Source organism: Poromitra crassiceps (assembly GCF_964638095.1).
Source record: "Poromitra crassiceps genome assembly, chromosome: 2".
NCBI lineage: Eukaryota > Metazoa > Chordata > Actinopteri > Beryciformes > Melamphaidae > Poromitra > Poromitra crassiceps.
In genome coordinates this window covers 31,941,783-32,013,871 of record NC_139624.1, presented here as the reverse complement: position 1 = coordinate 32,013,871, position 72,089 = coordinate 31,941,783, and the positions used below count along the sequence as shown (strand labels likewise).

General features: G+C 44.6%; 3 protein-coding genes across 4 annotated transcripts; all 3 read right to left on the bottom strand.

Annotated features, from left to right (window-relative positions):
- Nucleotides 1-26,022: 26,022 nt before the first annotated feature.
- On the bottom strand, nucleotides 26,023-29,116 carry cdkn1ba (cyclin dependent kinase inhibitor 1Ba). Of its 2 annotated transcripts, none has more exons than XM_083651153.1 (3): nucleotides 28,418-29,116; nucleotides 27,724-27,885; nucleotides 26,023-27,221 (listed from the first exon to the last, which is right to left on the bottom strand). In XM_083651153.1, the coding sequence occupies exons 1-2, from the start codon at nucleotides 28,842-28,844 to the stop codon at nucleotides 27,725-27,727; spliced, it is 588 nt and encodes a 195-aa protein (XP_083507279.1). In that variant the 5' UTR covers nucleotides 28,845-29,116; the 3' UTR covers nucleotides 26,023-27,221; nucleotide 27,724. The 2 variants fall into 2 exon arrangements, with proteins under 2 accessions (XP_083507279.1, XP_083507278.1); XM_083651152.1 differs by having other exon boundaries at nucleotides 27,731-27,885.
- Nucleotides 29,117-35,166: 6,050 nt separating this feature from the next.
- cdpf1 (cysteine rich DPF motif domain containing 1) lies at nucleotides 35,167-36,419 on the bottom strand (the record flags this gene model as incomplete). Its single annotated transcript, XM_083659292.1, has 3 exons — nucleotides 35,167-35,364; nucleotides 35,852-35,963; nucleotides 36,310-36,419. 3 exons carry the CDS (start codon nucleotides 36,417-36,419, stop codon nucleotides 35,236-35,238), a joined length of 351 nt encoding a protein of 116 aa, XP_083515418.1. The 3' UTR covers nucleotides 35,167-35,235.
- Nucleotides 36,420-41,125: 4,706 nt separating this feature from the next.
- LOC310789912 (peroxisome proliferator-activated receptor alpha-like) lies at nucleotides 41,126-63,251 on the bottom strand (the record flags this gene model as incomplete). Its single annotated transcript, XM_083651627.1, has 7 exons — nucleotides 41,126-41,468; nucleotides 42,100-42,343; nucleotides 47,416-47,682; nucleotides 48,246-48,445; nucleotides 50,634-50,772; nucleotides 55,787-55,941; nucleotides 63,056-63,251. The coding sequence occupies 7 exons, from the start codon at nucleotides 63,249-63,251 to the stop codon at nucleotides 41,224-41,226; spliced, it is 1,446 nt and encodes a 481-aa protein (XP_083507753.1). The 3' UTR covers nucleotides 41,126-41,223.
- Between the last annotated feature and the right edge of the window lie 8,838 nt (nucleotides 63,252-72,089).

Sequence of the window (72,089 nt, the reverse complement as noted above, 5' to 3'; positions counted from 1 at the left end):
TCACTCCCAACATGCACATGCACAAACACACCACTGCAAATGCCTCTCTGTCTCCCTCTCTATCTGGCCATCTCTCACTATGCAGCTATGCACACCCACCCATGGTATACCCAGAAGAGCGGCAATAATCAAATAATCCGCAAAGCCCGCAACTGGTGCCAAGGCTGTTCCGCAGCTGAAAGGTCACAAGTGCAGTGCCTGCCGCAGCCAAAGTGTCTTTAAACCCCACAGTGAACCCTTAAGCATCATATGTTGTTCAGATAAAAGCATCAGATAAAGGCATCAGATAAAAGCATCAGATAAAGGTCTGGGGGGAAAATGCAGGTCTGACTCACTGACTGGCTGCCATAGCTCATATTCTGCCATGGCTAACTATCAGAGAGTAGTCTAGCTTTCAGCTGGGCCTTCGCAGGGTGTGGGCCTGCTGTGTATTATCAGATGACTATGGATATTATAATAGACTAGAGGTAGTGAACCGGACCTGCCATCCGGACTCCATTTTGTGTGTTCTTTTATTGGCTAATGACACGTCATCTGTTTTCAACTGGGCAATAGCAGCCATTTTGTGTCTCAAAGCAGGGTAAACACAGGTGTTATCAATAACATTAATGAGGGCCTAAATGGAATGGAAATTGGAAACCATCATTAATGTTATTGGTAACACCTGTGTTACCAACTGCCTTGAGACACAAAATGGCTGCTGTGAAAATGGCCTATCCCATCATAATCTCTAGTCTAGCCTTATCTCCTGTCGCAGCAGAAGCCTGGTGCTCCTGAGCAACATGCTGATGCTGCGCTGGTCGGGGGAATGGAGACAGCCAGGCTGAATGTGGGCAGGGGACGTTCTCCTCTCACTGACCAGGGCTCCGCAATGTTCCACTCCAGGCTGAGCTGCAAGAATGTGGCTGCGCTGGGCAGCTCCCAGGCCTGAATGTGGGTTGTGTGTGTGTGTGTGTGTGTGTGTGTGTGTGTGTCTGTGTCTGTGTCTGTGTCTGTGTCTGTCTGTCTGTCTGTCTGTCTGTCTGTCTGTCTGTGTGTTACCCTCCATAACCCTGCAACATACTTCTCCAGGCTGTTGTTGTAGTCAGCTTAAGAAAACCTCAAAAGTAAAAAAAAAAAAAAAAAAAAAAAAAAAAAAAAAAGAAAGAGAAAGATGTAAAACATCAACAAAACGTAAAAACTGTGAGAAGTAAATTATTATCACATGGCTTATAATTGGATCCTAAAATAACACACACACACACACGCACGCATGTCGCATGCGCACACTCACTCACACACACACACACACACACACACACACACACACACACACACACACACACACACACACACACACACACACACACACACACACACACACAGCTATTATAGTGATGTCCTTTTATCTTTTGATGTAACCATGTTGTTGTTTGGTTGTTTTGTATCTTTTCTTATTCTCACTGATAACTGAGTCATGGTGAGATATTTCCAGTGCAGCTACAATGGAGTTTTAACAGCATTCAACTACGTAAAACATCAATGTCAATATACCAGCATGCGATGCGTTTTGTGTGTAAAGGGGTGTGACTTTCGCTTCTTCTTGATTGGAGAATCACACTGTCATGCCTCTTACTATCTGTATCGCTATTGCACTCTAGTCTCTACCCATAAAACAAAACAAGTAAATTCCCACATTTCATCACAAAATAACAGATTCAACATCACAGGGTGATGATATATAATTTTCCTTTGATTGATCCTCGCAGGGAAATTCTGCTTTGTAATTATGTGAGGAGGTCAAAGATCAGCGTCAAGCTACAAAGGACTCTGTGTCTTGCTCAAGGACACTTCAGCAGCGTGGATGCCTGCCTGCCCATACAGGGGCCTTGAACCGAGGTCATCTGGTTGAAAGGAGGCCTCTGACCACTCGCCCCCCGCCGCCCATTTGATGGATCTCAAAACTCCTCTGCCCTCCGTCACCTTCTGAGTGGCCGTATACGCAGAGAAGAAGAGGAGCAGAGCAGAACGTTTCTTGAAAAATGGAACTCATCCCAAGTCTGCATATCGTTCCTCGCAAAAGAAAACACTGCTTTGCCAAGATTTTTTTTCTTTCACAAAAATCAAGGAAAAACATTCTTACTTTTGGTTCAGAAACCATGTATATTTTTGAATAACAGAAAGACTTTCCAGTGGCTTTCATGGGTCTTGAAATTCACCAAGCATATAAATAAGGATGTAAATGTTCAATTGAATTAAGAAAAAAGTTATGAAGTTCGTGAGACTTTTCTGAGAACCAGTTATGGTACTTAGAAACAGATAGCATTACCATCCAGCTGCACTGTGAGATGGAGGAAGAAAGAGGGCTGGCTGGCTGATGGATGGACGGATGGACGGACAGGCATACATGAGGAGAGACAGAATGACAGAGAAACAAGAAACCTAACACTTTCCATCTCCAGCTGTTGGTAACAGAGTTCATGGCCTTTTCCCCACCAGGGCTTCACTGGATCTGTCTCTCACTTAGGGTTATGCATTATTATCCACAGTCAAAACATACACACACACATGCGCGTGCAGCCGTGCACACACGCACGCACACGCACACACACACACACACACACACACACACACACACACACACACAAACACACAAACTCGGGTCATCCACAGGGCAAGGTGGCCTCCCCTGGAAGAGGTCAATTCCCTGGTGTCACCTATGAGCCACAGGAATGAGTCAGGAAGTATACTTCCGGGTTCTTCACTGGAAAAGTCTATGGGATTTAACATGGGGGTTTCGCTTAATGCATAAAATGTCTGTGGTTATGTTTATGGGAACGCAAGTCTGGGTTCTGCATGGGTTCACAAACGTGCATAACTTTTATGACTTTTGGAACGTAAATGCGTTTTTTAAAATGCGATTTATATAAAAATCTAAAAAAGGCATCAAAGTTATTCACGTTTGTGAAGAGTATCATGCTGAACCCAAATTTGCGTTCCCATAAACTTTTGTTAACCACAGACCTTATTTAATAATGTCTTGGACTATTTTCAATAATGAAGAGGACTACTTAACAGCTAACGCCCAGTTCACGTCATATCACAGTGCACGCCCCCTTTCTTTGAGGTTGTATAACCCATTCATTGATGGGCTCGCCCCCTTTCTCTAATGCGGTCTCCTCACCCATTCACAGTTTGCCACACATGTGGCAATAACCAATCAGCCCAAACCATTCCTCTCCAGCTGATCCTAATCAGCGTAGTATATCAGGGTCCATGTTTTGTACTCTGTTTGCTATGTGCTGTGTATGTGCCATATGTCATTCTCAGTTGCTGATCATCATCCTGAAGCAGTTTTTGCCCCACCTCCTCCCCTGACCACCACCATCGTCATGACTCCTGATTGAAGAATTCCCTATGGGGGATTTCCTATCCTATTCTTCACTGACGAAGCCCTCATCATCTCAGGAGAGCGTCATCATATCATGGAGTCATACGCCAAAATTAATTTGTTGTATCATTAAAGACTTGTTAAACTTTCTACTAGTCTCTCATGATTGAAATGCATTTAAGTGAAATTCCAATTCTACAACCCCATAGACTTTTCCACTGAAGAACCAAATGGCGCCGATTTCTGGATAAAGCCTACAGAAATCTGTCATCCCTGTGGTACTCTATGGCCTTGCTAGTAGTTCAGAACATCCCCCTCCCCCAAAATCATAGCCATAGCTTTCACCTATCCTGCCCTAAATGTGTGCCCTGTATGTGAAAATTCAGGTGTGTGTCTGCACGCGTGTGTGTGTGTGTGTGTGTGTGTGTGTGAGAGACAGAGAGAAAGGAAGAAAGAGAGGGGGAAGGAGAAAGAAAGGAAACAAACAAGGTGGTTTTGTTTGCTTGATCAGGCCTGAGCATCTCTTCCTCTCTCACCCTTTCTCAGTCATATGAGATCCCATCCTGTGCCTTCAGGAAGACACTGCTCACTGCGTCATCTAAATGCCTACCCTGCAAAAGCTTTTGGTGAAAACATGTGATGCTCCCCATCCCAAATATCACTATTAAACTCTTGCCAGAATTGACTGCTAATGTGTTCAAGATATAGTATGATATTCTCAGCTTGGGAACGAGAGAAAATGCAGGATACTGTATATACAGCTATTGAGATGAACTGGGGAAACTATGAGCAAAAATTTGGATCGCAGAAGAAGAAAAAAGTCCCAACCTCCCTCGTCGCCCGATCCTTGACCCGCCCTCGACCGCTTCTCTCGACCACAGCATAAGAAAACATTCTCCCCGCCGCCACCCCTTGTAGGGATCAGACAAATGTCACCCAATCACAAGACCAATCACACACATTAGAGGGGTTCGTTTTGACCTCGCCATGGCCCTACGAACACTGATACTTCCTGTAGCCACACATCCGCCCCCCAGGTCAAGCATTACTCATCGCAAAGGGGGAGGGGGGGGGGAGAGAAAGCAATGGGGGGGGGGGGGGGTGTTTTTGCAATTGGCAAACACTGTTGTTAATGTTTGATGCAGGTGATATGCAGACAGATCAAACATTGTTGTTAATGTTTGATGCAGGTGAGATGCAGACAGATCACTACCCACCCCCCGGGGGGGTTTCTTGGCAGCATCCAAAAGCCTTTCAAATAGATCATTTATACTAGATAAATGATACTTTGATTCTTTTAGATCTCTTCTGTTTCAAGGATCAAACATTACTTATATAAGAGCATCTTTGTCAATGTAAGTTTACCTTTTGTCTATGTGACTGAAAGAATCAAAGAAAAATATGGTAGCTAGAATGACATGACCTGGATGCTTGCATGGACACAGACATCTAGGCTACACATGGGCAAAAACATACAAAACACACAGGGTTATTAATATTCCATTTCAATAAGATACATTTGCAATGCAATTAAAATTCCACATCAATTTGTGATATTCCGCTCATTCCAGTCATTTTGTGATGAAGTGCTGTAATTCACTTTTTTGTTGCACCCACTTTCTCTAAAGTGATTTCCTACATTTCCCAGAACGCCTTTCAGCAATACCCAGAGAACAGGTGTGAATATTCAACTGCAGGTTTTAAGAGCAACATAAGATATAAAAATATAAAGAGCAGTATCTAATCTTTTTTTTCCACTACGGTTGGTGTGAAGCACTTTGTGATCAAATTGTCATTTGTCATAACTGTTGTATTGTATATTGTATTGTATTGTATTATTGCATTGTATTGTATTGTATCGATTCCTAGGCTTCTGCAGCTCGCATATGCAGCTCGACCGCTGTACGGCCTCACCCGCAGCTCGGCTGCTGCATGGCCTCGCCTGCCATATTGGCCTGCACCCAATGTCTCCCTCTCTCTCTCCCTCAGTCTCTCTCTGTCTCTCTCACTCCCTCTCTTCTCTCTCCCTCTACCTCAGTCTCTCCCTCTCCTCTCTCCCTCAGTCTCTTCCTCTCCTCTCTCTCCCTCAGTCTCTCTCGTGTGTGTGTGTGTGTGTGTGTGTGTGTGTCACACTGATGACATCATCAGTAATGTCACAATGCCTATGTATGATGTCATCAGTGACATCACTGAACTATAGCCTCAGCCTTAGGGCAGTCAGCCTTAGGGCAATTATGGCAATTCATCTGCCTAATTGTAAAAAATCCGGCTCGGTCAGGTCACGTGCTCTTTACACCCCCTGAAAGTTTCAGCCCGATTGCACGTAAAACGGCATAGCTGTGGCCGGACAAAATTCTTGGAAAAAACAGACACAGAGTCCACATTGCCAAATTTATATATGCGCGGGTATGTGTGTGTGTGTGTGTGTGTGTGTGTGTGCGCCCTTATGACAACACTAATGACATCAGGCTTATGTCACAATGCCTCCTTGTGTGTGTGTGCCCCTTATGACATCACTGATGACATCATCAGTGATGTCACAATGCCTCCATGTGTGTGTGTGTGTGTCAGTGGGACAAAAATTGAAACAGAGAACAGAACCCAAATTGCCAAATTTATGTAGATAGTTAGATAGATAGATAGATTGTATTGTATTGTATCTTGTCTGACTGTCACAGATGCAAAATGAATTTCAAAGGACAAATAAATGAAACTGAACTGAATAGTGAAAACATTGTAAGAGCAAGAGAGTTTTTCCTGTGAAGAAGAAAAAGCGAGAGTCACGCCTCTTACTCACTACGATAGGTCAATACGAATAAGTTTTGAGCAGCACAGTCCACACTTGCTGTGTGCTGTGGTTTGGTGAAGTTTGGACAAAATTAGAAGGCGAAATAGCGATTTCTGTGAAATAGGCCCCACCCACAACACTTTGCAAGTCGATTATATCGCAACGGTGAGGTCTTTCAAAAAACGGCAAAACTGGTTTTGTGCAGGACAGATGTGGTTTGGTGAAGATTTGACAAAATTTGAAGGAGAAATAGCAAAAAAATCCTTTTGGACAAAATTGTCAGGAAATCTAGTTAGACAGAAATGGGCGTGGTCTATTCACCTTATTCACCACGCCCACCTTTTCTCTCTTCCGCGTTCAACGCAAACGTATTTGTTCTTCCGGTTCAGCGCTAGTTGCCTACTGTGGCTAATATTAGCCGCTAGTTAGTTATGTTATATGGCAGTAAAATGCCACTGAATGACCAAATTGATATAACTTTTAACCATTTCGAGTAACACTGTTTCTATACAGATCACCAGCATTAGTTTGTTGTTTATAACGTGGCTATATTCATAACATTTTCTATCTCGGATGCGGTATTTCGAATCCCACATAGGTTACCCTGGTGCAAAACGTGTGGGTTTCAGGACGAAACAGTCTCGAGCCACTAACGTCATCTTTAGAGCACAATATTCCTGGAATGCAAGTTTAACTAAACAGTTACATGTCCTCTGCATTCTACATCAAATTAAGATATTACGGGTTGTTTTATTTTGTATGTTACATACTTATTGGCCAAGATATGTTAGTTTATGGGGGAGTAATTCTGTGGCTCACGTACCATCTTGCCTGCGGGGTTTTTGGCAAGTCTAAAACGGAAATACTATATAATACTAAATGACGTAATGCGGAAGCGTCCATGTGTGGGCAAAGAATAAGGTGAATATAGAAAGAATGTTGATCGTAGAAGCTATGGTTCAAAAGTTATGGACCAAAGCGTAAAGAGGGCTGTTATACTGTAGCGCCACCTAGTGGTCAACAAGTGTAATTCTTCCAGCCACAGTAAAAGGTGACTCTGTGAACCTACCTACCAAGTTCGGTAGCAGCAGGTCTTAGGCTATGGTTTCTGAGTGGGACCAAATTGGCTTCCAAATTGGCTTGCAAATCGGCTTGCAAATTGGGTGGACAAACCCTGTTATAGGGCCTGCGCCACTGTGTGCGGCACTGGCCAAAAACATGATTGGATGTCATCTATGTGGCCAGTTATCTGGTGGAATAACAAAAATACACCACCAAACAGTGAAATGGACTCAGAAATTCAAGGTACTTCGCCAATTGTCATCTTAAACTGTGTTAATAGTGTATTTTTAGGGTTTTAGGGTGGAATTTCCCTTTGAACTCTGATGCTTCTCCCAGTGCACACTCGCACATTCAAACACACACATACCCAGGGGTAACTGGCTGGCTGGGTCTCGCGTGCCATCTCCCAGCTGCCTGAAGCGTGATGTGTGTAGGGGAACAGACATGGCCTCAGGTTATTAGCTGGAGCACGGGTCACCTCAGCCTCATTCCAGGCCTGTTGTTTTTCCCTCTCCCCCAACACACGCACGTCATCAAGCCCTCAGGGCCAGATGAGACAAATCAAAGACATGTGACCCGCAAAGGGATGGAAGAGGGGCAGAGGTGGTGTGTGTGTGTGTGTGCACACGTATGTGTGTGCCATTCTACCAGTATTCAGCTGATTTAAAAAAAGTTTGTTTTCATAAAACTATTCATCACTCATCATCAATTCTGGAAAAATCCTCATTACCTGACATTCATTATTCAATATCTCTCAAATAAAGCTTGAATTACCTACTCTCCTTCAACAACTAGCATAATTTGTGTTATTTTTATGCTAGGACACATTTTGTAAGCTTGGGTTTTTTTTTTTTTTTACACGTACCTAACTAGGTGGGCGGACAGGCGGTGTCTGTCAGGAGCAGTGTCTGTCAGTCATGATTCGTCACGAATGTAACACCGGCCCGGGCCAGACAATACCGACCGATACGGTATCAGTCATCATCCGATACCGATAACCAACCGATACGATACTGATACTGATACCAGGCCCAAACTAGATTTGAAGGCAGTGTAGTGCCCTGATAATCTAGTCATAAAGTTTTTGACACTTAGTATTTTTTTCAATTATACCTGAGGCAGATGGGTTTTTTCTTCAATATAATGTAATGTAGCGGTGTCCGGATAGTACAGCGGTACTAGATTCTCTGCCTACCAACACGGGGGTCGCAGGTTCGAGCCTCCGTGTTACCTCCGGCTTGGTCAGATGTCCATAGAGGCACAAATTGGCGCTGTCTGCGGGTGGTAAGCCGGGTGCCTGTTCGGGGTGGAGGAGTACTGGGGAAATGGCATGATCTTCCCATGCGCTACGTCCTGCCTGTGAAACACCTTGCTGTCACGTGAAAAGACGCTGCTGGTGACTACACATGTATCGGAGGAAGCATGCGCTAGTCTACAGCTTTCCCCAGATCGGCAGAGGGGATAGAGCAGTGTATGCGATGCGCAGTGGGCTTTTTTTTATTTGGTGATTGCCCTAATTACCTAATGATGTGATGTCATCAGTGATTATGTCATCAGTTATGTATATACTTCTGGGTTCGTCAGGCAAAAAGTGAATGGGGTTTAGAATGGGGATTTCACATAAAATAAATGCATAAAATAAGGTCTGTGGTTTATGGGAATGCAAATTTGGGTTCAGCATGATAATCTTCACAAACGTGAATAACTTTTATGACTTTTGGAACGTAAATGCGTTTTTTTTTTTTTTACGTGATTTTTAGAAGACGCTTCAAAAGGCATAAAAGTGATTCATGTTTGTGAAGATGATCATGCTGAAGCGAAATTCACATTCCCATAAACTTTTGTTAACCACAGACCTTATTTTATGCATTTAAGTGAAATTCCCATTCTAAAACCCCATAGACTTTTCCACTGACCAACCAAAATCGTGGCGATTTCTGGAGGGCGAGGCTGCGAGACTGGTACACACATATATATATACAGTATATATACACACACACATACAGTATATATTATATAGAATGTGTGCGTGCGTGTGTGCGTGCTGTGGCTACAGAATGAAGCGAAAACACGGAGCGGCCTGGGCCAGCTAGCCTCGGAGGTCACACAGCCAGGCTGCATGAGTCACAAGGCCCAACGGCTAGCCAACATCAGTCACAAGGCCCACAGGCTAGCCAACATGAGTCACAAAGCCCACAGGCTAGCCAACATGAGTCACAAAGCCCACAGGCTAGCCAACATGAGTCACAAGGCCCACAGGCTAGCCAACATGAGTCACAAGACCCACAGGCTAGCCAACATGAGTCACAAGGCCCACAGGCTAGCCAACATGAGTCACAAAGCCCACAGGCTAGCCAACATCAGTGACAAAGCCCACAGGCTAGCCAACATGAGTCACAAAGCCCACAGGCTAGCCAACATGAGTCACAAAGCCCACAGGCTAGCCAACATGAGTCACAAAGCCCACAGGCTAGCCAACATGAGTCACAAGGCCCACAGGCTAGCCAACATGAGTCACAAGGCCCACAGGCTAGCCAACATGAGTCACAAGGCCCACAGGCTAGCCAACATGAGTCACAAGGCCCACAGGCTAGCCAACATGAGTCACAAAGCCCACAGGCTAGCCAACATGAGTCACAAGGCCCACAGGCTAGCCAACATGAGTCACAAGGCCCACAGGCTAGCCAACATGAGTCACAAGGCCCACAGGCTAGCCAACATGAGTCACAAAGCCCACAGGCTAGCCAACATGAGTCACAAGGCCCACAGGCTAGCCAGTCACAAGGCCCACAGGCTAGCCAACGTGTGTAAAACTGCACATTGGCAGATTAGTTTGTTTACATCGTGAACGGGACATGCTTTGGTCGGCCAGGGGCAAGACGCAGACAGTTCCTCTCTTTTTTTTCTTTTTTTTTCTTTCTTTCTTTCTTTCTTTCTTTCTTTCTTTCTTTCTTTCTTTCTTTCTTTCTTTCTTTCTTTGTCTCTCCAACTCTCTCTGCTTCCTCTCTCTCTCCCACTCTCTCTCTCTGATACGATTTGATAAAAAAAGGAGAGAAACCAACCTTTGCCAAGAACACATGTCCGTCAGGCAGAGAGGTGGAAAAATAAAAAAGTAACCATCCCTTGTAAAAATAAATAAAATAAAGGATTTAAAATTGGATGAATTAATAACACGAAACAGATGGGGAAGTTGCATTTGCAAAATTAAATAAGACATTCGTAACCCCCCACCCCCCACCAAGGCCCACAGGCTAGCCAACATGAGTCACAAAGCCCACAGGCTAGCCAACATCAGTCACAAAGCCCACAGGCTAGCCAACATCAGTCACAAAGCCCACAGGCTAGCCAACATCAGTCACAAAGCCCACAGGCTAGCCAACATCAGTCACAAAGCCCACAGGCTAGCCAACATCAGTCACAAAGCCCACAGGCTAGCCAACATCAGTCACAAAGCCCACAGGCTAGCCAACATCAGTCACAAAGCCCACAGGCTAGCCAACATCAGTCACAAGGCCCGCAGGCTAGCCAACATGAGTCACAAGGCCCGCAGGCTAGCCAACATGAGTCACAAGGCCCGCATTCTAGCCAACATCAGTCACAAAGCCCACAGGCTAGCCAACATGAGTCACAAAGCCCACAGGCTAGCCAACATGAGTCACAAGGCCCGCAGGCTAGCCAACATGAGTCACAAGGCCCGCATTCTAGCCAACATCAGTCACAAAGCCCACAGGCTAGCCAACATGAGTCACAAAGCCCACAGGCTAGCCAACATCAGTCACAAAGCCCACAGGCTAGCCAACATGAGTCACAAGGCCCAACAGCTAGCCAACATCAGTCCCAAGGCCCACAGGCTAGCCAACATCAGTCCCAAGGCCCACAGGCTAGCCAACATGAGTCTCAAGGCCCACAGGCTAGCCAACATGAGTCACAAAGCCCACAGGCTAGCCAACATGAGTCACAAGGCCAACATGAGTCACAAGGCCCAACGGCTAGCCAACATCAGTCACAAAGCCCACAGGCTAGCCAACATCAGTCACAAAGCCCACAGGCTAGCCAACATCAGTCACAAAGCCCACAGGCTAGCCAACATCAGTCACAAAGCCCACAGGCTAGCCAACATCAGTCACAAAGCCCACAGGCTAGCCAACATCAGTCACAAAGCCCACAGGCTAGCCAACATCAGTCACAAAGCCCACAGGCTAGCCAACATCAGTCACAAGGCCCGCAGGCTAGCCAACATGAGTCACAAGGCCCGCATTCTAGCCAACATCAGTCACAAAGCCCACAGGCTAGCCAACATGAGTCACAAAGCCCACAGGCTAGCCAACATGAGTCACAAGGCCCGCAGGCTAGCCAACATGAGTCACAAGGCCCGCATTCTAGCCAACATCAGTCACAAAGCCCACAGGCTAGCCAACATGAGTCACAAGGCCCAACAGCTAGCCAACATCAGTCCCAAGGCCCACAGGCTAGCCAACATCAGTCCCAAGGCCCACAGGCTAGCCAACATGAGTCTCAAGGCCCACAGGCTAGCCAACATGAGTCACAAAGCCCACAGGCTAGCCAACATGAGTCACAAGGCCCACAGGCTAGCCAGTCACAAAGCCCACAGGCTAGCCAACATCAGTCACAAAGCCCACAGGCTAGCCAACATGAGTCACAAGGCCCAACGGCTAGCCAGTCACAAAGCCCACAGGCTAGCCAACATGAGTCACAAAGCCCACAGGCTAGCCAACATCAGTCACAAAGCCCACAGGCTAGCCAACATCAGTCACAAGGCCCACAGGCTAGCCAACATGAGTCACAAGGCCCAGAGGCTAGCCAACATGAGTCACAAGGCCCACAGGCTAGCCAACATCAGTCACAAGGCCCACAGGCTAGCCAACATCAGTCACAAGGCCCACAGGCTAGCCAACATCAGTCACAAGGCCCACAGGCTAGCCAACATGAGTCACAAAGCCCACAGGCTAGCCAACATCAGTCACAAGGCCCACAGGCTAGCCAACATGAGTCACACGGCCCACAGGCTAGCCAACATGAGTCACAAAGCCCAGAGGCTAGCCAACATGAGTCACAAAGCCCAAAGGCTAGCCAACATGAGTCACAAAGCCCAAAGGCTAGCCAACATGAGTCACAAAGCCCAGAGGCTAGCCAACATGAGTCACAAAGCCCACACGCTAGCCAACATGAGTCACAAGGCCCACAGGCTAGCCAACATCAGTCACAAAGCCCACAGGCTAGCCAACATCAGTCACAAGGCCCACAGGCTAGCCAACATGAGTCACAAGGCCCACAGGCTAGCCAACATGAGTCACAAAGCCCAAAGGCTAGCCAACATGAGTCACAAAGCCCACAGGCTAGCCAACATCAGTCACAAGGCCCACAGGCTAGCCAACATCAGTCACAAGGCCCACAGGCTAGCCAACATGAGTCACAAGGCCCACAGGCTAGCCAACATGAGTCACAAAGCCCAAAGGCTAGCCAACATGAGTCACAAAGCCCAAAGGCTAGCCAACATGAGTCACAAAGCCCAGAGGCTAGCCAACATGAGTCACAAAGCCCACAGGCTAGCCAACATGAGTCACAAGGCCCACAGGCTAGCCAACATCAGTCACAAAGCCCACAGGCTAGCCAACATCAGTCACAAGGCCCACAGGCTAGCCAACATGAGTCACAAGGCCCACAGGCTAGCCAACATGAGTCACAAAGCCCACAGGCTAGCCAACATGAGTCACAAGGCCCACAGGCTAGCCAACATGAGTCACAAGGCCCACAGGCTAGCCAACATCAGTCACAAGGCCCACAGGCTAGCCAACATGAGTCACAAAGCCCACAGGCTAGCCAACATCAGTCACAAGGCCCACAGGCTAGCCAACATGAGTCACAAAGCCCACAGGCTAGCCAACATCAGTCACAAGGCCCACAGGCTAGCCAACATGAGTCACAAAGCCCACAGGCTAGCCAACATCAGTCACAAGGCCCACAGGCTAGCCAACATGAGTCACAAGGCCCACAGGCTAGCCAACATCAGTCACAAGGCCCACAGGCTAGCCAACATCAGTCACAAAGCCCACAGGCTAGCCAACATCAGTCACAAGGCCCACAGGCTAGCCAACATGAGTCACAAAGCCCACAGGCTAGCCAACATGAGTCACAAAGCCCACAGGCTAGCCAACATCAGTCACAAAGCCCACAGGCTAGCCAACATCAGTCACAAGGCCCACAGGCTAGCCAACATCAGTCACAAGGCCCACAGGCTAGCCAACATCAGTCACAAGGCCCACAGGCTAGCCAACATGAGTCACAAAGCCCACAGGCTAGCCAACATCAGTCACAAGGCCCACAGGCTAGCCAACATGAGTCACAAGGCCCACAGGCTAGCCAACATGAGTCACAAGGCCCACAGGCTAGCCAACACCAGTCACAAGGCCCACAGGCTAGCCAACATGAGTCACAAAGCCCACAGGCTAGCCAACATGAGTCACAAGGCCCACAGGCTAGCCAACATCAGTCACAAGGCCCACAGGCTAGCCAACATCAGTCACAAACCCCACAGGCTAGCCAACATCAGTCACAAGGCCCACAGGCTAGCCAACATGAGTCACAAAGCCCACAGGCTAGCCAACATCAGTCAAAAAGCCCACAGGCTAGCCAACATCAGTCACAAGGCCCACAGGCTAGCCAGTCACAAGGCCCACAGGCTAGCCAACATCAGTCACAAGGCCCACAGGCTAGCCAACATCAGTCACAAGGCCCACAGGCTAGCCAACATGAGTCACAAAGCCCACAGGCTAGCCAACATCAGTCAAAAAGCCCACAGGCTAGCCAACATCAGTCACAAGGCCCACAGGCTAGCCAGTCACAAGGCCCACAGGCTAGCCAACATCAGTCACAAGGCCCACAGGCTAGCCAACATCAGTCACAAAGCCCACAGGCTAGCCAACATCAGTCACAAGGCCCACAGGCTAGCCAACATCAGTCACAAAGCCCACAGGCTAGCCAACATGAGTCACAAAGCCCACAGGCTAGCCAACATCAGTCACAAGGCCCACAGGCTAGCCAACATGAGTCACAAAGCCCACAGGCTAGCCAACATCAGTCACAAGGCCCACAGGCTAGCCAACATGAGTCACAAGGCCCACAGGCTAGCCAACATGAGTCACAAGGCCCACAGGCTAGCCAACATCAGTCACAAGGCCCACAGGCTAGCCAACATCAGTCACAAGGCCCACAGGCTAGCCAACATCAGTCACAAAGCCCACAGGCTAGCCAACATCAGTCACAAGGCCCACAGGCTAGCCAACATCAGTCACAAGGCCCACAGGCTAGCCAACATCAGTCACAAAGCCCACAGGCTAGCCAACATCAGTCACAAGGCCCACAGGCTAGCCAGTCACAAGGCCCACAGGCTAGCCAACGTGTGTAAAACTGCACATTGGCAGATTAGTTTGTTTACATCGTGAACGGGACATGCTTTGGTCGGCCAGGGGCAAGACGCAGACAGCTCCTCTCTTTTTTTTTTCTTTCTTTCTTTCTTTCTTTCTTTCTTTCTTTCTTTCTTTCTTTCTTTCTTTCTTTCTTTGTCTCTCCAACTCTCTCTGCTTCCTCTCTCTCTCCCTCTCTCTCTCTCTGATACGATTTGATAAAAAAAAGGAGAGAAACCAACCTTTGCCAAGAACACATGTCCGTCAGGCAGAGAGGTGGAAAAATAAAAAAGTAACCATCCCTTGTAAAAAATAAATAAATAAAATAAAGGATTTAAAATTGGATGAATTAATAACACGAAACAGATGGGGAAGTTGCATTTGCAAAATTAAATAAGACATTCGTATAAAGCTCCCCCCCCCCCACCAGAGTGATTGCCAAATAGTGAGCTAATGCTTTGTAGGCCCTCTGATGAATGTCTATTCATAGTGCCAGCTCCAAGATGTCAGACTTTTATGACCCATTTCTCCTCTCGTTATCTGCTGCAACAGTTAGGGACCTGCTAATTTAGCTCTGGGAATATGGAAGTGTTTTCCTGACTTGGAAGCAAACTCAGGACGACTGATGACTAAACGCTCCAGACTTCACATTAGGAGGTAATGTGGGAGAAGTCGGTAAGAGACAACTCAGGGTCAAAGCTTGTGTGTGTGTGCGTGTGTGTGTGCGTGTCTGTGTGTGCGTGCGTGTGTGTGTCTGTGTGTGTGTGTCTATTTCTCACCAAGCTATAACAATGAACGGGGTCAGTCTGGGGTAACACACACGCGCTACCCTCCATCCGCCGTGGTTTTTGAGGTCATGCCTGGCAGAGTGCTCTGAAATCCTTTAAAGTGGTGATGTCATCTGTGAGCGCCGCTGCCGCTCTTCCTGCACCACCTTGAGGTCGAAGGTTTACCTCTTTCCCTTCTGGTGAATTTGAAGAACACTTTTGGCTGGCGTTTCATTGCCATGTTTACTCACCTCTCTTCCTCTCTCCCTCTCTCACTACTCCATCTAAAGATGTGCGTTCCAATATGAGATGGTAAGCGTTTGAAAAAGTGATTCATACCGCGGCTGTTGTTTATCCAATAATATGTCAAGTTTTCCGGAACTGAGAACAACCTTGTTTTTACCTTGATCCCCGTCCATTTTTGAGTCTTTTCGGGTTTGTGAAGTGTTTCATCTTCCCAACGGGTGTAACATTTTCTCACTTCTGTCATCCTATAGTGACCCAAATCAATCAGATGTAGTTAAGATTTACACTAAATTGTGGTGTAAATATAGGTCTTTTTGGAAATCTGAAGAACTGGTCCCCACTGGAGAAGGCTGCTATGCAGTTGTGTTGACAACCTCCCTGTGTGTTATATGGCCAAACTTCACCTGTGTTTCAACTGGCATGAGGGGGAGTAGATGACTAGATGTCGTAGATGATGACAGAATTTTAATTTTTGGGTGAACATTTGAAGTGAAAACATGAAGATTTTCACCCAACAGCGGCAATATGCTGACAAAAGTATTACTGTGATGTCACAAGAAGAACAATCATGCTACTTTTTAAATATACTATAGTACAGTGGTTGTCAAAGTTTTTCATGACCCCTAAACTGACACAAATTAGACCACGGACCCCCATTTGACCAGATTTGGACACCAGATGCCCCATCTGATAAGATGTTTGTTTTTACATGTTTTATTACAGATTATAGTCATATGAAACCCATGACCAAAATATCCATACATTCTGTCATTGTGTTACTTATGGATGGAATTATAGTGAAAATAAGGACCCCTGGGGCTCCCCAGTCCCCACTTTAAGAACCACTGCTATAGTAGAAAACTTAGACCCTTGGTCTTGCGGCCAGACTTTCAAAGAAAAAGTTTGTTAAAAAAGTTTTTCTGCCTCCAAAATGGCTCCATTGCATTTTGGAATGCAGCGCTTCATCTTGTCTTCCGCGTTCCCTGCAGCCCGTTGGCGTCTCCTGAGCTCAGATATTGTTCACTGCCATTCAGCTCCACATCTGCTGGGACTGCTGGCCAGGTCGTTTGTCTTACGTGGACACAGAGCAAAAGAATGTAATTGCAACCACCTGAAGGCTCTGGGCCCAGATCCTAATCGTAGGCGCTGGATCTCAAGGTCACAGCATGATCCACTAGTAGTCCGGCTTAGGGAAGACTGCAAACTGTGAAGGAGGAGGCAGTAAAGTGGAAGTGTGCAAGTACACATCCGTGAATGCACACACACACACACACACACACACACACACACACACACACACATACATTACCATTGTGTAATGTTTCTTTATTAGGTAGCTTAGTTGCATTTATTTGATTAATATTTTCATATTGTGGATAAATATATAACTTCAGACCTCTCACTTTTGTTTTTGCCCTTTCGACCTTACTGTGTAGCTTCATACGAATTTCACTGGAGACTAGTTTCTTGACACTGGAGGTGGGAACCTGAGGAAATGAGAAGGAAATGGGAGTTTCAAAGACTTGGACTCAATCATAAGAAACATTGGCCAACTTCCATTGTTTTATTCACTGTCATGTCATGAGTCACTTCAACATAAAACTCGTTTTCCTTGGAACAAATTTTGCCTGATTTAGTCAAACAAGAAAGAGTCATGTTTGCTTAACATTATGTATTCTGCATGCTACTGTCAACATCTTCTCATGGAACGGTTCCTACATCTATGGAAATAATTTTTCCTGCATAATCCTATGAATGTCCAGCAACAAGAGCGAGCCCCTGTATCGCAAAATTGAAAATGTTGAGATAGATCCCAAAGTTTGCTTGTTAGTACGGTTATGGTTAACAACTTGCTTAAGGTTTGGTCAAATAAGAAAAGCGTTTGTTAAACATGATGTAAATGTGCCTTACGGGGATCGAACCCCAGTTGTCGGCATCAAAGGCAAACGTATACGCTCGTCCACCACCCCGACCACAACGCCCTTCCTGGCCACCGTTTTATTTCAGGCACCTAATGCCTATATCACCCCCTGCTGGTTAGTGCACCTTCATACATTACGTGGGTTATATACGAATTATAGTTTCGTAGGTATTAGTGAATGATAATAGCTCCTACTGTATATATTCCTTATATGGTAATTGAACAGTTACTGGCGAACACTTTGAAATGAATGTATTTGGAGATGTTTTTACAATTCTTAGAGATGACGACTAAGCCTACCAGACGTACACATAACCAGTGAGGTATTTTCCACTTGCTTCCTCCAACTCACTGCATGCTGATCCTGCTCCTTACAAAGATTGTATTGAAGTGTAAATGCATTATAAGGCTTTTTCTGTCTACACTTCCCTAATATAGTGCCCATATATGATTTGACTTCCTCAAAATGTACATTTGATATTATTAGTGGTTTGGCCTGTGTCTTTGGGATGTAGCTCACTCACTGTGGAACATGTCCTCAAATGAACTTCTTCCCACATGCTGATGAAAGATAGTTATCCTCTCACTAACTGCCAAGCCTACGTGCAAATTGCAATGTACAAACTGCAGTGTAGCATGTCATGTTCTGTGACTCTCCTGTGCTACAAGATACAAGGCCATTTATTGTCCCAAGAGAAACTCCGTTTTCGAGGCCAATACAGAAAAGTAGTGCAAGTCACACACGACAATGAACAACTGGCACCACATGCCCAGAGTAAGTCTATGGCCTTTTCTACCCTTGACATCCCTAAACATATAATATAATTGAAATGAATATAGCCTAATGCTTGACTTAAATGACACTGCTGTGCTTCTGAGCTGCACAGATGTCAGTGAGTGCATGCAGTCTGTACAGAGTCTGGGAGAGGAGCTTGGTGTTCCCCTGAGGAATTAAATTATGCTTTTGCAATTGGTCATGTCACCGTACAGTAAACATAATGTCCACAGACACGCTTAATGCACTTTAATTGCTGGCGTCACATCAGGTTCTTGTCCTGAATAGTGGGTCATCCTGCCTGGAAGTGAGGGGGGGTAGCCTTCAGTAGCCTATCCATAGGCCTGTGAATCATGCCCAGAGCATTTAAACTGTCTAAAACACTGTCTAACACGAAACACAGAAATATGGCTTATCGGCATTGCCACACAACGATATTCTACATTCCGTTAATAAAAGAATACCGTTTAGAACCGGGGTTTTCAACTGATTGTGACCCAGGGACCAGCATTCTGATTGAAGAAGCAGCCTGTGGACCACTAGGTGTGACGAAACGGGTTGAGATTACATGAAAACTACATTATTGAATGCATAATCTCTCAAGACAGATTTTCGATTTGCAAAATTCCTCTTTTGTTAAACCAATGGATTCCCAGATTGTTGAATGCAGTCAGTCTGTACAGAGTCTGGAAGAGGAGCTTGGTGTTCCGCTGAGGAATTAAATGCTGCTTCTGCAATTGGTCATGTCACCGTACAGTAAACATAATGTCCACAGACACGCTTAATGCACTTTAAACATACTGTCCACACACGGCTTAATGCACTTTAAACATACTGTCCACAGACACGCTTAATGCACTTTAAACATACTGTCCACAGACACGCTTAATGCACTTTAAACATACTGTCCACACACACGCTTAATGCACTTTAAACATACTGTCCACAGACACGCTTAATGCACTTTAAACATACTGTCCACAGACACGCTTAATGCACTTTAAACATACTGTCCACAGACACGCTTAATGCACTTTAAACATAATGTCCACAGACACGCTTAATGCACTTTAAACATAATGTCCACAGACACGCTTAATGCACTTTAAACATACTGTCCACAGACACGCTTAATGCACTTTAAACATAATGTCCACAGACACGCTTAATGCACTTTAAACATACTGTCCACAGACACGCTTAATGCACTTTAAACATACTGTCCACACACACGCTTAATGCACTTTAAACATACTGTCCACACACACGCTTAATGCACTTTAAACATACTGTCCACAGACACGCTTAATGCACTTTAAACATACTGTCCACAGACACGCTTAATGCACTTTAAACATACTGTCCACAGACACGCTTAATGCACTTTAAACATACTGTCCACACACACGCTTAATGCACTTTAAACATACTGTCCACAGACACGCTTAATGCACTTTAAACATACTGTCCACAGACACGCTTAATGCACTTTAAACATACTGTCCACAGACACGCTTAATGCACTTTAAACATACTGTCCACACACACGCTTAATGCACTTTAAACATACTGTCCACAGACACGCTTAATGCACTTTACACATACTGTCCACACACACGCTTAATGCACTTTAAACATACTGTCCACAGACACGCTTAATGCACTTTAAACATACTGTCCACAGACACGCTTAATGCACTTTAAACATACTGTCCACAGACACGCTTAATGCACTTTAAACATACTGTCCACAGACACGCTTAATGCACTTTAAACATACTGTCCACAGACACGCTTAATGCACTTTAAACATACTGTCCACAGACACGCTTAATGCACTTTAAACATACTGTCCACAGACACGCTTAATGCACTTTAAACATACTGTCCACACACACGCTTAATGCACTTTAAACATACTGTCCACACACACGCTTAATGCACTTTAAACATAATGTCCACAGACACGCTTAATGCACTTTAAACATACTGTCCACAGACACGCTTAATGCACTTTAAACATACTGTCCACAGACACGCTTAATGCACTTTAAACATACTGTCCACAGACACGCTTAATGCACTTTAAACATACTGTCCACAGACACGCTTAATGCACTTTAAACATACTGTCCACACACATGCTTAATGCACTTTAAACATACTGTCCACAGACACGCTTAATGCACTTTAAAGATACTGTCCACACACACACTTAATGCACTTTAAACATACTGTCCACAGACACGCTTAATGCACTTTAAACATACTGTCCACACACATGCTTAATGCACTTTAAACATACTGTCCACACACACGCTTAATGCACTTTAAACATACTGTCCACACACACGCTTAATGCACTTTAAACATACTGTCCACACACACGCTTAATGCACTTTAAACATACTGTCCACAGACACGCTTAATGCACTTTAAACATACTGTCCACAGACACGCTTAATGCACTTTAAACATACTGTCCACAGACACGCTTAATGCACTTTAAAGATACTGTCCACAGACATGCTTAATGCACTTTAAACATACTGTCCACAGACACGCTTAATGCACTTTAAACATAATGTCCACAGACATGCTTAATGCACTTTAAACATACTGTCCACAGACACGCTTAATGCACTTTAAACATACTGTCCACAGACACGCTTAATGCACTTTAAACATACTGTCCACAGACATGCTTAATGCACTTTAAACATACTGTCCACACACACGCTTAATGCACTTTAAACATACTGTCCACACACACGCTTAATGCACTTTAAACATACTGTCCACACACACGCTTAATGCACTTTAAACATACTGTCCACACACACGCTTAATGCACTTTAAACATACTGTCCACACACACGCTTAATGCACTTTAAACATACTGTCCACACACACGCTTAATGCACTTTAAACATACTGTCCACAGACACGCTTAATGCACTTTAAACATACTGTCCACACACACGCTTAATGCACTTTAAACATACTGTCCACACACACGCTTAATGCACTTTAAACATACTGTCCACACACACGCTTAATGCACTTTACACATACTGTCCACAGACACGCTTAATGCACTTTAAACATACTGTCCACAGACACGCTTAATGCACTTTAAACATACTGTCCACAGACACGCTTAATGCACTTTAAACATACTGTCCACAGACACGCTTAATGCACTTTAAACATACTGTCCACACACACGCTTAATGCACTTTAAACATACTGTCCACAGACACGCTTAATGCACTTTAAACATACTGTCCACAGACACGCTTAATGCACTTTAAACATACTGTCCACACACACGCTTAATGCACTTTAAACATACTGTCCACAGACACGCTTAATGCACTTTACACATACTGTCCACAGACACGCTTAATGCACTTTAAACATACTGTCCACACACACGCTTAATGCACTTCAAACATACTGTCCACAGACATGCTTAATGCACTTTAAACATACTGTCCACAGACACGCTTAATGCACTTTAAACATACTGTCCACAGACACGCTTAATGCACTTTAAACATACTGTCCACAGACATGCTTAATGCACTTTAAACATACTGTCCACACACACGCTTAATGCACTTTAAACATACTGTCCACACACACGCTTAATGCACTTTAAACATACTGTCCACACACACGCTTAATGCACTTTAAACATACTGTCCACAGACACGCTTAATGCACTTTAAACATACTGTCCACAGACACGCTTAATGCACTTTAAACATACTGTCCACAGACACGCTTAATGCACTTTAAACATACTGTCCACAGACATGCTTAATGCACTTTAAACATACTGTCCACAGACACGCTTAATGCACTTTAAACATACTGTCCACAGACACGCTTAATGCACTTTAAACATACTGTCCACAGACACGCTTAATGCACTTTAAACATACTGTCCACACACACACTTAATGCACTTTAAACATACTGTCCACACACACGCTTAATGCACTTTAAACATACTGTCCACACACACGCTTAATGCACTTTAAACATACTGTCCACAGACACGCTTAATGCACTTTAAACATACTGTCCACAGACACGCTTAATGCACTTTAAACATACTGTCCACAGACACGCTTAATGCACTTTAAAGATACTGTCCACACACACGCTTAATGCACTTTAAAGATACTGTCCACACACACACTTAATGCACTTTAAACATACTGTCCACACACACGCTTAATGCACTTTCATTGCTGGCTTCACGTCAGTTTCTTGTCCCTGAATATGGGGTCGTCCTGCCTGGAAGGGGGGGGGGGAGGGGGGCTAGCTTTCAGTAGCCTATCCATAGGCCTGTGAATCCTGCCCAGAGGTTTTGAACTGCCTAAAACAACACTAAAGCACAGAAATATGGCTTATCTGCATTGCCACATAATATTAATCCTATGATAAGAATGCAAAGTCTGTCTGTGAGTGAGTGAGCAGAATTGTGTTCGGCCACAGTGATGCCATTTTACTGTACATGCGATCGTGCTGAATCTTTCAGGAAGTGTAAAGAGCACCCATGCGGGTGACCTCACAGACCTTTTGAATTAGGTAATTAGGGACGACTAATGGTCAGAAATACTATTAGTGGCCCAAAGGAGTCAACACATGTTCAGCTCCATGGAGAGCTCCTTTCGGTAGCTACTGATGGAGCTCACCTGAGTAGGAGCACAGCTGGGTCGAGTTGCAATCAGACGGGGAAGTGCACTATGAAAACCCTCTGGGGAGAGAGGAGAGGCTGCATGCCAACTCTGTGAGTGAGGCCTGACTAAAAGGTCAGTCACACAGGGACAGGTATTCTGCTAGCACAGTTAGAACAGGGGGTTTCAACTGATTGTGAATTTGTGACCAGAGACCATCATTCTAACTGAAGAGGCAACCTGTGGACCACGCTGTTGAGATTACATGGAAATTACATTATTGAATGCATAATCTCTCATGTCTCTCATATGTTTATTTTTAAGTGATGGATTCCCAGATTGCATGGTCAGGGACCACGTGCCATGCCTTCATGGACCACCATGGGGCTGCGGACCGCACCTGTTGAAGACCCCTGGTTTAGAAGGTGTCATTTTAAAAGAAATCTTTAAAATACCATAGGTCAAAGAAAAATAATAATTAAAAAGAAAACCGATATGGCAATAAACTCACTATTAAGCACCACAGACACACTGCCAACTCAAGTAGGAATATTCTAGGGATATTAAATATTACACTGGTACAAACTGCAGTGTAGCATGTCATGTTCTGTGACTCTCCTGTGCTACAAGATACAATGCCATTTATTGTCCCAAGAGAAACTCCGTTTTCGAGGCCAATACAGAAAAGTAGTGCAAGTCACACACGACAATGAACAACTGGCACCACATGCCCAGAGTAAGTCTATGGCATTTTCTACCCTTGACATCCCTAAACATATAATATAATTGAAATGAATATAGCCTAATGCTTGACTTAAATGACACTGCTGTGCTTCTGAGCTGCACAGATGTCAGTGAGTGCATGCAGTCTGTACAGAGTCTGGGAGAGGAGCTTGGTGTTCCCCTGAGGAATTAAATTATGCTTTTGCAATTGGTCATGTCACCGTACAGTAAACATAATGTCCACAGACACGCTTAATGCACTTTAATTGCTGGCGTCACATCAGGTTCTTGTCCTGAATAGTGGGTCATCCTGCCTGGAAGTGAGGGGGGGGTAGCCTTCAGTAGCCTATCCATAGGCCTGTGAATCATGCCCAGAGCATTTAAACTGTCTAAAACACTGTCTAACACGAAACACAGAAATATGGCTTATCGGCATTGCCACACAACGATATTCTACATTCCGTTAATAAAAGAATACCGTTTAGAACCGGGGTTTTCAACTGATTGTGACCCAGGGACCAGCATTCTGATTGAAGAAGCAGCCTGTGGACCACTAGGTGTGACGAAACGGGTTGAGATTACATGAAAACTACATTATTGAATGCATAATCTGTTCTGTTCTGTTCTACGAAGGTGTCATTTTAAAAGAAATCTTTAAAATACCATAGGTCAAAGAAAAATAATAATTAAAAAGAAAACCGATATGGCAATAAACTCACTAGTAAGCACCCCTAGACACACTGTGGCCAACTCAAGTAGGAATATTATAGGGATATTCAATATTACACTGGTAGATAAATCACAATTGACTCATTGGGCCTCTACTCAGACATATAGGAATATTATAAGAATACCATTGTAGAGCATTGTCATCATGCCTCTCTCGTGTGTGTGTGTGTGTGTGTGTGTGTGTGTGTGTGTGTGTGTGTGTGTGTGTGTGTGTGTGTGTGTGTGTGTGTGTGCGTGCGTGCGTGCGTGCGTGCGTGCGTGCGTGCGTGCGTGCGCGCGCGCGCGCGGGGGTGTGTGCGTGCGACTCCTACACACGTTGGTATCAGCAGGAAAAAGGCAGCCAATGAAACTAATTGGGAGGTGTGTGTGTTTTATGAAAAGAACAGGCTGTACTGTCCCAGGCTCCCTCCCACATCCTCCTGACTGGCTGCTTCCTAAGTGGTCTGCTTCTCTTAGCTCTGCTCTGATTGGAGACAGGGAAAGCCAATCACTTTTTTTCCTTCTTCTTCTTTTCCCCCTTGGTTTCCTCAGGACGTGCCCTTGTTGTTTTCAACTTTTGGAGACAGGAGTGGAGAGAGACGATCCGCTGCGTTAAATCTGCCCCCAAGATGTTCTGAGAGACCTCTCTCTCCCCGGTGTGTGATGGGTTTGATTCCAAGCATAGTCATCCTATAATTAATTTGAGAAGGATACTATACAGATATCACAGCACAGTAAAACCTTGAGTCCCTCCCTGCATAAAGTACAGAGGACAGACACACTTTGAGTCACTGGAATATTGTAGGAATTATTCCTATAGGTAATTATTCCTAACATTCCTATAGTGTCTCAAATATACTAGTGACTATGCTGACACCTGTGGTTTTCCTTATACCACAGGTGATTAAAAGAAAGTATGAACAGGTCACTATAAACTCACTGTAGATAACCACAGACACACATTAAATTCCCAAAGGAAAATTATGTGAATATTAGAAATGCTACAAGGGATTAAAATACCATCAACTAAGGTCACTATAAACTCACAACAGAATACAAAAGACACGCCACAAGTCCTATAATAAAAAATTTAAGAATATTATAGAAATACCATAGGAAGAAAAAAAACAGTCACCCTGGAATCACTCGAGAGCACCATTGATACACTGGAAGTCCCTATAGGAATATTAGATTTTTTTTGTTATTGATCAGTAGCCTATAGTGATGTCTTGACTGGTGTGTAATAGCTCAAGGTATTAAAACCGTTTAATAACGTGGGTGTAGCCCTATCCTGTAAAACTATACAATCACATTATAATCTAGTAGTTTACATGGGGTTAATCACTTAAGATTACATGTGTGTGTGTGTGTGTGTGCGCGTGCTGTGTTTGTATGTGTGAGCTTGTTTGTTAAGGGTGGAGAGGAATGGTTGGTTTGCAATCAATAAGTGAGCGGATTAATTACACCAGAAATACTTTTTAATCAAATTGCAGATTTCAGAGAAAAGAAAAAAAAACATACATGATGTAAAATTGATTATTAGGCTCAGTTTTGCAACCTTTTATTTTCTTTACAAACAAAAATAATGGAAATATATATTTACAGAAATGCACAAAATGTCACTTTGGAAAGCCATACAGACACCCACAAAAAGCTCAACATAAATAAGTTAGTATAATTTTCTCAGTGTTTTTACAAAAAAATTATACACACAGGTACACTTCAAAGTTTTACACCAACTCATCCGGCAGTGTAACTTTGTCTTTTTCTACCCTCACAAAAAAATCATAATAGTGCAATTACATGTTCCACATGAATTCCACACCACAAAGAACAAATCGCTGACTGATTCACGTATTTGTGTTTGCATAAAGTGTAGCCCAGTGATTTAAACAACACTTGTCTCATATCTATGTTAACTTGGACTACACCATGGATTACTTCAGGGGGGTAAGTGACCTATTATAAACCACTAAAATATTCGACTCACATAATTTAAGACAGAAAGCAAAATAGTGGGACCATTAAACACTGCTAAATTTGGTTGGGTATTGCTCAGCAGTTCAGCCCCTCCCCCTCAAAAGATAAGGCACAAACCTTGGCAAAAATCTATCCCTATTTTTATTTTTTTTACAAATAAACGGGGGAAATAAGGAGACATTTGCATGTAAACTTGATGGCTAGCCCCATGGACCCTCAACCTACAGTGTGACCAGCTTCCAAACCTCCGGGCCTTCAGAACAAAAATATGAACACTGGGACAATAAAGCCATAAAAAAGTGAAGACATTTGTTTCCACATAACCCTGACTTTTGAAATCTGCATTTTTAACTTATATCAATTACCTGAATAAGGACACAATATGACCACGTTTAAAAACAAAATAATAGTTCTCTTTTGGAAATTGCACTGCAATTTCCCGAGTCAAATTCACACAGTTATTCAAATATATTTAACATAAGTATGAAAAGCATTACATTTTTTGTATGTGCTACATCTGAAACATAGGTAGTAGAAACAAAAACTGAGCAAAAAGGAAAAGGACTCCATTTGCACACTGCTACATTGTCTGCTGCTTTTGAGGCAATTTAATTCAACTGAGTGCCAAAACTTGATAGTGTATTCAGTGCTTGTGCAGCCTCTCCTCCTCCCGTCCCAGGAAAAAGGCTGCATTTGATTTTCTCTCCGCTGTCTGTCAGGTGCTGAGAGAGGCTACAGTATCCCACCAGCGACATGACTCCCTCCTCTGTGGGACAAAAAGAGGAAATAGGTTGTTGAATGGTGCAATTCAAAAAGCAGTTGCTTGTGCTTGATATCGCCCATGCAGACATCGTGTGCACACACACACACACACACACACACACACACACACACACACACACACACACACACACACACACACACACACACACGACAGGGAAACTGTCATAGTATGAAGGGCTGCAGACTGTAAAAAAAAAAAAGAAAAGGAAAAAAACACTGCAAGCGGTTTGAAGGACCGGTGACGTGTTACTATGCTGTGCAGGGAAGAGTGACAGAGGCATGCTACCTCACTAGACATGTTTGGTTTATTGATGCCAGGGATTAACTGCTTTAAAAACAAAACTATTGACTAGCTATTATTGGTCTGTACAGTTCTAAAAGCCGCCTTTAAGAGTAGCGTTAGATTAGTGTGCACCCCCCCCCCCCCCCCCCCCACAGTTTCCACATCACAGAATATGGTGTGAATGTGCAATAATAGTTCTAACCTCATACTCTGTCGGTGCGTAGTGTGCTGTTGTCTGGCCTGCCGGGGGTCTGCTCCGCGGATGTTACTGTCTGGCTTCCTGGACGTCCTGACTGCTCTTCATCATCATCGTCATCTTCGTCGGTATGCGACCTTTTGAGCTGACACTCAGTCGAGCAGCCACCTGGCAGAGGAGAAGCCAGACACAAAGTTTACACAGCGGCCGTGCGCAGCTGCACGTCCCAGTTAAATGCACCTGACAGACAGACAACTGGGAAACCTTCATATTTCATGATGATAACGCAGGCGGGGTTGGGGCAAATTTTGCTTGTTTGAAAAGTGACCGCATATTTCTCAACCCCTGTGTTGCTTTGGGACTGGTTTGTTAGCACAAGTGTACAACATGACTTTGATAATGACCCGATTTTAGAAAACACTTGTGGACATTAAATATCGATGTGTAGCTATAAGACCGTAACCTTTCATTTGATATTCTAACAAATTGTGCAAGAGAAATATGGCAGAGAGAAACAAGCGTGCCGACCAACCCCCGGGCTCCCCTAGACTAGAGTTAGATACACTATTTTCCCCTTCCTCAAGGACACTCGGGCAAGGCGGACGTTTCATCAGGTTGAACCCCGGACTCTCTACCCTACTTCGCTGCAGCGCTGCACAGTGCACACCAATTCGTGCCAAGCGGAATGAGATTCAATCACCTGAAGCTCCCGCGGGTCTCTTCCTTGAGCCGCGTCTGGCCGCTTGGGGGTCCGCCTGCCTCCCGTTCCTCTCCGCGCTATCCTGCTGGTTGTTATTGCCGTGCAGGTCCACATTTCCAGCGGGGCTGCGGCGCTGGTGAGCTGGTCTGCGATAAAACTCCGGTGCGTCACTTACCGCCTCCCATTCACAAGTGCGCGGAGAGAGCGGCGTGTCGTTCACGGGGTCGTAATCCCAGCGCTCTTCGAAAGCCCGCACCTCTTCGAGCCGTAGAGCCGTGCAGTCCCTCTGGAAGCCCTCCCGGTCAAAAGTGCCGAAAAGGTTTCTGCACACCGGGGGCTTGTTTGCGTTGTCCGGCTGCCGTGCATCCACCCTCTCCAATGTCGGGCTCGCATTAGAAAGGCGAACATCTGACATTTTGTTGCACATATGACAAGCTGGGGGGGAAAAGAATCCAACAACAACGCAAAACCCTTACAAAGATCGTTTTTCTCCAGGCGGTAGGTATTCCTTTCAAAATGCAGTCACAGCTCTAGTGCATGCATGTTCTGTGCGTATCATCCAAAACGCGGACGCGCAAAGTGGAATAAAAGAGTTTCCAAAGTGCACGGGGGGTTTAAAAACGGGCCACTCCTGTCCTGTCAACTCCTCCGTAGTATGCAGAGGAAAACAACAAGTCAGGTCATAACAGCCAACATGGCGTTTTTTAGAGGAGGGAGCTACGAGTGAAGGAAGAAAATTGACATCGGAGTCTATTTAAACAGAGAAGGCGATTCATTGGTCTGCGCGCACTAGGACCGCCCATCGTGCTCTCTTGAACGGGGCTGAACCAGTGGGCTGAACTAGAACGGGGCACATGCAACACACACGCACACGCACACGCACACACACACACACACACACACACACACACACACACACACACACACACACACACACACACACACACACACACACACACAGGATAGGAACACACACACACACACACACATACACACACAGGATAGGATAGAACTCCATACTTACATATAAGTTGAAAATGGCACAATCACCGAGCGGTACTGTAGGGGATGGGCTAAATACATAAACATAAATGTAAGCGACGACGTCGTTGTAAAGAAAAGCATTCATGGTTTATCATTCATTTTGTTTTGTTTAATATCAAGCTTTTGAAAATGGCTTCGTGAACTGAAAACTAAAGTGTCAGTTTTGATCCCACCCCATCCGAATTAGATTATCACATCAATTAATGTAATGTTGAAAAAAGATAATAAAAAAAGAGATAAGAAACCAACTGGAAGACACCCATTAACCTCATGCTATTAATAGGTTTATATTGCTGCAGGAGTATAATATGTTTCTCTTAGGTAATACTATCAAATGAATCAATCTGATAAATAAGGTTACATAGCTAAATGTACCATAGATAAATCAATCAATCATGAGTGGATTCAGCACACTTTATCTGGACAGATTGATTGAATCATTGCAGATCTATTCAGTTAAGCTGAGGTCACCACTTCCAGGGTTATGGAGGGACACTGACACGAGGCTTTATCAGGAAACCCAACCCCTACTTATGCACAAATCAGCTCATTGCACTGGGATGACATCAGCTCTTGGGTAAAAAAGGCCTTCCGTCACTGTTGGCCTGGAGCCTATCGCTGTCAGACTTTGGCACCCATGCCAGGGCTTTGGGTTGTGTACTTGGTTGGTTGTAATTGCTTGCGTGTGCTTGGGAGTGAAACACCACCAAGGCAACACAATTGGTGCAGCTCTTAAAGAAACACTCGATTTGGAGATTTGATGACATACCTCGAACATTCACAGCCATTTTTCTTCTGAGGCAGTTACAGGATTCTCCCAGTTGCCATTTCTAAATTGCAGACTTTATTACCGTGACTAGATTTGACAATTTGATTGGTGTTTTATATGACAATTACAGATAGTGGCTGGGAAAAATGGCAATGAGTTAATCTTTACAACAGCTATCACCTATAATAAGAATGCAAAGTGTCTGTGAGTGTGTGTTTGGTCACAGCTGCGGGTGACCTAAGGGGGCCGGATTTTTGAATTAGGTAATTAGGGTAAACTAAAAGGGCAAAAATGGCTAATTTGTGGCCCAAATGACTCAAGACAGGTTCAGCACCATAGAGAGTGGAGGTGCCCACAGCTGAGCGGTTAGGCTAGGGAAGTGGACTATGAAAACCCCCTGGGGAGAGAGAGGAGAGCTGCATGCCAACTGAGAGGCCTGACTAAATGGCCAGCCACACAGGGACAGGTATTCTGCTAGTATGTGAAATGATAGTAGGTCAGGGTCTATATATCTATGTGAAACTTGTCTTCCCAAGCATGCATAGTGGAACAGAACATTATTTTCCCATGGTTTTTGTGAAATTCCCTAACTTTCCAAGACCTGGAAATGATCCAAATAAGTTTCGATACATGCCAGACTTAATGCCTTGTAAGTGAGTACCGGTAACTTGTCAACAACAGTAAGCGCTCCCTTGTGCCCAGGAGTTTGTGATGTCCTGTTTTCAACTCCCTCTAGCCGGTGTGGCACAGGATTTGCCAGTCAAATCACTGAGCCCTTCAAGGCCATGCCGTTTCAATTAACCCCTGAAAACAGCCAAGCATTTTGTGATCAAGTGAGGCTATCTGCGATGCAATGTTAATGCTGGGATCACACTTGATCCGCAATGCATTTGTGACATGTTGCATTACAAACTATGTGCAGAGTTCTAGATAGGGATGCACCGATATGAAGATTTTGGCCGATGCCGATAACCGATATTGACATTGCTGTTATGGCCGATAACCGATATTTACCGGTGTCGATATGATCTGTATAAAAACACATTTCTATGATAATAACATTTTGTACATACTGAAAAACACATGTAAACACTGAATTTGAAAAAGTAATGCATTTCTTTATTTCAAAAACATTTGTAAAAGCCCATAAATCATAGAATTACTGCATTATTTCATCTCAATGTGAAGAATTTGGCTGATACCGATAACCGATATTAACATTGCAACATCGGACCGATACCGATATGTTAAAAAATAACTAACATCTGCCGATACCGATATGATTGCCGATATATCGTGCATCCCTAGTTCTAGATAAGGATCCCATGGCTCAAAACATATTCTGATCAAACCGATTAGACGAGCAGCTCCAAAGAAATGGAGCAAGAGAATGAGTTCACACATGCATAACCCAGGCTTAAAGGATAATACTGTTTAAGTTTGTGCCAACCCTCGACTTTGCTCCTGTCTTCCTGGATTGTCTGCAAACAGTGTAGTTGGAGACATGGGGGCTCGTTTTCTATCTTCAGAAGAAGCTATTTGTGCTATTCATTCTTGTACAGTATAAAAAAAAGTATATATATATATATGTATGTATACTGTATATATACACACACACACACACACACACACACATATATATATATACAGTACATACATACGTACGTACATACATACGTACATACATACATATACACTTGTTTACACAATTCTCTTACATCACTTCAATGAATTCTGCCTGGTTAACAACCTGTAAAAACCAGCCTGGGGAATGTAATAAGTAAACTTTGTATTACAGTATACAGTAGTAATTGAGTTGGACTGAACGAGCTGTGGGTGTTAACAGAGGCAGCAGTGCCAGTGTTCTTTTTGTTTATTTGTTTATTGATTTTTTTGTCCCTTATATCTTACAGCAATTTTGAACTTTGAAATTATTCAAAGAAAAAAATGTAATATTAAATTCTAGCTGTTCGAACAAACTCATTGTATTCATAGCCAGTTATTAGTCAATACTATGAAAGAATAACAGTAGATAATGCACTTTAAAAAGCTTCTGCAGTATTTTCCTTACATCCTTTCAGTTCAGTACTTTTGGAAATTTCACCAAACCTCTAAAAAAAAGTGATGAAACAATAAAAATGTATAAGCATTTATAAGCGGTGCAGCTGTTCTATATGTGAGGTGTCCTTTGTAGCACAAGGTGTCAGTTTGAAGCACGAGGTGTCCGTTTGTATAATGAGGGGATAGACCAATCAGGAGTAGCCTATGCATATGGGGGGGGGGGGGGGGGGGGGGAGGGGCTGCCCTCAGATGACTGCTCCTAAACCTGTGTAGGTACAGGATCTACTCGGCTTACAGATTCGGAATCGGCTCGCCCTACCGGAAGTGCTCGGCTCAGGGTCCACAACGGGGTCTAACCCATGGGTCTAACCCAGGGGTGGGCAACTATTTTTCATGGGGGGCCACATGAGAAACCCAGATTGTTGCCGGGGGCCAAACAAATATTGTCATGCCATAACCCATGGATGGGCAACTTTGATGATAGAGAGGGCCACAAAAAAATGTCCTCGCTACCAGTTTTTGCTGAGGGCTGAATGGCGCCAGCGCGAAAAAATTTGGGCATTTGAAGCCAGGTTTAGAGGAATAACTCATTTTTATATTAACAGTTGTGATGTCATTATTCAGTCTTAACCACCAATATTTGATCCTTTTCTCACTCACTCCTATGTCACCACCTGCTCTCCCTGCAGGGCTTGAAATTAACTTTTTTCACCACCTGCCAATATGGCTGCTAGATTTTAAAGTTACCAGTTCGAATAGCCGAAATGTTTTTCTTGAAATAAACCAGAATATGAGTGGGTTAATTTAAGCATTTAAGTATCAGTAAGTGGCCTGGAATTCTCAAAGCCTGTGTTGAGGGTCACACAAGAACAAAAATGCACTCTTGAAGCTAAATAAATCCAAAACCAAAAGTTAATTATTTAAATTTCTACTTCAATGTAGAACAGTCATTTCTTACACATGACCTTTTAGTCATAAATATTATTGAAAGATATTCCACATTCCAGACTGAAATGCTATAACAGAAGAGTATTGGCCAGAATGACATGAACATTTGGACACTTATTCAGCGGGTATCTTGCATGTTGCGTTCAGGTGCACTGTATAAAAAAACAAAAAAAAAAAACATTGCCATTCCATCGCGGGCCACACAGGGGGCGCCGCCCGGGCCGGATGCGGCCCGTATGTTGCCCATGTATGGTCTAACCCTAACCCTGATTCATACTTTTAATGTTTATGTCTGATAACATCAGTAATTTAGCATTAGCTTGTTAGCTAATCTAAAGCTGTCGGCCATTTTGCTCGCGCTAATCCCACCACGTGCCCGACGTACAGCCAATCAAATGACTGCCCAAGTTGAAATTGCACAGACACCTGCACTGCTTAAGGTCCTTACACATCGGGAGCGTTTTTTTCGTCAATAATATTTTCCGAACCTATATCAGTTAATGCAACCGTGCATACCAACGGTGACGTTTCGCTGAGCGTTATTGCGGTGTTTACTTTTTTCGAACCAAGGTCGATTTTTCAGAAATTCGCTTCCGACGTGTGTACACATCTGTGGCTGTGATTGACAGGTGGGTCAAAACTCGCATCGCAATTTCGTGCCGTATATTCGCATTGCTCTTGATGTGTAAGGACCTTTAGTGTTACTTCAATGCCTAGTATGCCTACGTGTGACTTTTATTATTGCCAGTCACAGGACCAAGACCCAACAACAGCATTTGATTGGTTGAGACAGAGGAGGCAGATTCAGACATGTCCGGGCATGTTGAGGCAGAGCTGATCTATAAATTGCTTCCCTTTCTACCCTCTCTTCTAGTTAAGTCTCTCTCTCTTCTATCCAGTCAGAAATTCTGACCATTCCTCGGTGAGGAGCCGCTCCTTCAGAAGGCTGAACCGGACATTCAGTGTCCTGTGGAGAACCGAGGGTCCAAAAACAAAAGTGACACCTGCTGCGCGCTCACTTCACTCACAGTGGCTGGTGTTAATTTCACACCCCAGATGCATCCATGCCTGACACCACAAGAATGGCCTCTTCTATGTTTTTACTCTTGCATACAGTACAGTCATGCTAGATAAGTAAGTACAGTCAATGTGTTTCTCCAATATGCTGTGTCCACAGTTCAGTTCAGGTGTAACAGAAGAGTGCTGGCATTGCACATGTGTTACTGGCAGCTTTCATTCTGGTTTCTGCATGTTGCCCTCTTACACAGACAGGACTGCATGTTGCCCTCTTACACAGACAGGACTGCATGTTGCCCTCTTACACAGACAGGACTGCATGTTGCCCTCTTACACAGACAGGACTGCATGTTGCCCTCTTACACAGACAGGACTGCATGTTGCCCTCTTACACAGACAGGACTGCATGTTGCTCTCTTACACAGACAGGACTGCATGTTGCCCTCTTACACAGACAGGATTGCTTGTGTGATGCAGCACCAAAACCACAGCAGGGCCAGTAGAGGTGCAGAGCCGTACTGGTGCAATGGATAAATGCCGTTGAGTCTTTCCCTCAGGTTGGTGGGCAGGGGACCCAGGATAGACCTCTGAGCGTGCACCCAGGTGTCATGAGACGGAGGATAGACCTCTGAGCATGCACCCAGGTGTCATGAGACGGAGGATAGACCTCTGAGTGTGCACCCAGGTGTCATGAGACGGAGGATAGACCTCTGAGTGTGCACCCAGGTGTCATGAGACGGAGGATAGACCTCTGAGCGTGCACCCAGGTGTCATGAGACGGAGGATAGACCTCTGAGTGTGCACCCAGGTGTCATGAGACGGAGGATAGACCTCTGACTGAGCGTGCACCCAGGTGTCATGAGACGGAGGATAGACCTCTGAGCGTGCACCCAGGTGTCATGAGACGGAGGATAGACCTCTGAGTGTGCACCCAGGTGTCATAAGACGGAGGATAGACCTCTGAGCGTGCGTCCAGGTGTCATGAGACGGCAGCATTGGAGCCCTGCTTCTTCTTGGCCAGCTCAGCCTGAATCTGAGCAGGGAACTGGTCCAAGTGCCTGTTCACGCACTGCATGCAGAACCTCTTGGTGTAGAAAAGACTGCAGTCCTGAAAGAAAAGAGAAAGCAGAAGAGGTTCAACACCAGTGAACACCATTTCAGCTATTGTTGCACGATCACATACCTGCAAACAGTATGTTTTCTCAGGGTTAACATTTATTTTCTCACTGACATTCTACAATTATACACCGATTTTTACATATTTCAAGGACAAGAGTCATGATACTCACTCAGCACAGTTCTAATGAAAATAATATACATCGAATGAAAACGTGAAAAGCTATATTCAATTATCATGCTCCTAAATTACTTTCTTCTGTTCCTACATTTTTCTACAGTAGGAGCTTCTGTACTCAAGCTAAAATGCTGTCAGAAGCCAGTGGAGGACACATGCATGCAAGCAAGCACGCACTCACACACCCCTTATCAATGACGTCATTCGCCCCAAGAGCAGGATGACAACACCAGTGCTTCAACGCCCTAATCATGTGCTGAACTTTAACTTGAAATACAGTCATAGAACTTGGAAAACTTACCGATCCAACACAAACAGAGCTGCTGCACAGACTGCAGTTAGACCCCAACACAAGAAACTTCTCCTTGTCTGGACTGAAGGGGTCCTTGGTCACAAAACACTCTTCAAGCAACCTAGTGGATGGTGGAGACAGGAGATGAACGTCAGGCAGGGTCAATCCAGCGTTTCCCAAAGTTCTTGAATAGAGTATCAGTAACGTTACGTTACATTAGCTTTCTATGATTTGTTAGGGAAAACAGCAACGAGTTAAACTAACGTTACACTTGGGCCTAGTTTTGCGTTTAGCATCATGCAATGTAACGCTACACATCTCTTGAGGGTTATTTTTAATGAATGATTGCAGCATTGTATGGATGATACAAACTAACGTTGTAGCTAGCAGCATTAGCATCCCTAGCTCCAGAGCACTAAAGACACTCAGCAGCGAGGAGTTTATAAACTAATTGAATCGTCACTTACACAATGGCTCTGGTGTTTGGTGGTTTCTGGCCGTAGTAAGTGAAAGGCGTCGTTAAACCACACAACTGACAGGTAAATGTATTTTCAGGGGGTTCACTGATTTGCTCCATCGTGTTAGCCAGAGACGATGGATGGATAAGCAGGTAGCTAGCTAGCTTAGCAGAGCTGCAGCCATAGCCAGCAGCAAGTTTGTTCTTCCTGGTTTTCATGTCGAGACTCGAGTCCATCTATTGTGGTTTTCTGGAGCTCTACCACCACCTACTGGACTGGGGTAGACTAGTATGTACCCATGGTATGTCGCCTACGTTAGCCTGTTACATTTTACATTGTTACAATAAACGCAACACTTTTGTTTTAGCTCAATTTTTAACGAGTTCAAATTAGATACCTTTTCTATGCACACAAAAGGGTTATTTCCCTCAAAATTGTTGAAATACGTGTTAGTGAGCACTTCTCCTTTGCAAAGATAATCCATCCAACTGACAGATGTGGCATCATGATGCTGATTAAACAGCATGATTTGACACAGGCGTGACAGTCCCTTTGGCTGCTCACAATAAAAGGCCACTCTAGAATGTGCCATTCTATCACACGACAAAATGCCACAGATGTCGCAAGTTATGAGGGAGCTGACTGCAGGAATGAATGTCCACCAGAGCTGCTGCCTGTGAATTGAATGTTCATTTTATTTCACTACCATAATAACAAGCTCACGTCACAACAGTCCATTTGAAGGCAGCATAACACATTGGAGACGGCTTATGATAGTGAAATGAACATTAAATGTCCAACAGGCCAGGCAGCCGCTCCTGGTGGACATTCCTGCAGGCAGCATGCCAATTGCACGCTCCCTCACAACTTGCGACACCTGTGGCATTTTGTTGTGTGATAGAATGGCACATTGTGGAGTGCTCTTTTATTGTAAGCAGCCCAAGGCTGACCTGTGCAATAATGATGCTGTTTAATTAGCATCTGATATGCCACACCTCAGGTGGATGGATTATTTTGGTGCTCACTAACACAGAGTTAGAATTTTTGTGTGCATAGAAAGTCTTTTTATGAAAGAAAATGAATAAGCCTTAGTTCTTTGACATTTGATCAGAAATGCCACAAATTCAAGTGAACATTATTCCTGAAAACCCACAGAGATATGGAAATTTGATAAAACTGTCAACGATTCTGCCTCAGTTAATGAGTCATTAATTACATTACATTTAAGTGAGCTATGCAATCAGATGAGATGAACAGGCCATAATAATATCATCATGCAGGTCGTTAAGCTAATAAATGCAATACAATCAAAATATGACTGAGTTAAACAGGTCACTTTATTTTAGGCTACATCACATTGAGCTGCCTGATTTGATTGAGATAGATAATGCATGGTTGTTTATTGTACACCGTTGAGAATGAAAAGGGTCAACAGTTGAGTTTAATGTTTCAGTTCTACATGGAGAGGTGCAATCTGTTCACCCAAATACAGTAGGCCTACAGTATAAGGCACCATCAGAATCTGTCATGTTCTATTGTCTCCTGAAACAAGCGTCCCTTTCACCCTGGCCAACACATTCTTCTTGTATTTACAAAACAAAGCATGAACTAACGTAATGTCATAGATGTGTTTGTGGTCAAAATATGTCCTTCAATGCTGACCTTTTTCATGGAAAAAACAGCTTTGTGTTTGTTATCAGCAGGATTTGCGCGTGTGCACACACACAGACACACACAGCGATCTGCAACCTTGATCTGAAACAAAAATCAACTGTCTGTCATACTGGGTTATTAAATGTGAACTGATTTGAACAAGTTTGGACAAAAAGTGAACTTTGTGTCTGTATAAATCCAGACACGTCAAGCAGGACACAGCCCTTTTGCCGTTATATAAACCATATGATTCATTTCCATCAGTACATTCCCTGGTCCAGTACATGAAAATGAAATGGTTATTTCCCCGTTTTAACAAAGCTACTCCAAATATGTATCTGTATTTTGTTTGATGTGTGAAATCCAACTGAAACAAACACCAACATGAATGTTTACAGCTCTCCACAAGGCACCCATGGACTTCAAAGAGCATATTAACCACATCCAAAAGGCATTTTAAATGATATACACATAATGTGCAAAGTATTAGGAGCATCTTCCTGCTATTGAGTTGCAGCCCCTTTGCACAATCCACATCTCAATTGTCTCAAGGCTTAAAAATCCCCATTTAAAATCTCTTTCGTTACACTTCTCTTTATAGCTCCTCCTTTTGTGATTGGTATAGATTTATAATCAAAATCAATAAGAATAGCTTTTACCTGGATTCACCTCATAAGTCATGTACTTCATAAAAACAGTAAAGTGTCCCTAATATTTCATATACAGTAACACTTAACAATAAGGGTCACTAAATTAATGGTTAGTTCATGCTTAATAAGCATTAGTAAGCGTCACCTAACCCTTAGTTAATCTTTAACTAAGCACCTAAACTATTAAATAATGCATAAATTAATACCTAGTTAACAGTTAACATTAGTTAACTGTTAATTAATGGTTAGTTAATGCTTAATTTAGTGACTTATAGTAAAATGTTACCTTATGTACTCAGTGTATTTATGGGGCAACAGTGTTTAGGCCATCATTTTCCACCTCCATCAAAATCAGGATGATAGTGGCGTTGGGGGGTCATCTTTGGTCTCTGGGATCTAAACCAAATTGACCAAAACTGTGCCAGCCAAAAAGATCCCACAGCAGTACAGAGCCACCGGGGCTGAGAGAAGACTCAATGCTCTTGTTCTGTTACTTGTGATGTTAAAACCCTCTAGATGCTAAGAACTCACATATCAGTTTGTAGCAGCTTAGTGCATTACTGTATGGTTCACAGGCACTATGAATATCTAATGTCAGTGCATTACTGCGGGAGTCACTGTGCACCTACATGTATGCACATTTTCATATGCCCTATTAGTTTGAAAGTAGGGTTCATGTGTTCATCCAGGAGAACTCTTAACTCATACCAACTGGGTACAAGTACAAGTAATTGCATTTGAAAATATCCATACACATCTACGGTGTAAATTCTCTGTTCATGCACTTGAAAAAAGTGCCCCCGTGTCTCCATGGTTAGAGACAGTAGATGGGTCATGTCACCTGCAACAGCTGCCATTACCCTTAAAAGAATCTCAGGGTGTATTCACACCTGTAGCTCGTTTGCTTTGTACCGATTCAGGGGCTTAATTGATACAATAGAGAACCGCAGGAATGAGTCCGGAAGTATACTTCCGGGTTCGTCAGGGGAAAAATTAATGGGGTTTTAGAATGGGGATTTCACTTAAATGCATAAAATAAGGTCTGTGGTTAGCAGGATAATCTTCACAAACGTTAATAACTTTTATGACTTTTGGAACATATAAATGCATTTTTTTACGCAGTTTTTAGAAAATGCTTCAAAAGGCATAAAAGTGATTAACGTTTGTGAAGATTATCCTGCTGAACCCAAATTCCGCAGCACGCAGCCAGCTGCCTTTTGTGTGGTGCGGAGCGAAGAGTGCAGCCCGTCGGCCTGGAATCTCCGAGGGGCCGGGGTCTGAATTTGGCCTTGCGAGTTTAAGAGCCCAGTTACATTTCTTTGCATTCTTAGACATTGCCGTTTGCTTTTTTCCGTATGTTACCTACAATTGGCCAAGTTAGTACGGTAGTTAGTTTATGGGCTAGAAATTCTGTCAGATTACAGGCACCAGTCGCCATTTTCTCCTTCATTTGGAAGAGAAAATTATCCTGAAATGAAGATTTGATTGACAGCTGCCATGTCGTGATATGATTGGTTGAAATGGGGTAGAAATGTGATAGTACTAGTAGGTGACGTCAGCAAACTGTAGATTACTGTTATGAATGAAATCTTGAAAAATGAACTTTTGATGTGAAAAAGTGTGAAAAACTAAATAAATTAGATTTTTGTGATTTTGTTTTGGCATACATTATTAAATAGGTGCACTGAATACCCAGGTATTTGAACTAAAATAAAATAAAAGTCATTTTTGGGTTCAGCTCGACTTTAAGCCTAAAAAAATACGTCGTGCCTGTGGTACTCTATTGTCACATTTGTGAATGGTAAATGGACTGCATCTATATAGCGCTTTTATCCAAAGCGCTTTACAATGTGCCTTCATTCACACACCGAGGGTGTGTGGCTGCCATGCAGGGTGCTGGCACAGCCATCGGGAGCAATTTGGCATTCAGTGTCTTGCCCAAGGACACTTCAGCATGCGGACTGGAGGAGCCGGGGATTGAACCATCGACCTTCTGGTTAGTGGACGACGTGCTCTACCTCCTGAGCCACAGCCGCCCCACTTGTGCCTTGGTTAATTTGTGTTCACACAAATCAAAAGGTCAAAATAGTATTGCCACGCCTCCTGGATTGGCCAGGAGACTCTTGTTAGACTCAGGAGACTCTGCTAATAGCCTCCCGGGATGAAAAAACATAATTCCCATAGATTTTATGATTATAAGAATGTGTGTGTATGTTGGGTAGGCCTACATTGTACGTCGGGGGCGGGAGGAGAGAGAGAAAGAGAGAGGGAGAAAGATTTTTTTTTAGTTTGGCGATCTCGGCCCGCTTGTTTGTCCCGCATCCGAGTGCGATTGCTGTGTTCACACTCCCCCAAACAAACCGCATCAAGGGGGAAAACGCTCTCTGTTTCGGACCAACTGCTCCAAATGAGACAGGTGTGAATACACGCTCACTTATGTTCGGTCTAAATGCTTTTTGAGCGTTCTTGCCATTCTTCTGCAGAAAACACCGGTGTGCATCCGTAGAAACCACACAATAAGCTACATACAGTACATCCGATATTCATAATAGTATCAGTAAATGTTTATGTGCACGGTGCACCCAGTTTTCGGTATACTAGCACACAGTAACCCAATGTCTCAGTACATGTCCCTGTAGATCTCTTGCAGGAGCGGGTGGAGCGACGTGTCCTCCGTCGTCTTGATTTCCTGCACCAACTGAGCGTGCTCAGTGACTAGCTCGCGGAGGTCAGCCAGCTTCTGCAGCAGCCTGGGGAAGAGGAAGGTGTTGTCGGGGTGGTTGGCCAGCAGGTGGAGCCGCAGCGCCTGGACGATGCTCTCCTGTAGCTGCTCCACCGGAGGCACATCCACCAGTCCCGGGCGGTCTGGGATGGAGGAGATGGAGATTCAGTTTAGCTACATTTTGCACACTCTTTCATTCATGGCGATGATGCAGCAAAAAGGCCTACAAAGTGCAGTACAAGTGCAAAACCCCTATTCAATTTCTATGAACAAAACAACATTTTCTGTGGTTGCTTTTTCTGTGTTCTAATCATTTATGTGAAATGTAAATGGTGTAAATAATTTGTCGTTACCTTTTCACGGTTGTCAAACAACAGGATGAATATTTAAATGCTTTTTTTTTTAAGTCTCAAAATACTAACATTGATAGCTTCCAGATAATTCAGCTATTATGATCATGCAGTTGTTTGGCAGATGTGAAAAGGTGAAGGGCAATTAACAACACCATAACATTTCATACAGGTATGAGGAACAACACTCCCACTATTTTACTATTGTAAAAACAAACCCTTGGAGAAAAAGTGTGGGAGCTCCGCTCCCCTGCGCTCCCACAGCACTGACTACACCCCTGATTTCATATAAATGATTAGAACACAGAAACAGCCACCACAGAAAATATTGGTTTAGTTTTGCCCATAAAAAGTGAATAGGATATTGCACTCTTCCCACCGTTCTTATCTGTTCACCTACTGCTCTTCCTGACATGTCAGTTACCTCCGCAGCAGATGATGGCGGCCACAAACAGAGCCAGGTCGCTGTCGTCCAGCTCCAGGGAGTTAAAGCGCGTGGCGAACTGGAACTTGGGCTCCATCATGTCGCCAAACGGCCGCCGGAGGCTCTTGAGGAACTCTCGGGTGATGAAGCCCCCGCCGCGCGCCACCAACAGGCCATCTTTGTTCATGCAGGAGGCCAGCAGGGTGAAGAGGGCTTCGTAAACTCCGTACTTCAGTAGAGTCACCTGCGTACGAGGTCGAAGGAAGTCAAAATCTCAGGGAAGGTAAGTAAAATGCATCCGAATTATTTTCAATACTGTGATAGGAATTTATAGCATTTATCACATTTAGTAATTATTCATTTATCATGTTTAGTATCTTCATTTATTAGTTGTTCACTGATTGCTTAGTAAGTAGATACTCACTGATCGAACAAATCCTTTTGTCAGTCAAAAATGTCATCTGCACTTCTGACCCCACATCTGATACCACTTAAAGTGACACTTGCCACACTAATAAATTACAGTTGGACTTTCCCTCTCTGACTAGGACAGCTGCACATGGACGAAGAAAGTGTCATCTCTCTTGTTTTTATTTATTTATTTTTCCTTTATTTCTCATTTGCAAGAGCACTCTGTTACAAAAGAACACAAAGATTTACAGACAGACAGGGTAAGAACAAAACAATAAGAACAGATGATAAAAGATCAAAGAGAGAAAAAACACGCTTGAGCTGATAATGCCAAACCGGTGCCTCTCAGACAAGGGGACTGAGTTAAACTAGTGGAACAAAAGGATCTGGAACACACGGTCAAAGTTAGGCAATTTAATAGGTGCAAACAAAGACTAGCGTTTCGACACACACAGGTGTCTTGTTCAGAGTCAAGGTTTTGACTGAAGAAGACACATACTGTATAATATATATATATATATATATATATATATATATATATATATATATATGTGTGTGTGTGTGTGTGTGTGTGTGTGTGTGTGTGTGTGTGTGTATGTGTATGTGTGTGTATATATATATATACATACACACACACACACACAATTTAATACTACTGAAGATGATTAGGGTCACTTGCGCTTTTTTTTATCCTTTTTGTTTGTTTGTTCTGAGTTTAAAGCGATAATCTCTAAGATTTCAGCTTTGTTCTCTTGGGTGACACCTATGGCGATGAGTGGTAATTGCAGATGACATCCAAACAGTGTTGCATTATGTCACATAAGCCGTTTTCCCACATGCGTACCTGAAAATTACCTGTAAGTCAATATCGGACATTTCCCGGAATTTCCCTTCACACCTCAGCGCTGGCATGTGAGAATCTAGGAGCGAAATTTCCTGTATGTTGGGGGGCGGGGGGAGGGGGGAGCTTATTTGGGGGGTCGGGTTTAGATCAATAAGGTGTTTTCGGGTTGTCCTTGGGCTGCAAACTCATTTAAAGTATGCAAATCGAAGTTGTTTCTGACAAGAATAATGTCACGTTACTCCGGGACTGCTCAACCCATGACAGAGCCACTCTCCCCGGCTTGGCAGAGTGAAGCTCTCCGCCCGCGCGTCCCCGCTGCCTGGAGCACAGCGGCTCGTGCTCGCGCTCTAAAAGGCAGGCGCAGGCTCCCACACGCTGCTGTCTGGCCAGCAGAAAGTGCCCCAGACACGGTGTGATAATCCTGTAACAGCATTTGAGCTTATTCAGGTAAAATATTAATAATGTAATGACACATTCAGCGATAAACTGTCTACAATGAAGACATGTGTCAAATATGACAACGTGGTGTTCAGTATTTTAAGAGCACGGGTTTTTTTTCATTTCCTGAAAAGTTGGCGATTTGGAGATAAGTGGCTTTCATTGCACAGCGACGAAATGGAAGTAGTTTGCTTTGATGTGCGCGAATGATTAGATGACGCAAGCTGGAAGTGAACGTTAAGCAACAAGTGTGTACACTTCGCCCATGATGAGAGAAGGACCGGTGTCGCGGAAAATGACCGGACCCCTTTCTCACCTGTCTGCCTATTGCGGCATACCGCTCTTCTGACTAGCTCAAAACTGGTGAAATGGCCGCGACGACGGGGTCGCGCTTATACCGGCACGGCGCCTTTCTCACATGCAGGCATTAGACCACATTCCGGTCATTTTGCGGTACAAAGCGCATGTGGGAAAAGGGCTATAGTAGGGAGTTTAAGCACCACGGCTTGGAGACCCACTTTGCACATGGTGCGATTCTATCTAGCCACCTCCCCCCGTTGTAGCCCAGCTGCCGACTAGGGGAGAAGGAGTAGTTTGACGTACCCCACAGTACGCCGAGCTGTTAGCATGTGAATTACAAGTTTTCATCATAATATTTGGTCATTCCGTATATATTTGATTCTATCATTCGTAGTTGTATGGATAAAGAGTATATTTGTTAAATATGTCTGCTAATTTGACCGAATTTCTTCTTTGTTCATAGGCATATCCGCTGTTGCCAGCAACACTGAGGAAGAAGTAGCCATAGTGTTTTGGTGTTGCGCAGCTTAGTGATATCATAGATATTATATCACTATCCGCCAATTCTATCAAATCGTAGGAGCAAGTCTCCTAAATGGGCGTGGTCAACCATTGACACAGACCTGCCGAAAGTCTCCTAAGTGGGCATGTCTGTGGAAAACCATGGGCAAAATCCACGTGACAAAATGACAGGAAGTGAGTTGAAGTTGGGCCGTCTTGCTTGAATCCCATCGTTTTTGGTGATATGTACTTCCGGGACTACGGCAACCCGGTTGGAACCCCGTCGCCGTCCTTAAAAAGTCACTGCTTAAACTCCCTAATGTCACTATATACTGCAAAGGCTTCCATCAATGGACCATAGCCTCAACATTGTAAGTGACTCTTTTCTTTTTCTAGATGAAAATCTTTGAGATTATAACTTTAAATCAGGACTCTGAGAATAAAGTCAGAATTCTGAGATTAAAGTCAGAATTCTGAGTTAATGTCAGAATCTTGAGAAAAAAGTTATGAGTTTTGAGATTAAAGTCAGAATTCTGTAGGGAAAAAGAAGCATACTATGTGACATCACTGACGATGTCACTGATGATATTATCGATGGTGTACCCGGAATTTGAATGTCTCGGGTCCCTAGATTTTTGTGACGTCAAAGTAGGTTCACGAGCCAAAAAAAGGTTGGGAACCCCTGGGTTAATTGCTCCAATTTTAAAGTGTCCTGGAGCTGATTCCACCTGTCAGGGGCATAAAAAGAAAATGCAGTCTTTCCTTGTCCGGAGTCCGGACCTAAGTCTAATGTAAGGCCATGAGCGTGTAAGATAACTGCTGTTAACATGGGTAAGAAGTGAAGACAAGTGTAATGGAAGCTGTCCAATCAGGGCTTTGTAAATAAATAAAAGGCACTGTTGCTCTCTTCTAGTTGTCAGGGAGGGCCAGCTCAACTTTTCATACAAAATACAAAATGGTGTGTGAGGTAACCATCACCCGTTATGAAGCGCAGAGCGCTGTGATACACAGCATCAAGAGTTTTCAGGATGGTGGATGAGGCATGCATGTACACAACATGTCCGTAATCCAGGACAGACAATATTAGGGATTGTACAATTGATTTTCTAGTAGTGACAGCCTTTGGGCACAGGAATGGAAGTGACAGGCTGGGACAGAAGGTGCATTCACTCACAAACACTAGGCTTTTAGCTAAAGACGTGCTTTTTCCCAACTGGGGCGCCAGTAGAAGATTAGTAGAGTAGAGTAGAGATTTCTTTGTCCGGCAGAATCGGCGCAGACACTGTACAGGGCTTTTCATACATACAGTATGAAATCTGTAATGATTCTCATTGTTGGAACAAATAAACTTTGTTATCAAAAATGCTTGGTAAGGAGCGCTTCCTGGACTAAATGTTGTTTGTTTGAGGTGCTCTTTGGATAGGTATTCATGTACAGAAGAAATACAAAAAACTCCAAGGCACTTTCTTAAAAAAAAAAGAAGTTAAATGCCTTTATTTTCATGGCATGGTCACGATAGACTTTAAAAACAGACTTTGACGAGTTTCGGCATCAAGCCTTCGTCAGGAAGTCAAACAGATGTACTTTGATGTATATTGTATATCTTTTGGAGTTTGTTTACACCCTCTCTAGGCCACAACACAGAAGCAGATTCCTATTGGTGGAACACCACTAGAAAAAGGGCCAGGTGTGTAATGAGATCTGTTTGACTTCCTGATGAAGGCTTGATGCTGAAACGCAGCAGTTTGTTTTGAAAGTCTATCATGAATTCCCAGCACAAACACACTACCAGTCAAAAGTCTTGACACACCTGATTGAATGTACTGTTTTTCATTCTGTTAAAGCCATTTTGACCTTATGCTTAAAGTCGCGCTGAACCCAAAAATGACTTTTATTTTATTTTAGTTCAAATACCTGGGTATGCAGTGCAGTGCCAAAAAAAATCACAAAAATCTAATTTCTTTAGTTTTTCCACACTTTTTCACATCAAAAGTTCATTTTTCAAGATTTCATTCATAACAGTAATCTACAGTTTGCTGACATCACCTAGTACTATCAAATTTCTACCCCATTTCAACCAATCATATCACGACATGGCAGCTGTCAATCAAATCTTCATTTCAGGATAATTTTCTCTTGCAAATGAAGGAGAAAATGGCACCTAGTGCCTGTCATCTGACAGAATTTCTAGCCCATAAACTAACTACTAACTTGGCCAATTGTATGTTGATATACACAATAAAGAAAATGGTAATGCCTAAGAATGCAAAGAAATGTAACTGGCTCGTTAAAACTCGCATTCCAGGAATATTGTATTTACCGCAATAGCGATAATGGCGCGCGCCTGAGAGCCTGGTTGTCAGGGGTCGCCCCTCGGAGATTCCAGGCGAGCAGGCAGCACCCATGCATCGGATTGTCCGCTCGTTCCGCACAGAAGCAGCTGGCTGCCTGGTACTCTGCTGATCCCACTCGCGTAGCACAACACGCTGAATCCCATTGGATTTGGGGGTGGAACACACCAGGATTGGCCAGTCCCCAGAATTGTCAAATCACATCATCGACACCCTATATGGTCCGCCTCTCAACCCTGTCATCTCAGACAAAATTTGTTTTCAGTCTCCGACGCTCGCGCGATTGCATTCTGTTCCGGTTCATTTCGACTTTAAATGCTTGAAATTAAATTTTTAGACAAATATAAATAGTAAACTTGATGCTATATATATTCTATATTTTTTTCTCTATCTACCGGTAATCACAAATCAAGCCTACGATCTGCACTTTCTCACATGCAATGACGGAAAAACCCCTTCAACTCACGCCACCTGATCATTCAGGTCCAGGGTCTGGAAGCCGGGCACGGCCTTGGCAAACTCTGTCAGCTCAGTGACCGTCTCCACCGAGGTGCTCTGGCAGCAGTTGAAGAGCCTGGCCTCTGTCTCCCTGTCCTGGAGCTCCCCGGGCCCCCCAGCGGGAGCCGCCTCCCCGGCCCAGAGCTCCCCCTCGGGCCACAGACTGCCTCCGTCCACCAGGGAGGCCGCCAGCGTCCTCTCCGCCAGCTGGAACGTCTCCATGTCGTGAATGACAAATGGCTGCAGAGAGACAGAGAGGAGAAGAGCATAGTCTTAGACTTAGAAGATGGATGCTACTACTGATTAAACACTTTGCCCCCCCATCCCTCTTCAAACTCCTCTTCTTCTCTTCTTTCTATCCTAATTGGGATGGGACAATACATCAAAATTCAATATAGCTCAATTTTATTCTGCTGAACTAATCCCAAATGAAATGCCATCAAAATGATATTATCTGCACTTTGTAATGACATTTTTAAATTGTTGTTTACATTCTAGCAAGCCAATGGTTAGAATGATTTATGGCTCTGAAATAAGCATAACTCTGTACAGTCATTCTTTCATATCATTGAACTTTAATTTATTACATTGTATCATGGTCATATCGAATCTAGGGTTGTGCAATAAAATCGATACAGTAATATATCGCAATATTTTGTACTGTACTGTATCGATATTTCTGAAAAATATCGCGATACATCTCTGTGTAGATTTTTCTTTCACAGTTTTGTGACACAATAAGAATACCTATAACTAATAGAATAACTATATCCTATCCCCTCCACCACTCCATCTTCCCTCACCGGCGTGCTGGTCTTTCCGGTGAGTATGAGCCGTGATTTAGCCTTGTTCATGTTGAAGTTCTTCATGTAGGCTTTGTGGATCTGCCTGACCAGAATCTTGTGGTCGGTCAGCATGGGGCTTGCCACCTCTCTGTCCCCCATCTGGCTCTCCACCCTCAGCTTCAGCTTCTCCGACTGCGGCATCCGACCGAACCGGATGGCTGGGGATGGAGAGATACGTAGATATGAAAGCTTTCATTACAAAATGCAATTTATACAACAGGTAGTTCCGGCCGAGCAATTTGATTGGACAAGAGGGATCCTACCAGTGCCGATATGTAAGGGATAATGTATAGTGAGCCGGTGATTACTGGTGAAATAATGACCGACAGGTGAATGATTGAGCCCGACGCGCAGCGGAGGGCTTAATCATTCACCTGAAGGTCATTTTTTCCAGTAATCACCGGCTCACTATACATTATCCCGCTTAGAACACGGCCTACAACTAAATCATTCAATAATCTGACAAAAATAATGATTCAAATAGATTTTTTAATAGCGTTTTCAACGACAAAGCGGTTTCATTCGTAATTGGCACACGAGACACCACAGCTGCAACTGGTTGGCCTAATTAGTAGTGTCTGCAGACAAAATGCTCTTATCAACTGATTAATCCAGGTGTGGCAGAGCAGCGGTCGGTTGTCGAGAAATAATGACCGGTGAATCTTGTTGATTGACCAATCAGAATCGAGTATTCAAGAGAGCCGTGTTCTAATTCACAATAACGCACTGGCGCTTCACTGTGTGTAGATCACTCCGCTTCACAGCTGCCCTAATCAATAAAACGCTTCACAGCTGTAGAGTAGACAGTAGTAAAGTAGACAGCCTGCAGTTAATTAGGCTGATTAGGTTACATTTTCGGCAAAGCAGAAAGCTGGGGGGACTATTTTTGTTGGCGGAGGAATAAATAGAGAAATCATATATTTTCTCAGCTTTTTGTCCTTTTTTTAATGAGCTTTGTTTAATAGAACTGTTGTATAAAAGCAATATCACACTCGAGGTCGTGCTGTTGTTGTCTAATATCGGCACTGCTGTGATTATCTTCGGCACTCGGCCTACGGCCTCGTGCCTGCGACCGAATCACAGCAGTGCCGATATTAGCCAACAACCGCACTCCCTCTCGTGTGATATTGCAAATATATTCATTGTTAGAAACAAGTGTACAGTACAGAACAAAGCTCATCATTCGGCATTTCAACATTACAGATTATTTCAGGATCAGCCTCAACATTTGGCAGAGAAAGTCTCTCTCTCTCTCTCTCTCTCTCTCTCTCTCTCTCTCTCTCTCTCTCTCTCTCTCTCTCTCTCTCTCTCTCTCTCTCTCTCTCTCTCTCTCTCTCTCTCTCTCCACCCCCTCTGCCGATCTGGCGAGAGTTGTTACTATTACATGCTTCCTCTGATACATGTGCAGTCACCAGTCAGTCTTCTTTTCACCTGACAGCGAGGGGTTTCACTAGCAGGTCATAGCACGTGTAACGCAGACATGTGCCTGAATGGACGCCCGACCAAGCCGGAGGTAACGCGGGGGCTCGAACCTGCAACCCTCATGTTGGTAGGCAGGGAATCTACCGCTGTACTACCCAGACGCCCTCCAGTGTGTTCTGTTCCTCTGAGGGAAACATGTCGTCTCCCACTTGACTGTGTGTTTTCTGACCCTGATCTATCTGCAGTGGGAGGTCTTCTCAACAAACCCACTGACCCTTTGGCAATCACTACAGATAGTTCTCCAGATGTGGGGCTATACGGGCCTGCACTTTGTCAATGTCAAACAGGACAATGTACCAAAACCCAGTCAGTGCAAACACAGCGGTCTAGCTCCGCACAAAGTCACAGAAGGACATGGCTGGCTGTTGCTGAAAGGGACCATAAGGGCTTTGATAATGGAGATAGCACAGAAACTCTTAACAACACAAACATCTTGTGATAAAAAGCCGTGGCTACCGTGTTGAATGCAGACTTTGGGAGCCGAGGTTATGTTGTTACATAAAAACAGCAGCTAGCTCTTTGACTATTTCATCACTTCTTCTGTGGTTTTAAGGACATTACAGTGAGACTGCTAATAGACTTGATACAGAGCAATTTTACAGTTTAAATTTGACATTTAAAAATATAAATGTTCAGCACTGACATTCTTATTCAGAGCAACATACTATGAGTAACATTACAACAGTGGAATAAGCTTCAAGGTCACACGACACATACAGTAACAAGCAACCAATAAGGAGTTCAAATGATCATGTATGAGAGAGAGAACTGCGTTTAAAAGAAAGACAAATAAGCTAAGGCACTGTGATCTTGCAGCATAGACACAAGGTGTTCGTTGTTGTTCGTTTCCGAGTCTTTATTTACCGTTGTGGGACATGCCGACAGAGAGGCACTTGTGGAAGCGGCAGTATTGGCACTTGTTGCGGTTCTTCTTTTGGATTTTACAGCTGCGTTCACACTTATCGTAATCCAGCTTCAACCTGATCGTCCTCCTGAAGAAACCCTGGTCGAGACAGAGAGACAGATAGAGTTGGCAAAAGTTGGCTACAGTTGTATGATAATGGCGTATACTGATAGAGAGGCGGCAGTGAATTTCTCTTCAGTGACCTTTGTGATCAGATTTCATTGATTTCCCTGACACCAGAGCCCCTCATTTAAGCCAGTTTCATATGTGCTAAAGTGTCAGCAGGCTACAAGACAGGAAAACAACTTTTTGGTGTACTGTAAATCCTAAAAGTGACTTCACTTTTACTTTCCTTGTTTGACTGCTGTATATTTTACTATAGAATAAGTCCTTTGTATTTGAGTACCTCAAAGTACTGTAAGTGCATACATTTTAAATATGGCTTCAAGGTACAGTATCAACCCTGACCTTTTGAAAGAAGAACTCTGATTGGACAGGACATCCTGCAGGCCGCTGACACACACCCATACAGAGCAGCAGGCCAAGACCAGTCAAATAAATGTCAGAGATGAGCCAACACATGTGGTCCTATGCCACTCACACTTCTGTCCGGACATTTCTCATGCCTCACTTTCAAATGGCCGCTATATGAATTTTCCTGCAATATATTTCCATCCACAGGGCCGCGCTATACATCGCACTTCATGTCACAGAGGAGAGGCTGAGGCTAAGGCTGCGACTTGCCGAGACGTTGGGAGCGGTTCTGACATGTGGTTACGGGCTCCAGATCATACATCAACTCAGCCGACATGGAAAATTCATGGATCATCTTTTCGTGTTGTTTTACCAAAAATTGTAGTTATGCGGGCAGGGCTGAGTGTCATCTCTGTGAAAATGGTGAAGGGGGAAAAACTGTGAAGGCCAAAGCATGCAGAGCAGTGCCATATGATAGTCATCAGCAATATATGACAACAGAGCTGAACGGAGGGGAACAAAACAGATGTTTGTGTGTGTGTGTGTGTGTGTGTGTGTGTGTGTGTGTGCGCGTGCGTGCGCAGTATGCTTGTCTTTGCATGCCTACGTGTGTGAAGATACAATCAGCGGATAGTACTTCGTTATGATCTACAGCTGTGAGACATGAGTTATACCAGCAAAGACGTAAGCAAAGAGATTTATGGTCCAACGCTCTCTTAAGGGCAAACAGGGAATGCTGTTAAGTGAGACACAACGATTTAGGTAGAGGCATCTTGCTGGGATTCTTATTGACACCAACTTATAGTGGGGAGAAATATAAACACAACACTTGTTTTTGCTCCTGTTTTTCATGAGTTGAAATAAAAGATGCAAGACTTTTTCTATGCACACAAAAGGCTTTTTTTTTTTATCTAAAATTTTGTTCACAAATGTGTTTAAATCCGTGTTAGTGAGCACTTCTCCTTTGCCAACATAACCCAACCTCACAGGTGTGGCATATCACGATGCTGATTAAACAACATGATTATTGTGCAGGTGTGCCTTGTAGGGCTGTGAATCTTCACTGGCCTCACGATTCGATTCGATTACGATTCAGAGGGCTACGATTCGATTCGATTACGATTATCGATGCATGCATCTTCAATCGATCCATCACTTTTTTGCCCAATACATGATTTATTTTTTCTCACTTTCTTTTTTCTCACTGTGTGGCTACTTTTAAAATAAAAGTGCATTTGGAATTGTATTGTATTATGATCCAAATAAACAACTGCATGTACCATTATATTTTATTTGATTATTTAAAAAGAGAGAAAAAATAATAATTAATAATCGATTTTTGACATTTATGAATCGATGCAGAATCGTGCACATCCGCATCGCGATGCATCTTATAATCGATTATTTTTAACACCCCTAGTGCCTTGGGCTGGTCACAATAAAAGACCTCTTACATGTGCAGTTTTGGGTAGAGGTTGAGGGGTTTTGATTGAACCTGTGACCTTTCCATTACAATGTCCCACGCACACACGCGGGAGGAAACAGTACTGAAGTATGTGTGTGTCACACTGTCACCGCCGCAGAGCTGACGCCGTAACATCGCAGCACATTCCATTCACATTCCTGCTACTGAGTGCAGCTCCGCTCTTGAAGGGAGGTGTTGAAAACTATACGCAGCGCCCGCGTCGTGGAAACTGAGTAATGGGACTTCTGCATATCACAAGTGAGAGGTTTCCATGATGGTGTGTAATTATCTTCTCATTTTCAGGAAGAGAAGGTCCTGTCAAAATGAATGTGCGCAGCATCCAGGACCTTTGTGTAAACATGTTATTACTTTGACCCGTGACAGGGATGGCTGCTGTCCCACTTAGGAAAAGGTTGTGTGCCGCATCAGACATCAGGAGATGAAACGATGGAGGTCAGAAGGGAGCTGGTCAGTGTTTGAGTGTGCAGAAGCAGACACACATTATGCATTGAGCAATCGATAGATTTTGCAGAGCTTGGATGGAGGATTGAACATTGTGAAATGTTCGCACCGTGCCCTGTGTGTGTGTGTGCCCTGTGTGTGTGTGTGTGTGTGTGTGTGTGTGTGCCCTGTGTGTGTGTGTGTGTGTGCCCCGTGCCCTGTGTCCATCTCTCCTGTCCTGCACACATTAGAGTGCACCTGTCAGATCAGAACAGTGAGAAAACCTCCCAGACTCTCCAGCTCCAGCCGGGGGCAAAAAAACAGACAAGGAGGAAGAACATCCAATGAAACATCTCTATCCTCCATCCGCCTGAGATCACATGACTGTTACTTCCTCTAGGGCAGGGGTTTTCAAAGTCTGAGACTGTGGGCTTCCCCCCAGACAAAGCTTGGAAAAAGGAGCCCCCCCCTCGCTCAAATCCTGGATGCCTATGGGATCATGATTATGTTATTTGATCCCATACACACTCAACAATTGAGCCAAGATAGTCTGATATTGCTGTTACATACATAAAAGGACTGTCTGAAGGCATTTATGAGTTTCTGACTCTGGGAAAGTGGGGAAAACTGTACATCAAATTCCCCAAAACTACTGTGTCTCTGAACTATCTAATCAAATCACACACATTTAGGCTGTTCTATGATCTCCTTTTAATAACTAATTTTCACTTCCATTCACTGCCTCCCCTGAAACTGCTTGGGGCCCCCCTGTGGAGGCCCGCCTCCCACTTTGAAAACCCCTGCTCTAGGGAAAAGGACCTTTTTCCTCTCTGAATACAACCACTGCCTAGCCTGCTAAACCATCCTAATCACGTCAGTTCACTTCACTTGTTGCGTTCTGCGGATCAGTCTGGCCTCCAGCCTGCCCACAGCAATTTTCAGAAATGACAAAGTGCATGGGCCAATCAGGGACCTGCCTCGTAGTTGACAACGTAACCGGCCAACCGCTGGCAAAACAGTATGGCGGCTCCCGAAGCAACGGCAATAACGTACGTTAACGTTAGTAGAGTAAACACAGCCATAAGTGCAGTTATTGCAGAAATAGTCAATAACTATTAAAAAAGAACAAGAGTATGCACAGACAGTTTTTCTTGGGGGTAAAAGACCTTATCGCCGTTATTCCGAGTGGATTTGGATCGGGTTTGGTGGTGACATTGATTGGCTCAAGGAGTTGTCTGTCAAGGCACTCAATCACTGAAATCACTGTGGGCAGATTGGAGTCCAGACTGATATGTTGAGTGAAACAGAATGTGAGATCCTGTTATCAGGATAGTTTTGACCAGGCTAACCACTGCCAACAGCAGATGATAACCCTAAAAACAACTGATTCACAATACAGAACTCTGCTATTCCTAGTCAAATGATCAATCATTAAGTTAACACGGGGGGGGGGGGGGTTGATGTGGCTGCTATAAGGGAAACTGGAAGGCAAGGTCAGAAGTTTAAAAAGCCATGTAAAAATAGAAAGAGAAAGTAAGAGGCTCAGTTTACAGTCGTAGCAACTACCTGTGATGAGAGCTGTGACAGGAAATGTAGGATGATGAGTCTTGATGGTTTTTAGCCACAAACAACTGGCCAATGGGCCTAAAAGTTTCAGTTTTGTTTTGGCTGTCATGGTTTGAATTGTGAAATGATTGTGAAGCACAGGGGGACCACAGTTGGTCCTGAAATAGTCTTAGGTATTGTGAGTTATGAGCAACTCAGCAGGATTTGTCGTTAGGAGGAAATGAATTAATCTACTGCAAACATCCAACTGGTTTTCCCATTGCCAAGAGAACAAAAGATACAAGTAGACACGTTTTGATATTGAGAGTCATTATCATACATCAAAGTTGACTCTGTAAGACAATCATATTTAGCATTAACACAACAGTGGTCTGTGCCAAAAGCAGGTCTACATGTACAGTGTGTGTGTGTGTGTGTGTGTGTGTGTGTGTGTGTGTGTGTGTGTTAACATCACTCAGTTGGGCCCTGTGCCAAGCAGGGGAGAGGTGACGTGTCAACCAAGGCCGCCATGTCCCCCACCTCACGTGAACTGGCTGCATGCCTCAAAAGATTTCCACTGGCCACTATGTCAGGTGCCTCTACATGCCAAGCTTCTACAGTACGTGTGTGTGTGTGTGTGTGTGTGTGTGTGTGTGTGTGTGTGTGTGTGTGTGTGTGTGTGTGTGTGTGTGTGTGTGTGTGTGTGTGTGTGTGTGTGTGTGTGTGTACATGTGTGTGCGTGTGTGCGTGCGTCTGTTCGGTATTTGTTCTTCAGCTGTGTTCCACTAGCACAGCCAATTATGAGATGGCACCACCAGTTTTTCCCTTTGGGGCACAAGTAATCATCAATTCTGTGACAAGTGTGAACACAATATATACACGTATATACATATGTACAAGATATTGTCACGGTCAGGCGAAAACCTAGTTTGCAGGAACTAAGCCTTGGTTTTAGCTTGATGACAATGCATTTTGGACATGATCCAGTGGGTTTTGAAAGGGTTTCTTTCATAAGACCAAGAGGTCAGACAGTTTTCTCAACCCACAGAAGACCATGTGACCTCTGCAACTGAAGAAGTGAAAACATGGAAATGAGCTGAATTGAGGTTTAGATGTTTTCAAACAGAAACAGCGATATGTAACCAGCTGCAGTATCCCACTTCTAGTCTCCACTCTCCAGTCTCTCACCTTGCACCCCTCGCAGGCATGCACCCCATAGTGGAAGCCCGAAGCCTTGTCTGAACACACCCTGCACTCCAGGCTGAGGTGGCCGGCGCTCTCCTTGGGGCGTGGCACCGCTCCAAACACCCCCGACGAGGGACTGGAGGCCGGGGTCAAGGTGTCTGCAGCACACAACACACAGCAGAGAGGAGAGGAGAGGAGAACGCAGTGAGTAGGTTGAGAGGCGGGACAGTCTCTGAAGAGCTTTGCTCTAAACTGAGATATCCACCGTGAGAAAAAAGTGATGTGCTCCACTCACTACTGATCATATGATTTATAGCAGTATTGTGCTTTCCAAGATGGATATGTGGCGTTCTGTAATTCTTTTCTACAGCTTTCCACAATAAAAAGTATTGTAGGTATCCAGGCTCACTGGTCAGCTGACATAAGCATATCATTGAAATTCAGTTACATAAGAGGAGGGTTAAAGGATTCTGGGCACTAAGTAGGCATAAGGATTTGGCTATCTCAATCAGTTTCTATTTAAACTAGAAAAGTGCACACACTCAGTAGAGTGCAGATCTCCGCCAGGCACCGCTACGCCTAAAGCCCAATTTATGGTTCCTCGCTGTCTCCAATTACACTTATCTGTTTCACCATTCCTCTCAATGTTCACAGATTTGGCGACTTGCCTAAGCCCTCGTTCACACAGGACGCCGAACGTAAGCAGAACTGAAGCTTGAAGCAGGCACAAGCTGAACGTACGCCTTACCGTTCACACAAGACGCCTTGGGCCCTATCTTCCCAAAAGCGCTAATTTAGCGTTTGCGCTCGTTTGAGGGCGGACATTGTACAATTGTACTGGGCATTGGCTGCCACATGCCAAAACAGGCGTTTCAGCGCTAAAATGTGGGATAGATGGCATTACCCTATCATCAGCAGCGCGCAATTAGTTTGCGCTAAGAGCTTTGAAAAGGACCTCTTACACGCAAATACCTCCCTGCGCTGGGAGCGCACCCGTAATCTCCGTGCAGCGCAGCGCAGTGCAAAGTAGAATTCCTTTTGGAGATGTCATTACGCACAGCCTAGACATCAAATGATGCTGCTAAAATTCGGTACTAGCAGATAATTCAGTGAGGCAATCAACTATAACTCACTGAGAAACTTTTATCACATCGCAAAGAGGGAAATAAATTGAGAAAACGTGTTGGACAATGGACATAGGCTATTTACCTTCATAGCCCGGAAGGTCATTGGCACCACAGATGATCTGTCAATAAGGTCTCTCTGTCCTCGCACGAGTGAGTACACTCTATTACGCATGGAGAGAATTACAGCATATTGCATGCCTCGGGCAAACAGCCATTGCGAGACGGGAATCTGATTGGTTTTGATTGACGTAATGCCCAGCATTGCCTGGTCACGGCTGTGAATAATTCTGGTAGTTAAGACCGCCCAAATCCCGTTTGCGCAGGCATTTGGGGGCGCAGATGATTTTGGCACGGCTCTAATTTGGGTCTGCGACAGGTGCCGTGAACGTTTCCGCATGCCCGCCGAGAATTGCATCGCAAACATATTTCGGGGCTTTTTTAACTTAGAAATCAGGGAGGTCACGTCTACCAGACAATTATATCACTTTTAAACGGTTACATTTATGTATAAATCATTACAATATGCTCCCATGAGGTGGGGATGCTGCCGGCGCTGGGGTGCAAAACTCGGTATAACACCTGGCGGACGGCGCAAAGGCGGACTGCTATCTTCCCTGCCTTAAGGCACGCGCAAACAGGTGTGCAAGCGCTATTAGGGGATAGCACCTGTCGGAAGATAGGGCCCCTTGTCTTTTCCTCTCAGCGTCTACTCTCGCGCCTTGAACCCGCCCACATCTCCCATTGACTTCATGCCTCACGGCTTCAGCATCACACTTGGTAATTCGGCGTCAATCCTGAGTGATCGCTTCAGCATGGCGTGAGCGTGGCTTCGGCAAGGCGTCAGCGTGGCACGCGCGCGGGTGGTGTGAACTTGTGGGTTCAGCGTAGGTACAGCTTCGGTTGAGGGTTGCTTCGGCGTACTGTGTGAACCAGGTCTAGAGTGAGATCATCCAGCTGTGAGAGGCAGCAATGTGCCGCGGGGTATCCAGTCTGCCAGAAAGCCAATAGAAGCCTTCCGTAGGAGACGCAGCATAGTCGTGGTCGTCATGCTGGCACGAGGGCTGAGAGGTCCGGGAACACGGAGGTCGAATAGGAGAGTGGGAGGGGGGAACATTGAGGAGGGGCGGGACCCAGTGGTGTAGTGCAGGGTAGACGCAGGTATCCCACTTATTCTTCAGTCGGCATTGAGTCTACCCACTTCTAAATCCCCTCTGATGCGCATCCATTCAAGTAGTGTGCTGCATTTTTTTTTAATCTTTTCTTCCTAAAAGCATGGCCCGCCCTACTCTGCCTCGATTGGCTAGTAGTACTGGGTGCCTGCGTTGGTTGGTTAAGCCAATCAGAGGCAGAGTAGGCTGGATCCTTTCCTTGTCGGCTCACTCTCCTGTGGCCTAACTGCCTGCCCGACCTGAGATGAGAAGATGAAGCGAACGCGAACGCAAACTACCAACGGTACCGAGAGCCTTAATGAGCGTTAATGAGCCATACCAGCTGGCGGGCTGGGGTAAAGCTTCTGCAAGCAGACAAACAGAGATTTCTTGGTGCAGAAAACATATAGAAGGTAAACACTGTGCCTTTGCTTATATTACCGACATTGTAATGATACAAAGCAGATAACATCCAGATAACTTATTAACACCCAAAATGGTTGTCCTCTCAATCCGCATACAGTTGCTGTATCCAGATTGAGAGGACACATTGCATTTACACTTGTGTTCAGAATCAGAATCAGAATCAATCCTTGCAATCCTTCAATGTGTCTTGGGGGAGTTTACACCTGGCATTTCAAGTGGTCAAGCACAATCTGATTGCAAGTTGATGGCAGAAAACGCATGTTAATGCCAGGTGTAAATGGCCTCAGAGTTGTATCTAATCTTGTGTTATCACGGAGACACACAGCCCTCTCTATACAAGCCTCTTTAGCAAATATAGAAATGGCACAGTGGAGCCAGAAGGTCAGGAGGTCGCATCATTATGATAGCAGGATCAGCACCTGTCAGCAGTGTTTTTGAGTTTGTGTGTGTCTTAAATATCTAGTGTTAGAGATAATAACACCTGGGCATTCCAGTTGTCTTTTTCTCAAATAATTGCAGTAGTAGCTCAGCACTTTATATTCATTTTGCAAGATTGTCAGATTTATTTTGACACTTTTGACCATGTTTTACAACAGCATACACTGTGTGCTCATCCGTAGCCATAAGCTTTCAGAAAATGTGTACAATTATGCACAAAATGCACGCAGAGGACGGACAGGAGGCTTTGTCCCTATGCGTATTTAACATTAAGCAGAGGACGACAGGAGGCTTTGTCCCTATGCGTATTTAACATTAAGCAGAGGACGGACAGGAGGCTTTGTCCCTATGCGTATTTAACATTAAGCAGAGGACGGACAGGTGGCTTTGTCCCTATGCGTAATTAACATTAAGCAGAGGACAGACAGGAGGCTTTGTCCCTATGCGTATTTAACATTAAGCAGAGGACGGACAGGAGGCTTTGTCCCTATGCGTATTTAACATTAAGCAGAGGACGGACAGGAGGCTTTGTCCCTATGCGTATTTAACATTAAGCAGAGGACGGACAGGAGGCTTTGTCCCTATGCGTATTTAAAATTAAGCAGAGGACGGACAGGAGGCTTTGTCCCTATGCGTATTTAACATTAAGCAGAGGACGGACAGGAGGCTTTGTCCCTATGCGTATTTAACATTAAGCAGAGGACGGAGAGGAGGCTTTGTCCCTATGCGTATTTAACATTAAGCAGAGGACGGACAGGAGGCTTTGTCCCTATGCGTATTTAACATTAAGCAGAGGACGACAGGAGGCTTTGTCCCTATGCGTATTTAACATTAAGCAGAGGATGGACAGGAGGCTTTGTCCCTATGCGTATTTAACATTAAGCAGAGGACGGACAGGAGGGTTGGCCCTATGCGTATTTAACATTAAGCAGAGGACGGACAGGAGGCTTTGTCCCTATGCGTATTTAACATTAAGCAGAGGATGGACAGGAGGCTTTGTCCCTATGCGTATTTAACATTATGCAGAGGATGGACAGGAGGCTTTGTCCCTATGCGTATTTAACATTAAGCAGAGGACGGACAGGAGGCTTATTCCCTATGCGTATTTAACATTAAGCAGAGGACAGACAGGAGGCTTTGTCCCTATGCGTATTTAACATTAAGCAGAGGATGGACAGGAGGCTTTGTCCCTATGCGTATTTAAAATTAAGCAGAGGACGACAGGAGGCTTTGTCCCTATGCGTATTTAACATTAAGCAGAGGACGACAGGAGGCTTTGTCCCTATGCGTATTTAACATTAAGCAGAGGATGGACAGGAAGCTTTGTCCCTATGCGTATTTAACATTAAGCAGAGGATGGACAGGAGGCTTTGTCCCTATGCGTATTTAACATTAAGCAGAGGACGGACAGGAGGCTTTGTCCCTATGCGTATTTAACATTAAGCAGAGGACAGACAGGAGGCTTTGTCCCTATGCGTATTTAACATTAAGCAGAGGACGGACAGGAGGCTTTGTCCCTATGCGTATTTAAAATTAAGCAGAGGACGGACAGGAGGCTTTGTCCCTATGCGTATTAAACATTAAGCAGAGGACGGACAGGAGGCTTTGTCCCTATGCGTATTAAACATTAAGCAGAGGACAGACAGGAGGCTTTGTCCCTATGCGTATTTAACATTAAGCAGAGGACGGACAGGAGGCTTTGTCCCTATGCGTATTTAAAATTAAGCAGAGGACGGACAGGAGGCTTTGTCCCTATGCGTATTAAACATTAAGCAGAGGACGGACAGGAGGCTTTGTCCCTATGCGTATTAAAGTCCCTGGAAACCAGAAATATTTCTTTATTATTTAGCATTTTGAGTTAATCACATCACAGGACCCTATGTTAATAAGCCACCAGCCAAATTTGAACGATGATGAACGTCGCAAAGTATATAAATTTAGGTTTGACAGCCATGGCAAAACTCATGAGATTTCATTATTTTTTAGAGTGTACTTTCTCCCGCGGAATGTGTGGGCGTGTCCCATCTACAGCAGGGAAATTTCTGTCTCTCGGAGAGCGCGAGAGAGAGGGGGGAGGGAAACGGAGAAAGAGAGATGAGTGCACACACCGTGTGTGTGTGTGTGTGTGTGTGTGTTGCTCCGCGGCTCGGAAGAGATCTCTGTCCATTCTTTGCCTGAGTGTCTGTCGAGAGAGAGAGAGAGAGAGAGAGAGAGAGAGAGAGAGAGAGAGAGAGAGAGAGAGAGAGAGAGAGAGGAGCGCATGGCTGAAACCCGACACCTTGCTAATCTCACAAGCACAGCGCTTGGTGGCAGACGGCACACAGGGAGGGAGACGGACAGCGAGGGAGCGCTGTCACTGGGGGCAAAGAACGGACTTGCCATAGGTGGGTGGGATTGCGTGCGTGTACAAAGGTTATATAGAGCTTATGACGTCATAAGCTCCTGCGTTTTAGCACCTCGCGCACTGCTGTCTTCAATGAGGAAGTACTTTGTAGAATCTTGTAGAAAAGTGTCGATTTTAAGGCTTTGGGTTGAAAGTAATGTATAATAATTTCGGAGGCACAAAATTACTAACATAAGACCCTAAATAACATAGTTAGAACGTTTTTGTGGATTTTGGTTTCCAGGGACTTTAAACATTAAGCAGAGGACGGACAGGAGGCTTTGTCCCTATGCGTATTTAACATTAAGCAGAGGACGGACAGGAGGCTTTGTCCCTATGCGTATTTAACATTAAGCAGAGGATGGACAGGAGGCTTTGTCCCTATGCGTATTTAACATTAAGCAGAGGACGGACAGGAGGCTTTGTCCCTATGCGTATTTAACATTAAGCAGAGGACGGAGAGGAGGCTTTGTCCCTATGCGTATTTAACATTAAGCAGAGGACGGACAGGAGGCTTTGTCCCTATGCGTATTTAACATTAAGCAGAGGACGACAGGAGGCTTTGTCCCTATGCGTATTTAACATTAAGCAGAGGATGGACAGGAGGCTTTGTCCCTATGCGTATTTAACATTAAGCAGAGGACGGACAGGAGGGTTGGCCCTATGCGTATTTAACATTAAGCAGAGGACGGACAGGAGGCTTTGTCCCTATGCGTATTTAACATTAAGCAGAGGATGGACAGGAGGCTTTGTCCCTATGCGTATTTAACATTAAGCAGAGGATGGACAGGAGGCTTTGTCCCTATGCGTATTTAACATTAAGCAGAGGACGGACAGGAGGCTTATTCCCTATGCGTATTTAACATTAAGCAGAGGACAGACAGGAGGCTTTGTCCCTATGCGTATTTAACATTAAGCAGAGGATGGACAGGAGGCTTTGTCCCTATGCGTATTTAAAATTAAGCAGAGGACGACAGGAGGCTTTGTCCCTATGCGTATTTAACATTAAGCAGAGGACGACAGGAGGCTTTGTCCCTATGCGTATTTAACATTAAGCAGAGGATGGACAGGAAGCTTTGTCCCTATGCGTATTTAACATTAAGCAGAGGATGGACAGGAGGCTTTGTCCCTATGCGTATTTAACATTAAGCAGAGGACGGACAGGAGGCTTTGTCCCTATGCGTATTTAACATTAAGCAGAGGACAGACAGGAGGCTTTGTCCCTATGCGTATTTAACATTAAGCAGAGGACGGACAGGAGGCTTTGTCCCTATGCGTATTTAAAATTAAGCAGAGGACGGACAGGAGGCTTTGTCCCTATGCGTATTAAACATTAAGCAGAGGACGGACAGGAGGCTTTGTCCCTATGCGTATTAAACATTAAGCAGAGGACAGACAGGAGGCTTTGTCCCTATGCGTATTTAACATTAAGCAGAGGACGGACAGGAGGCTTTGTCCCTATGCGTATTTAAAATTAAGCAGAGGACGGACAGGAGGCTTTGTCCCTATGCGTATTAAACATTAAGCAGAGGACGGACAGGAGGCTTTGTCCCTATGCGTATTAAACATTAAGCAGAGGACGGACAGGAGGCTTTGTCCCTATGCGTATTTAACATTAAGCAGAGGACGGACAGGAGGCTTTGTCCCTATGCGTATTTAACATTAAGCAGAGGATTGACAGGAGGCTTTGTCCCTATGCGTATTTAACGTTGAGCATAATTGAGCCTTAATGCTCTTCACTGCTACTCACCCAGAGGGATGGAGCTCTCTGAGCCTGAGCCGGTGCTCTGGTACTCTGGGAAATCAAAGGATCCCAGTGTGTCGTCCCCTATGGACTGGGAGATATCCTGCAGGTCCCCCATCAGGTCTCCACACAGCGGGCTGTCCAGGAGGGAGTCCCCCAGTGGGGACGGGGGGCTGTAGGGACCCCCCGGCATGTCTACCATGGTGCAGGACTGGGGAAAACAACCCCTCACTCACCAGACTGGGATAAAAGGATGGAGAGGGGGGACAGTGGAGGAGAGAGTAAGCATGATGAGATCAACACGGACAGGAGACCGAGAGATGACTGTGACATGTAAATAAAACCAGTTGTTGTAGTGTAGTCAATTCAATTTTGAGTCATTCGATGCAGGAAGCAGAAGAAGACGAATGATTTTGACTCTTACTTCCAACTGAGCTTCTCATGTATCCCAGAGAAGGTTGGGGATATGGAAGTCAGATGCACCCAGTTTAAAATCACGGAAGAGGCTGTTAGGTGTGGTGGCCAAATTACTGGCTGGTGCCTATCATGGCAGCAACTAAAGAACCAGCTGGTGGACACTGGCAGACCCCCCACCCCTCACCCCCCTGTCTGTGATATTCAAAAAACTAACAACACATACTGGACAACTGACTAAATTGATTGTTGTTTCAATCAACACATTTCGAATAATTCTGCACAAATAAGAATGAACCCCAATCCTCACCTAAAAGCAGAGCCTGTGACAGGGGATGTGTTACGCAATGCAGACAGTATACGATGAGTATAAATCTCAGGCTGCCACAACCAGAAAGGGGCGGGCTGTTGGGTTCAGTTCAGCAGGTGATCGTGATGCGAGTGAGCCATGCCCATAGTCAACACTACAGCAGTATTTCAAGTGCTTTGTTCACTGACTAAATACCGACCTACCTTTTGCTAAGACCAGCCAAAGTACACAGTCCCAGCTTACTGCAAACCTCTGAGAGTCTCCAGAGAGCATGCATAGACAGATTGAAAATGCTAAGTAAGCACAAACACAATACTCTCGTAAGTGTTGTTAACACTGTTTAAATAACGTCTGAGTGTGTGGAGAACTTCCAAACAAATTAGTGAAGAGCTACAGTAGAAGTCCATAAAATCTAAATGACAGCTACAGTGATGTCTGTTTCCCTGCCTGTCCGTCTGTCCCACACTACCTGCCTATTCCTATCCCTCACTCAGGGATGTCACGATACTAGAATTTCTACATCGGTACCGATACCAATACTCGATACCGTTTTTCATAGCGGGCATGGGGGGGGGGGAGGCATAAAGATAAACGAACACAAATGGACACCCAATAAAACGAATTAAAATCTTTGCAATTACACAACAGATTACCCCTGCTCTAGACATCAGCCTATCAGAACATGTTTAGCTTGTTGAAGCAACAGGTATCCACTAATGATAAGGAGGGGAAAAATCTGTAGTATGTTTGATTTTTCATGAAGAGAAAACACTGCTCCGGTGTCTATACTGTTGCAAATGAGTATTCCATGTTTCAAATTTGATACTTAAAATGACTTAAAATTAATACTTATCGATACTATCAATACTTTTGACAACCCTACCCTCCCTGTCTGTCTGCTCACCCTGGCTGTCTGTCTGCCTGCCTGTCTAATCTGTCTCAGTGTGTCTCTTACATGTGGGAGGGAACTTGGTGGAACTCCCAGCTGTTCACAGTGGGACAGAAAACATCTGTTAGAGGCATCATCACGTAACATCACAGCACCATAGTGAAATGTTCATGTTCTATAACACTCTCTCCGCCTTCCAGGAAGCCACAGCGCAGATGTTATTGTACTATATGTCAGTGGTGTAGTGGTGGTGCCTGGAGAAGTGGGATATACTATACTTCTCCAGGCCAGACAAAACTGGGGACATAAATTAAGAAGAAGCCCTTTCTGGAAAGGATAAACACCCTGACTGTATTATTACAGTGACATGACATGTAGGACTACTCTGGCACATTTAGGTCACCCAAAAATGGGCCAGTAGTATTTGCACATTGTCACTTAACTTCTACTGGTCATTTCAGACAACCACATGGCTCTGACATACTGTAGCTGCCACTTTTATGGCATCAACAACATCTTAAGCAAAATCAGGAAAACACTTATTTTAGCTTTATTAATTTGTACACATTGAGTCATCTGAACTCTGCTGGTCTGTCTCCTCTAATCTGTGAAATTACTATTTATTCAGTTGAACTCAAAGATAATATATGATAGGCTGCACCATTGCAAATTATTTAGCTAAAGCTAATATTTAGTTAGTTAAAAACAAAGCTACATATTCCTTCGCAGTTCGCTCTCTTTGCCCTGCGCATCAGAGGGGATTTTCAGTCAATGCCGAGTCCGAGTTGTACTCCGTGTATACCTGCGTACTGTATACGCTGCACTAATACAACAACACGAAAAGGCAGGAAAACTCACACAGGCCTGAGAGATCAAACCCTGCAATCACAGATTCCTCATTCCTGATTAAAGACAGTCATTCAGCCAATGATCTTATGTTACAGTAGTCTATAGTTTACCCGTCTTGTAACAGTTACAATGTTACTGGCCCGTTTGGGAAGAAATAGCTTGCACATCTATCATCTAATATACAGAGACACTTGACCGTGGGGCCATTAGACCGTGAGCTTCATGTAAAATCTCAGTTTACACAGCTGCCTACATCTGTAAACTGAGCTAGGGGAGAAATGTTAGCCAATATGGGAGATTGGGCAACCCTTGTTTTCACTGCTGAGAGAGTCTGAATCTTGACTGAACGTATGCTTTCTAAATCTTTAAGATACTGCTAATGTACACAACAGTATGCATTAAGCAAAGTGCTTTCCTTATCTTTCTACGTGTCAAAGAAACATGCACATTGTCAACTCGAAGTCGTCATTGATGCACAGCATGCTTGTTCTTGTTTATCTTGTCTGTATTACAGCATTTCAGGAGACAAGTTCTGACAATAGGCTAATACTGTGTGTGTGTGTGTGTGTGTGTGTGTGTGTGTGTGTGTGTGTGTGTGTGTGTGTGTGTGCGTGTGCGTGCGCGTGTGTGTGTACATTTTAGCGCATGCTAATGCTTGTACCTGTATCTGTATCCTTGAGTCTGTCTGTGGCTTGAAGCAACATTTTTACCGTTAGGTTTGCAATGAGAGAACAGTGAAGTGAGACAGAGTGGGGGTCTAAGTATGAGAACTTGGGACCGTACAGGACCAGGCAGTTACACAAGCGGTTATGTAAGCGCTCTGCTCTGACGCATGACATCTGTCCTCTGACAAACTGACGCTCCTGGCAAGGATTACTAGGCCAAGTCTGCTGCTTTCTGCAACAGGCTAACCACAGTTTAGACCACAGTAGTGCATTGAGTGTGCAAAACATTCGTCCCCGCCAAGGCCGCCATGTGAATATGGAGTTGTCCCCCCTTTTACCGCAATCGGTGTCTCAAAAATCTGTCTTTGACCTGTCTCTTCCCCTGTGTCATTTCAATAAGACTTTTGAAAGCTTATTCTAAAAATCTGATTTGATGAGATGGCATCACTGTGTCTATAGTCAACATTGGCCTGACAACATGGCTATTCGTCTACTGCAGCTTTATCTAAATGTGCACCTGCATGACATCTCCAGGCTCTCTTGTTTTCCCATGTTGTCAGGCCTAGACATATATCGAATACGGCTTATACTGCGGTATACTGGGTTGCATCAAGAATATGTGTAGAATTCCCATCACAATGCAAGCCTGACCACTTCCCTCTCTGGTTTTAAAAGATCTTACAGCAATGTGAGCCAAATCCAATTTTTGTGCGTGGTAAAGTCAGATCTATATTGGTAGAGGCCCTATGGTAAAGTCAGATCTATATTGGTAGAGGCCCTATGATAAAGTCAGATCTATATTGGTAGAGGCCATATTGTAAAGTCAGATCTATATTGGTAGAGGCCCTATGGTAAAGTCAGATCTATATTGGTAGAGGCCCTATGGTAAAGTCAGATCTATATTGGTAGAGGCCCTATGGTAAAGTCAGATCTATATTGGTAGAGGCCCTATTGTAAAGTCAGATCTATATTGGTAGAGCCCCTATGGTAAAGTCAGATCTATATTGGTAGAGGCCCTATGGTAAAGTCAGATCTATATTGGTAGAGGCCCTATGGTAAAGTCAGATCTATATTGGTAGAGGCCCTATGGTAAAGTCAGATCTATATTGGTAGAGGCCCTATGGTAAAGTCAAATCTATAGAAACCCTATGGTAAAGTCAGATCTATATTGGTAGAGGCCCTATGGTAAAGTCAGATCTATATTGGTAGAGGCCCTATGGTAAAGTCAGATCTATATTGGTAGAGGTCCTATGGTAAAGTCAGATCTATAGAAACCCTATGGTAAAGTCAGATTTATATTGGTAGAGGCCCTACTGTATACCTTTAAAGAAACAGCATACATGAGATGCTGCTTACTGAGTTGCACTACTAGAGAAACACATTTGTAAAGTAAAAATTGCACTTTTATTAGTTAATTTATGATTTGCTATTTAAGAAATAATCTCAAACTCTGTACCATTATTGAATTGCATAGCATCATTCCTTTGCATCACGTTGAATCATATCTTATCGCATTGTGTTGAAGCGTATCATGTAGAATCGCACTGCATCGCAATAGGGGTGAATCGTATCATATCGGATCTGTATCTTTAATGTATCGGATCAGTGGCAATGCATCGAGACGCATATCGCATATATGGAGATGCACATCCCTATAACTTTGTTGGCTGTGAGTGTGTTCAAAATCATATCAAAGACAGATCATGCTTTTTTTAAGACTCACGTGGTCAAGTAAAATATCATCTTGAATTATTGCTTTCCTGGTCACTTGTTCTTCCAGTATGTGAGGTAGTTTGACTTTGCCCCCCCCAACTCTCACCTCACATGACATTGTATTTTAATTCCCAGAGGAAGTCTAATCCCAGACAGCCAGGGGGGTTCACTTTAGGCCACACGAGAAGAGGAAATTAGATCTGTGCTGGGGTGACGACAGCCAGTCAACAATGGGGATATAATCAGGGGGGGGGGGGACTTTGCTCATCTGTGTTTAAAGTGATATTCAACACGTTACTATTGAGGCAGCAGTCAGCCATGGCTGGTGTCAGCTTTTTCAAAAAAGGGCGGTGAAAAGGATCTGTGCTGTTGGTAGTGGTGTTGGCTCATGCCAAGAACATGAATGTTGTTGGTGTGCACATTAAACACAATGGAGTCCAGGGCAGTTCAACCATTTATTTTCTGAGTGAATGTTGGTTGATGGATGGATGATTTTATCTGCACAAAGTATTAGAACAAAAAGAGGATTACAGGTCTGATAACAAACAACAAATAATAATTATTAGGTCAATACAATATGACTGGTCAACTTACATCATTAATGCATCCACTGGCATTTCACTCTCAATTAAACTCAGGATTTAAACTCAGGAATCTAACAAATAAGTACAAAACAGTTTAAACTTTACATGGCACATATCAAGCAAACAATACATGTTAAGGTGAAAGTCCATTGTCTCACTCACATTGGCTTTGGCTTCCTCTTTGTCTGCTGGAAATGTTTGGAGGGAATCAGGAGAATCACAGGCCTGAAGGGGCAGAGTTATATAATCTTTTGTGGGTGTGGGCTCTGGTCAGGAGTGACAGTTGTAGGTGAGGTGGAGACTTGTGATTTAACAGCCGCCCCTTCAGATGTATACATCTGAATATATAAACAGATCACAAGTTCATCCTGAGAGTCCAATACAACTGGTGATGGTATGACCAGTCGGCCCACTCGTCTAATTTACCTCTTCTCCTGGGATGTGACCCCCATAGTCCCACTCTGCGCTCAAGCAAGTTGCTGTATGCATAGCCAGCGACAGCTGTTCTCTCAGGTGTGGGTCCATGGCTGTAGCATCTCTCAGCTCTCTGTCTCCCCTCTTCTTCTTGTGCATAATTTCATTTTCCTCCTTTGTTAGACCTTCAAATTTATCTTTGCAATTCCTCCTCTTGATGTTACATTGGATCTCCTGTGCTCTTGGTTTGGTTTCCACCTCTGGGGTTGAGGCTTCAAATGCAGTCTTTCCCTCTTTCTTCTTCTTGGTTTTCCGTTGCTTTTCTTGACTTGGTGCCTCAGTCTCAGTGCCTGGTACAGCTAAAAGATTGATCTTTGGCTTCTTGGCGTTCTTCGACCTTCTGATAACATGTTCATTTCTGAAGGGACTGGTGTCACCTTTCCACAATTGCTCTACATGGGGTCTCAGTTCAGCATAGGAGTTGGCTTGTGATGTGAATAGACATTGGGTAGAATCAGATGACTCACCGAGAGAAGTAGGTCCTTGTAGAGCCCATCCAAGTCTTGTTCTCACTGCAGCTGGTGCTCCCTTTGGGCCATATTGGACTCTTTCTATCGGTGTGATGAGGAATGGATTGTCTGAGCCAATAAGGATGTGTGGCTGAACTTTAGAGAAGGAGCTCAACGGAAGGTCATGCAAATGGGAGTACCGTTGCTTGAGTTTATCTATAGGATAAGTCTGCTCTACAAACATGATCATGTCAGATGTGAAAGCATTATCAATAGAGAATTTTATCTCAGGGAATGAGGCAGCAGATATGTTAAAGTTTACAGTTTTACCTTCGATTGTGTCTGTCGTCTCACTGTGCGCAGCTCAAGTTTCTCTGCCTCCCCCTCTAAACCAAGATACTTTGCAGCGCCTGGTAGCAGCATTGTGCGCTCAGATCCATCATCCAAGATGGCATAAGTATCAAATGTCTTCTTCCTGGTAGAAAGTCTTACTTTGACTACTTTAAGCAATACTTTTGGTGACATACTCTGTGGATTCATGTACAAAACTCTGGATGTTTGAGTTTGATTCACATTGTGTAATATGCCTAGGTGCAGGCCGTTACATTTAGGACAGGGGTTTTTCAGAGTACACTGAGCTGCTTTGTGTGTTGTTCTGCCACATTTCCAACATCTGTTTTGGTCCTTCAGCCATTTTGCCACCTGGTCTGTATTCAAGTCCTTTAAGCTTTCACAGTTTGTCAAGTAGTGGGAGGTCGACTGACAGTACAAACATGGATACCTCCCTTGGGTTTGTGACTGATGTCTTGATGTAGTGGGTCCACGTGGAGACTTCCGTTCAGCACCATGGAGGATGGTAGCTGATGGAAACTTGGATCTTTGGCTCATGTCTTTTCTCTGGATCTGGGGGACATCAATTTGCAGGTTGTTGGCTTGTGCTACCACTGCTTGACATTCTGACTCTCCTTCGAGCCATATGGAAAAGTCCACGAGGTTATAGTGAGCATCAGGGGAGGCTGAGCGAGCATGTCTGGCAAAGTTTGAAACTAGCTCCACCGGAAGTTTACTCAATAAACGCTGAACATGTGAAGCACAGGCCAGTTCTGCAGCTCCTTCTCTTGCATTGAGTGATTGTAGCATGCCCACTAATGACCTCACTCTCACTGCAAAGCTCTGGAACCCCTCAGCATCTCCTCGAATCATTTTAGGGAGATTTAGTATGGTTTGTATCTCCCTCAGAGCTAGTAAATGTGGTTGACCATATTGACGCTCCAAGGCTGCCAGTGCCATGCTGAAAGGATTGGCGTCGTGGGCATAGGAAAGTGCAATATGGCGAGCAGAAGCGAGACGTAGATGATCTAGGAGAATATGAAATTTGTACAATTCTGGTTCCTCGGGGGGCAGAAGGTTAGTGAATGCCATCTTCAACATTACAAATTCATGAGGGTCATTATGGGTGAAATACAGGAATGAGGGTCCCTCAACCCGTGATGGGTACCTTGAACCCATGTTCTGCTGTGTGGGAGCCATGGGTACTGAGAAGCTTGGATTAGGGGGAACTCCAGTGACGTTGAGCTGTGGGGCATAGGAAACTGGAGCTTGCTGGGACACAAAGTATTGGGGTTGAGGTTGCACTTGTGGCTGGTACTGGTAGCCAAGTTGTTGGGCTGGTGGCTGGTAACCAAGCTGCTGGGGCACCGAGGGCTGATAGCTAGACTGCTGGGGCGCCAGTGGCTGGTAACTAGGCTGCTGGGGGACCGGTGGCTGGTAACTAGGCTGCTGGAGGACCCGTGGCTGGTAACTAGGCTGCTGGAGGACCCGTGGCTGGTAACTAGGCCGCTGGTGTGCCGGTGGCTGGTAACTAGGCTGCTGGTGTGCCGGTGGCTGGTAACTAGGCTGCTGCGGCGCCGGTGGCTGGTAACTAGGCTGCTGCGGCGCCGGTGGCTGGTAACTAGGCTGCTGCGGCGCCGGTGGCTGGTAACTAGGCTGCTGCGGCGCCGGTGGCTGGTAACTAGGCTGCTGCGGCGCCGGTGGCTGGTAACTAGGCTGCTGGTGTGCCGGTGGCTGGTAACTAGACTGCTGGTGTGCCGGTGGCTGGTAACTAGACTGCTGGTGTGCCGGTGGCTGGTAACTAGACTGCTGGTGTGCCCGTGGCTGGTAACTAGACTGCTGGTGTGCCGGTGACTGGTAACTAGGCTGCTGCGGCGCCGGGGGCTGGTAACTAGGCTGCTGCGGCGCCGGTGGCTGGTAACTAGGCTGCTGCGGCGCCGGTGGCTGGTAACTAGGCTGCTGGTGTGCCGGTGGCTGGTAACTAGACTGCTGGTGTGCCCGTGGCTGGTAACTAGACTGCTGGTGTGCCGGTGGCTGGTAACTAGGCTGCTGCGGCGCCGGTGGCTGGTAACTAGGCTGCTGCGGCGCCGGTGGCTGGTAACTAGGCTGCTGCGGCGCCGGTGGCTGGTAACTAGGCTGCTGCGGCGCCGGTGGCTGGTAACTAGGCTGGGGTGCCGGTGGCTGGAATGAGGCTCCAATTGGTCGATGCGCAGATGGCTGTGCTCTGGTTGTTGCAACTTGAGGTGTAGGGATTGCTGGAGGTTGCATAGCATGTGATGAGGGTAGGGTACCATGTGCTGGGGGTAACTGACTGTAAAGGCCAGATACTGCTGGAGCCGTGCTCGAATCCTGGGATTGTAATG

Coding starts and splice junctions, on each gene's coding strand:
- cdkn1ba (XM_083651152.1), bottom strand. CDS start 28,844: ATGTGCAACAAAATGTCAGATGTTCGCCTTTCTAATGCGAGCCCGACA. Junction 27,886..28,417: donor GAGACCCGCGGGAGCTTCAG/GTGATTGAATCT, acceptor CTCCTCTGCCAG/GTGGCTGCTCGACTGAGTGT. Junction 27,222..27,730: donor GCACACTACGCACCGACAGA/GTATGAGGTTAG, acceptor TTTGTCCCACAG/AGGAGGGAGTCATGTCGCTG.